We start from the raw sequence: 72,089 nt of genomic DNA, 5'->3' as shown, positions 1-72,089 counted from the left end.
GATTTTCCAAAAGGGGGGGGGGGCAACTTTTTCTGAGGAAATTAAGGATAGTTCGTACCCGAAAAAAAATGACAAGCAAAAAAAAAGGTCTTAAAGTTCAGAAGAGGGGGCACACCTCTGTTTTCATGGCATTTTTACATTACAAATTTCTAATTTTGCTTCTCAAGGGGGGGGGGGGGGCACGTGCCCCCTGTGCCCCCCTGGATCCGCGCATGCGCAAAGGAGAACGCTATGATTACATCTCTAGTATTAAAGAAATAATTGAATGAGAAAGGTCATTAATATGGTTTCACAGCCGTGCGTATATTTTTTTTCCGAGAGCAACAAGCGGAGGGAAAAATACTCAAGACAAATGTTAGTGTAGGATTTATAACTAAATACCTACTTGATGAGAATAAAATAATAATCAGTTCAAAACAACAGCATAACTCAACAGCAAACATAACATATCGGGAACATAAGACATAAAATAAACTAAACGAAAAAAGTGGGGGCCTTTTCACTCGTGAATCTCGAATCATCATTGTAATGATGATTGCTATTGTTATCGTGACTGTGACTAGCGTTCGTGATTCTAATCATGTCATTAGCCGTATTTTTTACTGGAATCATTCAAATTACGATTTATTTTTTTTACCGTGTGAAAGGGCGGTGGATCTATCTGTATCTGCATATCGTGTGATTCGTGTCTGTGTCTTTATTAAAATAATTTCTCTCGTTATCCCTTTGGCCTTCCCCGGCCCACATTAAGATTGTTGCTACAGGAATATAACATTATTTAAATCAACTTAAAGCTAACCAATGAAAATCAAAGATACACTGCAAAAACTCCGGTGTTGATTTAACACCAGCCCGGAATCTATATGTGTCCACACCAGAGAAGTATTGAAATAACACCAGTTTGCAATCAAACCGATGCTGTTTTAATACTAATTGGTGTTGTATAAACACATATCTGGTGTTAGACCAAAACCAAACTGGTGTTGTTTAACACTTCTCTGGTGTGGACAGATGTAGAATCCGGGCTGGTGTTAAATCAAAATCGGAGTTTTTGCAGTGTAAGAACTCAACTGAAATGGAGTAATCCAATTTATAATATAAACAAATAAGGAATAAGGAGATGCAGATGATAAAGATGTCTGGGTGATTATGTAATGATGGAAATAGAAACTAAGGAGTCGGGTTAGGGATGGAATGAGTGGAACACCTGAATAGAGAAGGAATGAAGATGACAAAAGAGAATCAGTGGAAAGGAATTCAGAGTGGAAAGAATGAATTGCAACTGAATATCATTAAACTCAAATAACCTAAGCGCAGACTGCAAGGGCAGTGCTGAAAAGAAATGCAAATGAACTCAAGTCTAGACGGAACAGAAATGTAAAACAGCTGGCAAAGAAACTCAATAGAAGAAATAAACAAATAAGAAAATGCCATAACAACTATCCGACATTAGCGCCAGAGCGAAGCGATCGAGCTTGTTATGGGGAGGGGGGCATTCCTGCGCACTTACTTTATCAATGTAAAGCACACTTTGTCAATATTTGCTGGGTTGGGTGGTAGCGAAACTAGATGCGGATAGTATTGATGATATTAAAATAGGTCAAACATTTAAGCGGGGGGGGGGGGGGTGCCTATGCTCTTTCCCCGGCCTCTCCTGGGCCGCAGCAAGCCACGTACGGCCATGATACAATCCAAGGTGTAGCCATGAATAAGAGTGACCAAATTCCTAACTATTTCACAAGCCCTACAAATATAGGCCCTAAAGCTCCTCATTTTTTAAAAGGTGGAATACGACACTCTAAAGAGGTTTCTTGAATAGAAAAGTTTGTCATCCTTGTTGGTTGAGTGATCATTTAGAGCGCGTTAAGAGCAAATACTCCCTTTTGTCCCATTTATGTCCTTCGTCGATTGTTCTCAAGATAAGAGCGAGTTAGGTGCACTTTCATTCATCATCTTTAGGAGGCGCTCGGATTTATACGGGAGTAAGAAGCTGTCGACTATTATCAAATGTCACCGTACGCCGGGCCTTAATTAAAGAAGAAACCAAAAGTTTGTTACCAAAAGTTTGTTACCAAAGTTTGGTAACAAATAAACTTCAAAACCCCATGCTCACCCGTATACTATGCTATACCACACAAATCCATGGTGTACCACTGTGGATGGAAATAATACTAGTTTGGAGGAAATGCATGGAATAGCAACATTATCATTGGTGAAATTCAATAGAGGTATGTATAATTAATTCTTTTAACGCGTTTCACTATGTATAGCTTGGATTACAGGCGCACGCCACTAACATCCGGTAAAAAATCACTCGTGCAATGTTTAGATATGATTAGAGTTATAATTATATATATATATATATATATATATATATATATATATAATTATAACTCTAATCATACCGGCGTTCAAAGCTGGGGGCCCGGGTTCGATTCCCGGCAGAGACATTTTTTCGGCATCACCAATTTCTCCAAAGGGTAGATAGCTCTGGGGAACCTTGATTTAAACTACGCCTACCATTGTTCTCTTCATCCATTTTTTCACACAATATTTAAATAAAAGAGTTACCAAAGCTGTTGTACATGTATAACTTCACACACATTTAAATATATATATATATATATATATATATATATATATATATATATATATATATATATATATATATATATATATATATATATATATATATATATAGGCCTATATAGAGTGGGAGAGAGAGAGAGGAGGGGGGCGGGGGTTAAAAATAACGCGTTTTCGAATATTGATTTCTTTTTTGCACCCATGTTGCCAGGGACAACGGTTATATAATTTAATTTTACCTTCATTTCCGTTCACAACGGTGTGAGATTTACCTCTCCCTTGCATCTTTAATCACCAACCCGAGCGTGTTTTGCCTTCATCTCTTCTCAATTAGCCTTAAAACCCAACTACATGGGATCCTGACTCTGCTCTAAAGGTCACCTCTGCCGAGATTCATTTTGCAAATTGAAATGAAATGGAAAAGTCGAAATTCGGGTAAAAGGATGATGTCAAAATATGCAATAACCCAAACTATCACCACACGCTTCGCATCTCGTTGAAATAGTATATGTGGATAAGAGTAGATCATTAATCAAAACCCACAATCTGTCGGATCTTTTGGATTACTTTTTTAATCGGATATGCATGGAAATTGGAAATTTGTTGGGGGATCAAAACGCGATCTAATGGGCCGTCACACGAGAATGACGAGGGGGATGTAATTCCCTGGTTAAAACTTTATTAGTGCAACGGAGCCTTGTAAACGTCTTCCGCCGTTCCTATATATCGTAAATCATAAAACGGTTTTGTTCATTAACCGCACTCGGGGGGGGGGGGGGGGGTGGTCGGGAATGGAAGAGTGCTCCTCTACATAATTTTCACGATTTTTTATTAAGTTGTCAGAAATTGTATTATCAACATGAAAACCTGCACATGGGGCTGAATTGTAATTATTAACATGTAAGTTGTAAGATTTACAACCTAGTATGATTTACAACCTAGTATTCGAATCATTTACTTTGAGATGGTAGCGTGTTTGACTCATATCATGCTCTTAAAGGAGAATGAAACCCTTGAAACCAGCTGAATCCATATCAAAGAGAAAAATCAAAGAAACATATTGTTGAAAGTTTGAGGAAGATTGAATGAATAATAAGAAAGTTATGAGCATTTGAATATTGAGATCACTAATGCCATGTAGTTCCTCCCATTGGCAATGCGACCAAGATCTGTGATGTCACAAACGTACAACTCTCTCATTACTTTAGTACTTATTTCACTTATATTCTCACTTTTATAGAGTCTATCACAATGTGAGGTGTTCTCTTTATGAGAGGACAAGTACAGAGGTTTCACGACATTATATCATTGATGAATCGTTTGTCATATGATTAGAATGAGCAAAAAGAGATGTTTTGGGGTTTATTTTCAGTGTCCAAAAGGGGAGAGCTGTTCATCTGTGACATCATAGATCTTGGTCGCATTGCCAATGGGAGGATCTCCATAGCATTAGTGATCTCGACATTCAAATGCTCATAACTCTTCTATTGCTAGTCCTATTTTACTCAAACTTTTGTTGATCTTATTCTTTGATTTTTCTGCTTTCACAAAAGCTAACTTGCTCCAAGAGTTTCATTCTCCTTTAAGCACGGCACACACTATGCGATTCGTTGCAATCCGTATTTCAAAGAAATTGTAATAACATTTGATACGAACATTCCAACCAATAAATCTTAGCGATCGGAGTTCAGAATAGTGGTATAGGACTACTGAACTCGAAATTCAGTGTAGTTCGAGCCTCCCAGTGAAGGAATCAAATCAAATTCAAATCCAATTCGTAATGACGTCATCATCCGCTACGACCTCAATCCGATTTACTCCGACCACAGGGCTCGCCGCAAAGCAACATTGGTTTTCTTACTCCTAACATTATGCCGAACTTAAAATGAAATAATCTTACTTCTTGGAAATCTCATAGTTAATGCAAAATGCGATTTACTAAAAACTCGCGTCGCATCTGAGTGCGCTGGGCATCAAAAATGATCCTGTATGGTATCAATGGTATTCTGCTAGGGGCGCACGGCGCCAGGATATTGTGATTGGGGCGGGGGAGGGGCTCCATGATAATGCTACGTATTATGACGTCATATATTAAAAAAAAATTGTAGGGGTATATTAAGAGTTACACGGCCAGAGCTCTAGTTTTATAATATCCCTTTTTCTTTATCCCCTCATCTGTTTTGATTTGTTTTCACTACTTGACGAAACAAAAATCAAGTGGGGGGGGGGGGGGGGGGGCAGTTGCCCCTCTGCCTCCCCTGGCGCAACCTCTGTCTTCTGCGAGGATTTTAAAGTTCTGCGGTTCCATTGAATCAGTCATCATAATTGGTTAGTTCATGTAATGATACAATAGATCATACTTAGAGGTAGAGGTATACCTATAGTCATATTTCCCCTACGGCTATGGCAAGCCATTTGTGTCATAAAGGCGAAAACTTAGTTTATCAATCGAAAAACTAAGTTTTTCAATGAAAAACTAGGTTTTTCAATGGAAAACTAAGTTTATCGCCGAAAAACTAAGTTTTTCATTTGATAAATAGGATTTTTTTGATAAACTTAGTTTTTCAATTGAAAAACTAAGTTTATCGGCGAAAGCCTGAGTTTATCAACGAAAAACTAAGTTTTTCAATTGAAAAACTAAGTTTATCAAGTGATAAACTAAGTTTTTCAATTTCGATAAACTAGGTTTTTCGATTTAGATAAACTAGGTTTTTCGATTTGATAAACTAGGTTTTTCGAAATTGAAAAACTTAGTTTATCACTTGAAAAACTTAGTTTTTCGCCGATAAACTAAGTTTATCACTTGAAAGACCTAGTTTTTGGCCGATAAACTTTTTAAAGTTTTTTACTTGAAAAACTCAGTTTATCTAGAAAAACTCAGTTTATCAGTCGAAAAACTTAGTTTTTCAGTCGAAAAACTTAGTTTTTCAAGAATCTCTGCTTTTCACTTGAAAAACCTATTTTTCATTGAAAAACTTAGTTTATCGGTGAAAAACTTAGTTTTTCGCCGATAAACTTAGTTTTTCAATTGATAAACTAAGTTTGTCAAGAAAAACCTAGTTTTTCAATCGAAAAACTAAGTTTTTCGGCGATAAACTTAGTTTTTCTTGATAAACTTAGTTTTTCAAGTGATAAACTTAGTTTATCGGCGAAAAACTAAGTTTATCGGCGAAAAACTAAGTTTATCGGCGAAAAACTTAGTTTTTTAATTGAAAAACTAGGTTTTTCGATTGACAAACTAGGTTTTTCGGCGATAAACTGAGTTTATCGCCTTTATGACACAAATGGCTTGCCATATACGGCGGCCGTACGGCGAGTCGAAAACAGCCGTTTTAACTTTTGTTTTGTACCAGCTACATATAGGTGTTTATGGCTGTTTTCGACTCGCCGTACGGCTCGTCTGCAGGCACAGACCCTGATTGAAACTTTGATCAACAAGTGTGTCACCACGCAAAGACCAGCACATACAAACCTTGCTGTGAGAGGGCCTTCAGTACACAAGGCATGAGTAGGCTGCAATTCAGACCCTTAACTCGAGCGAAGGGTTTGCACAGCAGACTACCGTACGGCCGCCGTTGGGGAAATGTGACCGAGGTGTTCGGGATACTTGGTGAAAAAATTATTCTAATTTCATTTTCTGAAGATCAAGCAGCCTACCTTTTTAGTTGGATTTTCTCGGGCGATGGAACAGGGGTAAAGTGGCGAATCCTATGTTTTTATTGATGAAAAAAAAATAGGAGGGAATGATAAATAGTGGGAGATTTGAAGGAGAGATAAAGAGAGATGGATGGATAGATTTTTATTCAAAGAAAAACAGGAAAAATTAGGGAAAAGAGAAAACGAAAAGAAAGCGTGGGAGATAGATAGACGGAGAGAAAGAAAGAGAGAGGCGGAGAGCGAGAGTGATAAAGAGACAACATGACAACCACTCGCAGTGGGGGGGGGGGGGCAGCAGCAGAGAGAAGCTTTAGGTCCCGATACATTTTTCTTAACTTTTTCTTTTCGAAGATTAATGTTCTGAATGGTTTAGTCCCTAATTTTGCTACATCAATCACCGTGATTGCGAGATAATATACAACAATCCCGCTTCCGATTCGTCGGTTATTATTACCAACGCCTTGCTCCTAAATTGATTGATGCCATCCTTCTTGGGATGCAAGTTCATTGCTCCCCATCTACCGTCGCCTGTCCAGTTTCAGGAATCGAACAATAACTCGCGACAAGATCATATGTCTTCTTCAATAAATCAAACCAACCCAATTTGATTTGTAATTTGTGCCATCATCAAGACCGTTAATAATAGAGAGTGATTCACTTACAGCTCAAATCAGTCTTTGAGAGCTGAAGAATTTTGTATTAGTGAATTATGGGGGTGATTGTGGCGGTGGTGGGGGAGAAGGGGGGGGGGGGGTTGTCAAGCAGGGGATTATCAAAAGAAATCAAGTTTCTGTTAAAAGACTCTCCTTATTAGCTGGTGCTAAAAAAGAACACTAATTTCAAAATACAGTTCAACAAAATAACAAATAAAAATGACATTTGAAGACACGATTCGCATTTGAAGACATAAGTCAACTAACATCCGGTATCTAGGTTGGTGGAGGGGGGGGGGGCATTGCAGAGCTTGTCCCCGACGTGCATGACGTCACATATTTGAAGGGATTCCAAGATACGCCTGTGAATAAGGGGCAGATATTATGTGGAATGGATTTCTTTGATGTCTTTATAAATAAGAATGAGCACCAAGCCTACGTTAATTACACTTACAAAATCGGGGGGCGTTTCATGAAAGGACTTGTCGGACGTTTTATCCGACAAGTCCCATTTTATCCGACAGTGACCATAGTAACAGTACCTCTCAGCCAATCAACATCAGAGAAAGATGTCAGATCTGACAACTTGTCGGACAAAAATGTTGATCAAACGCTCCCCTGGTGTCGGTTTTGTTTAACACCCCATAGGTTTTACAGTGCAGGTTCGAACAGGATGTGACTGAGTTGCCCTCTCTTATCTGCAAATTTTGTCATGATCTGAATAAGATATAGTTTAACACGTCACAGAACGTGAATAGATTGGGAAGGTGTCATTATGTGAGGCCCACAGATCCAATAAAGTTCAATTTAGGTGAGTTTAGGTCGGGTAAATCAAATGCGATTGGTGTTCAAGGATTATTATATTAAACGAGGGAACCGTTTTTCACTCGACCCATCAATTGGGGTATATAAGCATATCATTCACAATGCTGTCCAGCTCTTCCATACACTGCAAAAACTCCGGTGTTGATTTAACACCAGCCCGGAATCTATATAGTCCACGCCAGAGAAGTGTTAAACAACACCAGTTTCGTTTTGGTCTAACACCAGATAGGTGTTAATACAACACCAATTAGTATTAAAACAGCATCGGTTTGATTCCAAACTGGTGTTGTTTTAATACTTCTCTGGTGTGGACATATATAGATTCCGGGCTGGTGTTAAATCAACACCGGAGTTTTTGCAGTGTAGGTACTGCCCATCTACATGTGCACTTCCTCTAACGATGTTTATATTTAGAACAAATGAAATGATTCATAGTTCATTAATGATACAAGAGCATTTCCGAGGCCTCAAAATTATCTAGAACTTTAAAGCCCAAAGAGATTTGTTGTACAGCTCCCAAAATCACAGTCTGAGAAAATACAGGACAGATGCTTTAACTCTTACTAAAAAAACAGCATCAACAAAATGACTGACATTTTCTTTCAATTCTTACAACAAAGCTATAAACGCCATTTTAGATACTTATGACCCCCAAAATAAAACTTTCGTAATTTATTTATTCAAGCCGTTCAAGTTGAATAACGTATTCAAGTTTAGTATTCAACCCCGAGATTTAGAAACGATTTAAACAAAATTTCATTAAAAGAAAAAAAAATGAATCAATGAATCAACGCAAACTTGACATGCATTTGAGGATTTACAAAGTGGGGCAAAACAAGACCTATTTCCCATTTTCGAAACTACAAAACAATATATTTCTGGCGTCAAAAATGCTCATAATGAAGCAGTAAATCAATATTCAAACGAGGAACCAAAATAGATTAGAAGAGAGATTTCAAAAGGTCCCCTTGCTCGAAAGATGCACTCCAAATTCCTCTGATGCGAGGCCTGCATAACAGCTCAACTGCCATGTTTTACCAAGCGCAATATCTTGTTGCCATGGCAACAAGAACGAATATGTTTTTACTTCCTTGTTCCATATCTCAGAAATGTATTTAAATGACGTCTTCTTTCATTTTTTTAAGCGGCTTATATCTTTGTTTTTCCTTCTCCCTGATCTTATTAACCGGATATCCAATAATAGCAAGGATAACATATTTATTCTTCGTGAGGGATTGCGATAATGCAGCTTGTAAATTATTTTTTGTAAATCATATTGCTGATTGTATTTTGAAAAAAATGATTTACTGCAAAAAATCCGATTTGCATTGAAGTAAGATACGGTATAACGAATATAAAAAACAGGTTATTATTTCATTACAAAAGGCATTCAAACAAAGATGATTCGATATGCGATTCTTGTTATAACTTTACCAAGGAGATTTAAACTACCTCGCAGGTTTTCTTCAAATTTCGACAGAATTTGAAATATTTTAACCGAGAAACAATGTACATTCATCAATTACCATACGATTGAAATGGCTTCTTTATTTTTGGTGGTTCATTTATCTATTAAATATTTATCATAACACTGAACTGAAGTAAACACACGTTGTAAGATCTAGGAAAAAAAAAGATCCTTTATAGTCGAAAACAGCAATTTGGTGATATCAGGGGCGGATCCAGGATTTTCCAAGGGGGGGGGGGCAATGTTTAAGAGCTTGGCTGTAAGCAGTATTGGAAGGGAGAGGGGGGGGGGGGGCTCTTTCCTCCATGCAATTTCGAAACCTTTTACCTATACCTTTTTCAAAATCTCACTATAAGAACACACATATATACACCCACACAGAACCAAAAAAAATCCTAGTAAAAGGCTCGGTCAGCTCCCTCGCTTGCGTATATCTTTGAATATTTATTTGCATGTAACGATCCCTGCCCCCACGAGGTAGCATTTTCTTTACCATGTTTACGAGTAATGATTAGGGTTGGGGATAGGTTGGTAAAAATGGATTCCGATCAAAGTGAATTCTCTTGTATTCAGTGGCGTAATGAGCAAACATTTTGAGGGGGCGAGATATGGCGTATCGGGCCAAAATTAATAAAAAGTTGTGAGCGAGCGAGCAAAGATTTTTGTGATATATTTTGACATCAAATTCAGAAAATAATATATTTCACCCCTCTCCCTTTCCTTTTCTTTTTTTAATTCTTGGTGGTGATTTTTTTTTTTTTTTTTTTTTTTTTTTTTTTTTTTGGGGGGGGGGGGGGGGCAAGCGCCCCAAGCCCCCTCCTCTGTACGCCACTGTTTGTATTCATATCTCTCACCTGCAAAGGCCCACTTCGGCTGGTTATCCAAACTGATAATTTACGCGAGTAATTGCCAACGTACTATTGTCATGATCCATGTATATGCCCTCCAGCCCACTTGAATCCCGCCAACATAATTTCAAGCCAACCGTATACGGTCTTCTGTAATGAGTTAATCGTTTTTGTGCATCCACTTCCACCATAGTTTAGCGAATTTTATACGAATCGATCAGTTTTTTATCACTGGTATAACCCATTAGGTTGGATCAGAAGGATTAATCTTAACGAAATAACACAAATCACCCAAATTTATGAAGTAATTTCGGATGCAGGGTTCGCCAATTTGTCATGGGTTATTATAATCTGTGATGTGTTTGGTTAATTGAATTTATACGTTTATTCATTTGTTTTCAATTTACTTTCGCGTCCCCTCCGAAAAAACGCGAGAACGAAGTAGGGCCTTTATACATGACTTATAATGCTCTATTGCAACTAAATCATTATATCATTGTCTGCAATTGATGGCAGATATCATTTTTCACAAAGCAATTACTTGTATGTTACAGGTAGGAAGAAAACCAGAAACCTCAATTTGTTCTTAATTGCGATTTGTGATTAAAAAAAATGTGCGGGGGGGGGGGGGGGTCAAGACAACATAAACATGATGGTATTTTCTTTCAATTAAATAATAAAGGGGTATCATAGACTTGGACGACTCAAAACTTTTAAACTCTCATTCCTTCTTTCTCCCTTTTTTTTTACTTCTTGAAAAAAAATATATATGGAGGAGAAGTCACCTCATGCACTTCCTCTGCAACCACATTCCAATAACAAAATTAAGTCAAGTGCAATCATTTTTTTCCTCAGCATAACATAACAATAAGCAAATTACATAATGAATAACAAATACATTTATACATACATTCTAACATTCTAATTAAAATATAGTCATGCCTGATGAATTTCTTATTCTTATTATTGAAACATATAGCAGAAAAAAATATATATACATATATCGACATAATACATTTTGAAATGTGGGAGACCTCCGTCTTAAGCTTAGAGTTTACAATTGGTGGAGGCCTTGAAAGGAAAGTGGAAGAAAACCAGACAAACAGTTAGATAATCGTTTCAATCTTAAATTTATTTGCAATCAACTGACAATCGAGTGCTAAGCTTCCCGTAAAGAGCGGATTTCCTTTCCCCTGTTCAATGCTTGAAAAAGAGGTTCATAAAGTTGATACAAAATCGATATTAGAAGTTTTGTTTGGGGGAAATTACTATTACGTGTGAGACAAGAGAATAGAAAATAAAATCCAGAGACAATATCCTCTTACCTTTCAAATGAAATTGCAGAAATAAAGAAGCAGACATACTATATACTCTTTTGATTCACAATATTGAATTTTCATTACTTTTACACGGCCAGCAAACCTTCTCTGCTACCTTGAAAAGCAGTTCATAGGAAGATCGTTTGTAGGATCAATTGTAAAATATCATCAGATTTGTTCGTAAGATAAGAACAACGCAAGAAATGTTCATGGCCATGCAGCAGGGAGACGGGGGGGGGGGCAGCCCCCAGACATTTTGAAAATGTACTTTTTCAATGTAAATTTTCACAAAATTCACCAAACTTACGCACAAAATCTTTCAATTTCATTCATAAAAATTCAAAAGCATCCGAATGGCAAGCTCGGTCGCTTTGTTCCCTTGGTTTCGAGTTTCTTAGGTTTTTCTTATGCGCCCTGCCCCCACAGAAAAAAAATTATGCTTACGTCCCTGGCAATGTGGTTATGGTTATTTAAGAAATGTTTTGGTGATAGATATTATATTGATCATAAAATGCACTTTAGACAACTTTCTTCGTAAACCAGACATGTAGAAAGTTAAAACCAGTGCTAAAACATTAAATAATAATAAGATAATGGGATTTGTGTTATATAATTGATGTCGACTTTACAATGCTCTGAATCACTTTGATTGCCTTCTCATTTGACGTGATTTTCAATTTAAGCATCTGACAAGTTTTATATGATCTACATGGGCGGACCCAGCTTTCGCCAATAGGGGGGGGGGGCCGAAAAATATTTTCATCAACATTTTTCTCGATTGGCCGCTATAATCTGATTTTTGTTGGTTTTTCAGGGGGTAGTCCTGAGACTGAAGTTTTAGTTTTTATTGTTACAAGATAAGGTATCTCTTGTTGTCTTAAATATAATATGCGAGCGCGAAGCGCGAGCTCAAATTCTTTGATATTTTATGTCCTTAGACCTGAAGATTCTGAGCAGTTTTTATAATCATGAACAAAGATATATAAGTATCCAACTAAACAATGCGAGCGCGAAGTGCGAGCCGAAATTTCAATATAGTAAAGTGAAAAGGGAATCAATTAGGACTGTTTTAGTGATTAATGAAGAGGATACAAGTATCACCAATTGAATGAGTATGCGAAGCGCAAGCTCAAAATTTTTGATATTCCGACCTGAAAACTGGACAGTCTAAGCACGTTTTTATTTAAATAAAGAACAAGCTGTGTCTCAAACAATTAAATGCGAGCGCGAAGCACGAGCTTACATTTTTACTGACATGATAAAGGAGCATTTTGAGAAATTTTGGTAAGAATTTCCAAAGAGGATAGGTATATCACAAATCAAACAATGGAGCGCGCAGCGCGAGCTGAACATTTTTATATATTATTAACAATTTGTGTAAATCAAACAAAATAATGAAAGCTTGATTTGCGAGCTAAAATATTGTGTGCAAATTGATTTCAGAACTGGATATGTTAAGTGCCATTTAATCCTCTTGAATTAGATTCATTACACAGGCAATGCGAGCGCAAAGCGCGAGCGAAAATTTTTATATAAATTCTATTTTCCAATTCTTCCCCTCACCTTTTTTTTTTGTTTCCTTTCGGGTCGGGCCGGCCGTTACGAGGCTGTAAATTACACATCATGGGTATAATACCCCTTTCTTACCTTTCTTTCTGTTTTTCATCGTTACTATCAAGTTAAAGAGTACACTTTTTCTGCAGGTTACCAAAAAATAGGGGGGGGGGCCGGGGCCGGGGCCGGCTCGGCCCCCTCCTGGATCCGCGCCTGATCTACTTAAACTATAAAGTGAACGTCGCAAGTCGAAAGTTACACAATTGCAATGACTAATCCTCGGTGATTATATTTCTTGTCACAAAGATTTTGCTAAGAAAGCCTCGTTTGAGTGATAAAAATCCGACCTTTGTTAGGTTTCAATACAGCTCAACGAAATAAAGGTTTCTTTTTTTTTATTGTGATGAGTCAGAAGTTTAGAATGTTGCAAGATTGGGGTGACACGACTTTTGCTCCGGGCTTAATTTCATATAAGAATGTAGGGTTGGAGTTGCAATAGGGTTTTATGTAAGGTAATAATAATAACAATAATCATAATAATTTCAGAGCTGTAACGACTCTCAATGCGCGTTACAGAAATACAATTATACAAATATGAATTAGAACAGTGAAAATGATCTGATATCACACTTAAACAGCATCAACATTAATCAATTACATACATGACATATGGCTTAAGTATAAGGAATAATCCAATTTAATGCTTCATTAAAACATACGTCTTAAGTTCTGATTTGAAAAGTCCAGGATTAATTTGTGATCGGAGAGTATTGAGTGAGGGAATTCCAAAGGATGGGGCACTGACGTGAAGGGCCTTTCGCCGTGCGTTTAGGATGAGGTTTAGGGGAGGATATAGTGTTAAACCCAGGGCTGAAGTTGGCAATTAGAGTGTGAAATTAACAGCGGAGCAATTGTCGCCGGAGCAAATGTCATGGAACCTCCGTTGCGTCTGGTAAAACCTAATAGAGAGTTTTTCGCACATCGCGTATGGAAGATTGAATAATAGATAAAATATATTGTCAAATGCCCTTCATGGCAAAGACTAACCAAGAAGTCTTTGTCGAAAAGTGGTGAATCAAAACAGCAGTTTAACCATTGACTCTGGACGAACGACATAATTATTTGCAATTTTTCGTTTACACCGAAACTTAGGACGAAACTCCTGTTCCGGTTCGCAAATATTCGACAAAGACCTCCAAGCTGCTCGTCATTATTTTGACGGGCATTTGTTCTTGATTCCTCCGTATACGTTGTGGTGCAAAAAACTCCCTATATTATTCTACCTAAGCTTTTCGATTAATCACTCAACTTCTGTTTGTTTTTTGTGGGGGGGGGGGGGGGTCGGAAAATTACTGGTGCTCTCTAATATTTTTTTTGTATTGTGATTTGCAGCATTGTTTATATTCATTAACTTTCCTATTTAATCACTCTACATCGATCTTTTCCTTTGAACAAGAAAAAATAATAATTCATGCCCCAAATCTTGATCAGTAAGATAGAATGATCTATTTCTCAAAATGTTGATTTATCTTACTCCTTCACACTTCGCTCGCTTGTATTTTTTTCCAAAGAGCGAACACAAAAACTTAGTCTTGATAATAGTATTTACTATTTATTACCTAACTTCCATCGATTGCAGCCACCATAGCAACAATGCTCAATAGTAAATTTCCGACTATTAAAGTGCAAAAAATATTTCAAAATTGGTACTTATTTTGACATACTGAAAAATCAATAGGGGGTATTTTTTCGCCAAATAACACTCACTAGCTGTAAACCTGATTCGTTCATTTAATAACTCACCCGACTGTGGGGAGGGGGGGGGGGGGCGAGAAATTGAATGGGAAAATAAAACATAAAAAAGGTTGTATCATTTTCCTTTGGCAGCACTCCTTCCAAGTATCTCTCAGCCAATTTATATCAAATTTCCATTCTATGCCTCTACCCCTTGGTCTGATATTTTCTTTTATCAGAAACACGCGAACACATATAATCCTGTTCAATTAAAAAAAAAATCCCATTTGAGTCCAAACTCATTTATGATGCTCTATTACAAAATAGAACTGCGATGCACAATAAAAGGGCAATTACGATTAACAAGGAAATTGCCCCTTATAATTGCTGCATGCACGCGTTTATACCAAGGTCTGGTGAAATATCAATTTATGTCGAAACGGTGAATCATTAATAACAATATCGCACACGTACGATTGGTAATAATAATAGAGTTTGGAAAGAAAGTGAATCTGTGGGCAAACCTTGTCTTTTGTCATGTTTAATGAGGTTAACATTTCTATCGTCATGAAAGCAATTTTCCTTTTTTCGATTTTATTCTGAAGTCTTTCTTGTGCGGTGTTGCACGAAAATCAGTGGTGTGCCATCACGGAAATAGCAGTCATAACGTTCTTTTATTAAAAAAAAAAAGAAATCGCTAACAATGTTTTTTTTTGTTAATGCATTTATACAAGTCGTGGCCGAAAGATGAAGGGAGTGAGAAGAAGTCGAGAGAGAGAGAGAGAGAGAGAGAGAGAGAGGGGGGGGGGGGTACATAGAACAGGGGGCAATACAATAGGGCCTATAGGCCCTATACTCTCTCTAAAAATTAGTTAATTTTCACTCCCCTCGGAAGTGACGTCAATGATCACTAAAAATGGAGTGAATTCAGAGTGAACGACATTACAAGAACGAAATTTTGAAACAATTCCACCCAAAACAAGTCTCATTCACTCTGCGAGTAGTGGAATATTCACTCGACTTTTATTGAGAGACTATAGGGGAGAATACCCCTACTCGTGATTACCAACCCTGCCCCCCCCAATCAATCTCTAGAGGAAACCAATTGTGTTTTCTTAACTAAATAATTCAGATTTTAACATTTATTTTCTGATTCGTAAAACACCCCATGTGCAACTGAACCATGTTTCAATTATTCGAGAAAATTGATGGAATACATGTTTTTGGCATTAATGTTAATTTCGTCACTTGATAAAGAGTTGCAGCGGCACTCGAAAGCTCGTGAACACTTTTTGCGAGAGTGATCACGAATTTCCTAGAAAGCCAGTGAACACTTTTTGCGAGAGTGATCACGAATTTCCTTGTTGACCATAGTAGATTGCGAGACAAATGAATACCCTCTAGTGATTAATGGTAATCCATTTTCATTATTTTAGGGGATAAATCATCAACTAAAACCGATGTTAGATAGATGAAATGCCCCTAATTTACTCCTAGAAATCGGGGCACCATTATACCATGATTGTATTGACAATATTACGGTTAGCCGATCAGCATGTGTGTCTGTTAGTATAAGTAGCCCTTCACATAAAAATGCAAAATTTATGTAAATATTGGTTTAGATTCAGCACATAATCATGCATGTTTTCCGTATCGCTGTTTACTTACATCTTGTTAGCATTTTAATCTGAAGGTCAGATGAGGTGAGCTCTAAAATACCCCTGTTCTTGATCGGCATTCCATTAAAAAGTTAGCGTGAGTCATCAGATCTGTCCAGTTAGAGTATACATGTATAATAATAATAATAATGATAATAATAATAATAGTCAGTTCTTGTATAGCGCATAACACATTATGAATAACGTCTCGATGCGCTTCCAAAGGACTTGGATATTATTACCCCGGCTGTAGCTCAAGCAGCATTTCCAGCGCTCGGCATTTTAAGGAACAATTTCCTGCCAGGTACCCATTCCCCTCACCTGGGTTGAGTGCAGCACGATGTGGATAAATTTCTTGCTTAAAAAATACGCCATGGCTGGGATTTTAACCCACGACCCTCTGTTCAAAGTACGGAGACTAATCCACTGGGCCACGACGCTCCACAACGCTCTATAATGTGCAAGCTGAATTTATAAAAGATTGACGCTTTTCGTTATTGGGATTGAGACAGTGGCAGATCTAGGGAGGGGCAGATCCGGCCCTTTTGAGAACAATAAAGATATTTTTTGTTTACTGGAAAACGACGTGCATACGCTAGTGAGGATCCCTTTCCCCTTCTTCTTTGGCTTGTCAAAATTTTTCCCGACATAAACCACCATTAACAATTGGTCGTGAGCGAGTTACTTTTTTCTGTACAACAATGCCCCCCCCCCCCGGCTTGGAAAATCCTGGATCCGCCCCTGGATTGAGATGATTATTAAAAAAAAAACATACCAATGTATCAAAATAAATGTATATCACTTTAAAGTGACATTTCAGAGTGAGGTCGTATTTCTTTGAATAAACATGGTAAAAAACAAGCAAAACAGTGATGAGGGAACAGAGTGGGAGGGGGGGGGGTTACCACCTACAGCCCTGTGCCATTTACCCATTTCCTATGCGTTTGTATCACTGAAAAATGTGGTTTCGAATTTCAGTGTATGGTGTCCTACCTGATGCGATAATTGCCATGATGATATTTGTCTAGTGTAACAACGGCATCATATTACACGTCCGAGTATTCATACAATATCATTTCATATCGCCTCGATATCCGGGTTATGTCCGAACTATCGAACGGCGTGTATAAGGGCAGGGTGTGTGTTGCAAACTAATCACATATTCATGTGCATTATACTTGACTCTTTTACCGGTATAATTGAGATTTTAGTATGACGTACAATTTCTGAAATCTTATAGTCTCTCGGTTTGTGTAGAGTGTATTAATTAAGAAGACCTGTTCCAACTGCATACTACGTCCTCTTTTCATATTGCTGTAATTGGAACTATCTAATTGGGAGTGATTAGTGCTTTCCCGAAAGGATGCATAGGGATTGGGATTGAAACATGGTAAGTACATTTCTTTCATCTTATTTTGCCTTTCATGATCCGAAAGGTGTCGACAGTATTATGACCCATATTGCAAAGTAGATTATAGCACTGTTGGTGTTTGTTTCTATGTACAGAGTATGCAATACAATACAATAGCCATAATCACATGGTTTAAAGTGTCAAGACCAAAGGTTACTCACAAACTTGTGGATTCAACTTGAAAAAACGAGGCCCTCTCATGTAAATGCGCTTCGCGCTTGATTTTTGTTTGAATCTCTTAACCACACTGATTATGAGTAAAACAAAAGTTGCATGCTTCTATATGATCTACTATCGTTTGATCTATATTATTTTCTTTTCCTTTAGTTATGGTTATTATCATGTCCCAAGTTTTTGTTTATTGTAAATATCATTATGTTACAGTAGCGCTTAGAGTGATGAATCGTCGAAAAGTGCGCATAAGAAGCACTTATTATTATTAGAAATAAATTATATAGCTTCATTCATATTCTTTCCAGACCAGGGCTAGTAACACGAAGCTCAGCAATGATCGTAGAACATTTTTCTACGATTGATTGCATAGAAAAAATGTACACTGTAAAAACTGTGGTGTTAAAACTGACACCAGTTGGTGTTAATAGAGGACCACACCCTGAGGTGTTGAAATTACACCCTAGGGATTGGACATAACACCATAGAGTGTAAATGTAGCAACCAAATGTGTTGTAATAACACCTATAGGTGTTAAACTAACACTGTAAATTTAACACCGGTGTAAAACAACCGGTGTGGTCCTCTATGTACACCGGTTAACACCGTAGTTTTTGCTGTGTACAATCAATCGTTAAAATCAAGCGCACGATTAATCGCCAACCTTTGTGTTACGGGACCCAGTTAATGTCCATTCACGTACGGATGTGAAAAGATTGGGCCGATTGCTTGCATATGATATAGGCATGCACCTTAAAGGGATCTATATAAATAGAGTAAAATTTACATAGCAAAATGCTGAAAATTTCATCAAAATCGGGTAACAAATAACGAAGTTATTGAATTTTAAAGTTTATCAATATCTTGTGAAAACAGTTACATGTACATCGTCATGAATAATCATTTGGTGGGCTGATGATGTCACATCCCCACTTTCCTTTTTGTAATGTTATTACATTAAATAATTGTTTCTTTTTTCAGATGTGTAAATGATACGTCTCCATTATGATAAAATAAGTTGCGGCAAAAAAATAACTAATGCACTTAATCAGTTGTCAATCCATTTGTTTTAGTTCTTTGTAGAAAATTTTTGAAAAAACTAATTTCATATAATAAACTACAAAAGAACAAGTGGGGATATGACATCATCAACCCACCTAATGAATATTCGTGAAAACATGCCTAGAACTGTTTCACCGGAATAATGCAAATAATGAAAATCTTGTTATCCGATTTTGATCAAATTTTCAGCATTTTGCTCTGTGAATTTTACTCTCTTTATTGATATTTAAATATCTCCAGCCTGGACCATCCCTTTAACCCCCAACTCTCCTTCATCAAATTCAAATATAATGGCTCGCCTTTAAATATTGGCGGTATATACACATTTCACTCTTTACGAGGCTTTGTACAAAGGTCAAGTCTACCCCAGAAAAGAAATGCTGATTTGGATCAATAGAGAAAAACCAAACAAGCATAACGCTGAATTTTTTTAAAATCAAAATTGGGTGTGAAATAAGAAAGTTATGACGTTTTGAAGTTTCGCTTATTTTTTCTCAATACAAATAATGTACAACTCAGTGATATGGAAATGAGGGAGTCGATGATATCCCTCACTATTTCTTTTGTTTTTGCTGTTTGAATTGTACAATATTTACATGTTATTGAAAATGTATGATGCCTAACTTTGATTTAATTTTGTGTTATGTTGTATCAGTAATTTCTACCTTTTAAACTAATTTAAACTAGTTTCTAATTCTAACAATAACTTTGTTTTATATACATGTATGTAAATATTTTATGTCTTACGTTGTAATGCGTATAGAGAGAGGAATCTATTATGCGCTTAATAAATCAATCTTTAATAAATTATATTTAAATTTTTATATATTTGACAATAATGACTAACTTGACTAAACCACAAAGGTTATAACAATTGTAACGTTATAAAAACGAAATAATGGAATAAAACTTTATTTCACATGACAATGAGGAAAAAATCAAAATCAAAATATTTCATATCAAATATAAAAGAAATAGTGAGTGGGGCATGACATCGGTCCTGTCATGTGAAATTAAGCGAATTTAAAATGTCATAACTTTCTTATTTCACATCTGATTTTGATGGAATTTTCGGCATTATGCTTGTTGGATTTTTCTTTTTTTTAAATACAAATAAACTTTTTGTTGAGATGGATTTGTCCTTTAAAATAAAGAATACATTCGATTCGAAACGATCAAAATAATTCTTGTTTTCTCTTATAGAACATTGCAATTGTGTGGTATCTATTCAAATTTGATTAAATATGCTACTTTCTAAGTGTGTGTGACCAGTTGACGGTGTGCTATTACGACACCCTTTTGACGCGGAACGCACATTGTTACTTTAATTAACAGTTACACATTAGCAAACAATATGACGTGTAGCATATATATATAGTTGCATTCCATAACGGTCTGTATTGATGTTAATTCTCATTGATACGCTACTTGGGAAAATCTCCAGGCGAGCTCGCGTGACGTCATTGATAATTGAAAAAGGATATCGGGGTATTCATAGACCTTTTAAGTAGAATTGAGCATGGCTTAGAATACAACCGGAATGTAGTAAGCCAAATGGATGTCTCAATCAATTTTTAATTAGCTAAAATTTGGTACGTGCAGAAAAATAATAAAAGGTCTTTTTTTTAGTGCGATACTGCAACTATGCGAATCGTTGCGATACGATTTTCAAGCAAAACATAATAAAATTTAATATGAACGTTCCAACTAATAAAATCTTAGCGATCAGTGATAAGAATAGTGGTAGGGCTATTGAAAAATATCAATCTAGCTCGAGCCTCCCAGTAGGAAGAAAAGCAAAGTCAATTCCAAATCGCAATGACGTCATTATCGGCTGCGACTTGAAGCCGATTTGGACTTTACTCCGACAACAGGGCTTGTCATAAAGCAAAATTATGATATTATTATATCTAACATTAGGCAGGACTTCAAACAAAGTAATCTTCTTCTTGGAAATTTCATATTTAATGCAAAATGCGATTTATTAATTAAAAAATCGCGTCGTATCGGATCGCATAGTGTGCGCAATTTTCTCGGGAGACAAAGAACTCTTTATTTTTGAGTGAGCACCCTCCTCAAAAATTCCCGGGACTAAGTCTGTTGTAAAAACTGGGGTGTTAACACGAAAACCAGGACCCTGTCTTACGAAAGAGTTACGATTGATCCGATCAACCACAACTATGGAAAGCCATCAAAGTCAACATCTAAATTGCAAGTTTACTTAAAATATTCTGTAGATATGATGTATATTCATGCATTGATTGGTTTTCTATAACACCGCAGCATGCTCCTCTTTGTTTACATAAGGACATTGTGCAAATTTCCTGTATGAAAAATTGTGACATTGATGGATTGCCATAGAGCTGATGTTGATGGGATCAATTATAACTCTTTGCAAGACGGGACCCAGTTTGTGTCCCCAGAGGACCGCATCCTGAGGTGTTAAAATTACACCCTAGAGATTGAATATAACACCAAAGCATCAAAAAGTCACGGAGCAATTTTGAAAGAGGGGAGGGGGTTGTCATGCAAAATATCACAATCAGATGGTAATATTCACGTTTTTGTACAGTCACGGTTTTGGAAAAAAAAGTGTGGGGCTGACACCCCAACCCCTGGTTCTGGGCCTCCTGGTAATAACACCGATGGTGTCGATCTAATAACACCAGAGTAAAATGACCGGTGTAGTCCTTTATGCATGTTATGTACACCTATATACACACCATAGTTTTTGTTGTGTTGTTTCTCAACCATTATGAATAGACAATTTTGAAAGTCGTTCTTTGGGTAAGTGCCGGATTAAAGTGTTCAAAGGATACACTGCTAAAAACTCCGGTGTTGATTTAACACCAGCCCGGAATTAATATATGTCCACACCAGAGAAGTATTGAAACAACACCAGTTTGGAATCAAACCGATGCTGTTTTAATACTAAATGTTTTAATACGACACAATAGATCACCAAATTCTTTTATATAAACTGTCACATTATGGTATTAGAGGCATTGTGTTAGACTGGTTCCGTAATTATTAACACGAACGCCAACAATATGTTAGCATTGAAAATCATGCGTCACAATTGAGAAATATTAATTGTGGTGTCCCTCAGGGTTCCATACTTGGCCCGCTGCTTTTCATACTTTATATCAACGACTTTAACAGATCCTCGGACTTATTTTCATTTATTATGTATGCAGATGATACCAATCTTTTTCTTTCACACACAAACATAGAAACTCTTTATCAGATAGTCAACTCCGAATTAAACTTTGTGTCAACATGGGTTAAGGCCAACAAATTATCCCTAAATCTAGAGAAAACTAATTTCATGCTATTTAGCAACACATTTAATGAACTACCTTATCCAATTCTAATAGATAACATACAAATAAAACAGGCAACTACAACAAAATTTTTAGGTACATTCATTGATGACAAACTTTCATGGAAATATCACATTAATAATATATGTAAGGTAATATCTAGAAATGTTGGTGTAATAATCAAGCTCAAATGGGTATTCCCCCCTAACATTCTGAAATCTTTATATTCAACATTAGTTTTACCCCACTTGAATTACGGAATACTCGCCTGGGGAAACAGTGCAACATATATGTTAAATAAAGTATTACTCTTACAAAAAAAAGCTATGCGGATCATAAATCAGGTTAATTTTAGACATCATACAGACGGTCTTTTCCAATCAAACAATATTTAAAAAATTTACGATATTTATCGATTGAATCTTGCGATTCTTATGTATCAGTATAACAACCAAGGGTTACCCTCCATTTTTAACAACATATTTCGAGTCAATAATGAAATTCACCGTTACCCAACTAGACAAATCAATTTGTATCATCTGCCAAGGACTCGTACAGCATTTACACAGAACACTTTTATATTTACTGCCCCCAAATTTTGGAATTCCCTTCCCCTAAATACGAGAGAGAGCTTATAGGTACATTTAAATTTAAGGTTAAAAAATCACTACTTGCCCCCTACTCACAATCATACAGATCCCACCTCCCCCCGACCCCTTCCCCCCACTCCCTTTTCCTTATTTGTCTTTTCCTTATCGGTTTTTTTTTTATTTTTATATTTTATCTTATTCTTTCTCCTTGTCCCCCGTCCATTGTTCTGTTTTTTTTTTTTTTTTTTTTTTTTATATCATCCATGACCATGCATTTATCTTCCATATGTTCAGCGATTAGCCTACTATTTATGTTCCCTTGATTCGAATGATCATTTACCAAGTTTACATTATATTACGTTATTTACATTATTTACGAATTCGAGAGATCAGCGTCCAACAAGCCTAGCTTCTCAGCTGGTCTCTCTTTTCATTTCACCCCTTTCTTTTTTAACATACACACGAATACTCATGCTTTTAAGAATGTTAAGTTTTATAAAATGAGGATATAAGTATCGTATTTTGTTCGTATAATTACCCAATCTTTGCAAATGTAAGGTCGTTACTTTTGTTCATTTTTGTAATTGTATTTATGTATTTTTGACTTGTATGTGAAAATGGAAAGAAAAGAAATGAAATAAATCAATAAATCTAAATACTAATTGGTGTTGTATAAACACCTATCTGGTGTTAGACTAATACCAAAACCGGTGTTGTTTAACACTTCTCTGGTGTGGACATAATATAGATTCCGGGCTGGTGTTAAATCAACACCGGAGTTTTTGCAGCGTAAAACCAGATACATGAATGCATTTAAATAACACTAATCAGTATTTAACCAATATCGGTTTGATTCTTAACTGGTGTTGTTTTAACACTTCCCTGGTGTTTACGATATACATGTGCATGTAGACACCGGGCTGGTGTTAAATTAACACTGTTTGTTGGCAGTGTATAATATTGCTGATTGTGTAATATGGATGTATTCATTTGCATGAAACATGTTAATGTCGGTCAACTCTGCTGTGAAGAATGTCGATAAATCTAATCAAAATAATGTAATATCAGCAAATTTCCAATATGGTTGCAATACTATCTACCTGTTTAGAGACTTTTCATTTTTCTTTTTAATGGTTGAATCAGGCAATAACCTAAGAAAAAAAATATTTGAAGATTTTACGCAGAAAGGTCATAGGGGCACTAATCATGTTCCTGTGATTAGTACCCCTCTTCATTCAACAATATCCGACACTACCCCTTATTCCTCATCTCACTAAGCTATTTTCATGTAAAAAAAAAAAAATGTAGTCTTATGGCCAGCATAGGATTTATTCAAAATGAAATCACACATGCCCATTCAGTCTATAGCCACCATTACCGATCCTTTATTTTTATATTAATCTAAAATTGCGCGAGGTTAATGTTCTTTTTAATGTCTCAATCGTTTCCCTTTTCTGTGAGATTTATGCATATTTGTTTTCTGTAATGTTATATTTTGTTGGGAAGGCCCACCCTTGACGCAGTGTAGTTTACCAGACCCCATGCATGTTTAGGGTTTATGTTCCATTTTTTCCTCGTGGAGCTTTTATGAAGAAGATAATGAACTTTACTCGAAAGCCTATATAAGTATGTAGTCTGGTAACAAGATGGTCGCGCCTTCAGCTGGAGTAACCATGGTTACAAAGAGTATCTAAAAATCCAATCAAGTCATGAGACAACATTTTTTAGGGGAAGGGGGGTGGGCTACATGGAGTATGGAGCAAAGTTTTAAAAAGCCGCGAACGAGCTCAGTGAGCGAGGAAATATTTTGACCTTTGATAGATTTTTGACATGGTAATAAGAAAAATGTATCATATTTCCTTTACTGTCCTTATTCCCTTTTCTTCTTTATAGTCGTGAAAATTTAGGGGGTCCACGGCCCCAAGCTCCCCCACCTGTACGCCAATGAATCGAGTACTCGAGAGTAATGATCTATCATAATCTTTCGTCTGCGCTTGTTATTTCTACATGATTTTGAAGTAATATTCAGCCACACCAACGAAACCGATTCCAAATCAATTGATGATAGGCCATTCGATATACCGTAATAGCTGTGATCGCTTTGGAGTCGGTGTCGTCGGTGTGACTGCTGTATGATCATGGAAATCACACCAGCGAAGTAGCCGAAGAAAAGCTTTTACGTTGTTGCTGTTTTTTTATATTTTTTTTACATTTTTTTGGCAAACGGTTTCGTTGGTATGAATGTGTGATTGGATCACGAGCTCGTATTCTATGTATTTTATTTTCTCTACATTTTTGGTAATATTACCTGACCGAATCGAAACGCGGATCCAGAATGCGAAATTACGAGATGCGAATCGCCGTTGTCATTGGCGTTCCCAGGATATAGCATTTGTCCCAAGAAGAACATGACATGATTACCCCCCCAAAAAAAATGATGTGATAAATCAATACAAGATCAAAACAATAATATGATAAAACTCATCCCTCCCGAATGAATGCATTTTAGCTCTTTTATGGGGTGCGCCTTTTCTTTTCTTCTTTGTTTAAGGGGTGTAAACGCACCCCCCCGATCCGTACCTGGAGTCACTTTCCTTTATCCCTGTATTTTTTTCTTATGTGCTTTAATCAATTTAAATGGAAATAAATATATCTAAATCCTCATTTGCGGTATACCTGTTGTCAAAATACTATTACAAAATGATGCATTACAAATGAAATTAATATCTGAACGAAACTAAAACATAAAATGATAAATGCTATGGCAAGGAAATCATGGTCGAAATTATGCTACTTAATTTATTACAAGTTTCATGTCTATAGCTTCAAGCCATTGGTTTTGCAAAAGCGGAAAGTCATTAATGATCATGTTAAAATCATGCCCACAATTATGGGAAGTCCATCAAATTATCATCAGCCTTGTTGTGATTATTCCCAAGGCAAACTGTCTTTAATTGATGGAAGGAGCCCCCCCCCTCCCTCCATCCGCCGAAGATAGTTTTTAATATATGCCAGAACCTAAGCACCCCCGGGGGTCGGGGGGGGGGGGGGGTTGTGCTGGGGTTCTGCCATACTATATTGGAAGTGGCGAAGTGTCTTACCAGCGATACTGTGAATACGAAGTGGTAATTGGGGGGGGGGGGGGGCATCATTCATCAACTTTTAAACAACTACTGCGGTAACTGTAAAGTTCATAACAGCGTTTCTATTGTTAATCAGATTAGTGGATCCGAGGAGCCCCACGCTATACTGATGAGCGAATGTCTATGAAGAAGGAGATTGACCCACCTTCTTAATTATAATAATATGCAACATTTTATATAGCGCTTAATACAAATGTTTCTAAGCGCTGCATACTATATTACCCCGGTTTTAAGCACGGCTACCCTGATTGGGCGCACGAGCATTCAAGGAATTCCTACCTACCGGGTACCCATTTACTACACCTGGGTCGAGAGTGGCAAATGTAGATAAATGCCTTGCCAAAGGACGCGAGTGCTGCGGTGGGATTTGAACCCCGGACCTCGTGGTTCAAAGTCCGGAGACTTATCCACTGAGCCACAACATCTCTACTTCTTACCACTTACACCCCTTTTTGTAGTTACCTTTCATAATTTTATCTAATTTATCTTGATACTTTTGCTTTTGCCAAACAAAAAAATTGAAAATAAAATTCTGCCCCACCGATGAAAGCTTGTATCCGCGACTGGTATTCTATTATTTCAGTATTTCTTAATGATGTTGAAATTTTTGGGAAAAAATATCTATAGGCCTACCCGCTTGAAAGTATCCGATATCTTATCCACCAGCGTATTGAATGTCGCTTACTATAAATTATCACATCCTCTAATTTCTTCTTGCATGAGATACGATAAAAACCCTATAATTTATTCGATCAATGTCAATGTCAAACCATGAAAACAGCTGGTGTCAAGTAGATATCAAGTTAAGCAAATTTCGCACGAAATGATGGCGCGAAAAAATAAAAAAATCTTGAACAAGAAAATCCATTATAGAAATATTTGAAAGATATAGCGGTCACTGACACGGCTGTGTAACTTGCTGCCGAGATTTTGCATGAGAGATGCAATTCCCCGTATTTGCAATTGCCTATTTCTTTTAATGATCACAAAATGAAGTATAGATAATAGTACATGCTCTTCGTCAAACAAATTGTACTTTCATTGCTCGCTCAAACTAAAACCTCATAATTTTATTGCATTATCCACCAAAACATTATTTGGTTTTGGCGCCGAGTGATACCCTTGTAAAAAGGTTCCCTTGTATGAAGTGTGTTTTTTAGTAATTAGCCTGTTTTAAAGATATTTCACATACATAATATACATGAACTGTATATTATGTATTTTTAGTAATGTGTGATAACTCCGCATTTCCATGTCACTATGGGAATATAAAAGAAATTAATTAAAAACAGTGAACGGGTTCTGTGAATATATTGTACAACTCCTCTTATAATTATATCACAGAGTCCATAACGACATCATCATGATGACATGCATGTTTTGTGTGATTATTATAACCCTTTGCTGCCATCTTTACTTTTCAGAAAATCGAATCTGAATAACAGATAAAATATTTGAAACTTGCTCAAGAGCTGAGACAGGGAGATCACGAGCAAGGATTCCACACGAAACACAAATATTGTGATTTTAATTCAGCGCGAACTTGAACACGGTCACCTGTGATATGGTCCGAGGGTTGCTTTATGTAAGATGTCCGTTGAATTACTTTAAGAACCCTCATGTTAAGGATGATTTGCAAAGATATGATTTTTTTTTAAATACCATCCCTTTAAAGTTCAGAGCATGGGCGAATCAAGGGTTTCATAATTTGGGAAAGAAAATCCAATCTTATCGAAAATTTGTATTTGAGAACGAAGAACGAAAATGAAAACCCGGTTCTCACTGCCAATGACGACGTATTATGATCACGACGAAGAAAATGACAAGCCCCTCCTCTCCCGGTAAAAGAAAGAAAGAATGGAAAGGAAAAAAATAAAAGATTTATTACTTCCAAAACGTTTCCCCTTATTTCATGATAAATCTGACAAGCAAAAGGCTCGAACGGATGGTCAATGTTGAAAAAAAAAACACCTTACATACTTATTTTCTCACTTTTTCTCAGGGGACAAAGAGCCCGCCCCTATGCCTCCTTGTTGTTAGCGAATATTACGGCTATACTGGATATGATACCTGTCATTATTATTATTTTTAGACAGTAACATAGAAAGGTATATTGACGAGATAACAGCTTCTGTACCCGGTCACATTCATTTTGAATGTATTGTATGCGCAGTTTCCGGAGCGTGTCAAATTAAATTCAAACATTTGATAAATCGATCAGAACAATACACACAATATCATAAAATATCGCTAGAAAGTCATTCAAAAGCGACTCATTACGTGGGAGATGAATAGCGAAAAGGTCGGAACTCATTCACAATAAATGAGGCGAAATTAAATGATTAATCGGCGCTGCGGTGCAAAAAATGAGCGCGCGCGCATTTTGGTTAGATGCAGCTAATACGAGGAAAGGAAAATGATTAAACTAATTACTAGTTCATGTAATTGTCATTAAAATCTGCGTGTTTCTTTTTTCATCAGTCGGCGCTATTATCTATAATAAACATTGAATGATTAATAATATATGAGGGCACTGGGAAATCAGTGCGCATGCATATATAAAATAATAAAAGCTATGACACAATTTGTTATCATTAACATTATTAACGCACTAGTTTTTATTTTTGGAGGGGCGGATGACTCCCCTTCAGCTTCAACTTCAAAATTGATATTCTAGGGGTAAATCATCAGGATTATTGCAGTGTATTTTCAAGCTTCATAATATTCATCGAAATGTGTTAGATACATGTTTGATTGTATTTCTAGCGAGGACGACTGCTTAAATCGCGCCTCTCCCCCACTTTCGCATTAATATAGATCATTCGGTCGCTCGTAAGAATATATATAAGGGCCTTTTCTAATTTACTTTTTTCCCGCCTGAACGAAGGTGGTAGAGACATAGAAGCCACTTTTCCTATTAGTCTATTGGTCTTTGGGTCTGTTACAAAAATGTTAATTTTTTTTTCAATTTGCTCTCATTCTATTTATTTCTGCATCAATTGTGTTCACACTCATACTGTATCATCTAAAATTATAATCTTTAAAATAACCAATAGATATTCACATAATATTTCGAAAATGTCATACTTTTCCTCCCCCCCCCCTTTTCTCTCATTGTGATTTTTTTTGGGCTCAAGTGCCCCAAGCCCCTTTTATATGCCAATGCTAATATATTTCTGCTCCTTTCTCTAGTCTTCTCCATTTCTCTTGCTTTCCTTTCATCATGTCCATCCTCTAAATCGGTATATGTACCACACTATCACCAACATTATCGAAGAGCTTAATTGTGTATCAAAATACACAAAATGAAAAACTGCACATGACAAAATGTAACAACGAAAAAGGGTGGTTTTGACAATACAAACAATGCAAGAGAAAGTATCATCGAAAGCGTGCCATATTAACTGCAATGAGCTCATCCATCAACATGATACGCCATTTTAATGTGATAGTCAAAGTTCCCTCGGTAATTGTGTTGACTTTGTTCGCCCGCCTGCCTCAAAGGCGACTGTCCCGTCAGCGAGTTATAATTCCATATTCATATTCCCATTAGAATGTGATAGCACTACCTTTCGATCTCGTGTGACATCGTGTATCATCAAAGATCAAAAGCGTTCGGCCGTTTCATGTTCTTCAGCTAAGACACGCTTAGAAGGGACCTGTCAGACCCGAACCGCGATTTAGTCAGCGTATCTTTCATCCTATTCTTGATACCAAACATTCAGTTCTTGATACAAAGAACTGCTATTTGGTAATAAAGTATAGAGAATTTACATTCTTTTTATTGAAATTAATTTCCTTTGCTACCAAAGATATTTTCTTATGTTAAAGGGATGGTCCGGGCTGAAAATATTTTTATCTTAATACATAGAGTAGAATTCACTGAGCAAAATGCCGAAAATTTCATCAAAATCGGCTAACAAATAATAAAGTTATTGAAGTTTAAAGTTTAGCAATATTTTGTGAAAACAGTCGTCATGAATATTCATTAGGTGGGCTGATGACGTCACATCTCCACTTTCCGTTTTCTTATGTTATTACATAAAATCAAAATTTTTTCATTATTTCATACTTGTGTGAATAATATGTCTCCCTTATAATGAAATAAGTTGCAGCAATAAATATCTAATGCACTAAATCAGTTGTCAATCCAATTTTTTTTTAGTTTTTGGAGGAAAAAATTTGAATAAACCTAATTTCATATAATAAAATACAAAAGAACAAGTGGAGATGTGACATCATCAGTCCACCTACTGAATATTCATGACGACTGTTTTCACAAAATATTGTTAAACTTTAAAATTCAATAACTTTGTTATTTGTTATCCGATTTTGATGAAATTTTCAGCATTTTGCTTGATGAATTCTACTCTATTTATTAAGCTATAAATACTTTCAGCCCGGACCATCCCTTTAAGAAATGGGGTTGGGGAAACAGCTTGCCTTAACCTGCGTCCGTCGGCGTACGTTTGCTAAAAAGTGAAGGTGTGACAGTTCTTCACCCGCGCTAACGCATCCAATCGACATTTTGACAAAGCGGACTTAGGGGAGCGATTTTAAATCCACAAGAGTGAACAACATGGAAAGGAACTAAAACAAGGAGAAGAAAGTCTTACCAGATATTTCCATCAGAGAGCACGTAGTAACTTTGAAACAAACTTATTTTGACTCAAACGCCATTATTCGTTAGTGAGACGAGAGTGAGACAGATAGAGAGAGGGAGGGAGGGTGAGAGGGGATGAGAGAAAGAGAGGAAGATGACAAGACATGTGACATGAGATGACGAAATGGCGTTGTGAGAAGTAAAGCATTTGAAATTGACAGCCAAATCTCTATTACGGGGCGAGGGGGGGGGGGGTCCTGTGGTGCTTCCTAACATTTCTGATGTTCCATTAGCATTCGTGGTACCAAGATGTGAACCCCTAATATATCTAAAACGTCTCATTTAGTGATATTGATAGTTCTCTTTCTTCTTGTTAAATTTGTAATATATCTCTATAGAGAGAACAAGATTTGGCCTAAGAATCATTAATTCCGCTTTATGATAAATACCTGACGAAATTAGCAAATTGGATTTCAATTCATTACATGATTCATTCTTTGTAATACAATTATGAGATTTCGCAACCTGTTGATTATGTTGAGAAATTGAATGAATAAAACCCAACTTGAACCATCAAAAGGTATATTAATCACACAGTATGCATCAGTTTCAAATAAAAAATAAGAAAGAAGCGAGGAAAGTTCCTGAGTTTGATTTGCATACAACGGCGTTTTTAACAAAAAAAGAGAAACGTTTACGTGAACCATGCTATGGAAAAGCAATGTCTGAAAAAAAAAAAAACCGAACAATTCAGAAGACGAATCACCGTCCAGCTGACAATATCATGATGAAATAAAAACAAAAAATACTTTCTACTGCGTGCTTTCGATTGGCTAAAAAAACTTTCAGATGAAATGATTTGAATATTAAAAGAATCATCAAAGAGCTTTCATTCCAAAATGAAGGCTGTATTCCAAAGAAAATATATATCAAGGCCTAAGAGATAGCATGACCGACTCGTCTGTTTTGAAATTATCATAGTCTTAATCAAATCAGTTATTCCCGAGGCGTTAATGACTATTGAAAACGGCACTACCTTGTTATTTTTTTCCGGTGAGAGAAACATGTGAGTTTATATTAATACTCTTTGTGCGGGTTTAAAAGTACACGTACGTGTCTAATATAGTAATTCGTCGATATAGCTTGGTGATTTTTCGGATGTTTGTAAAGGATTTCCCTTTCAAATAAGCCAATTGAATTATAAGACTGCAAAATAGATTGATAATTATATTAGGCGGAAGTAGATTTGAAGCGGTGTAGACAGCATGGAGTGATGATATCACGGAACAGAGCTGTGCTCTTTCCGTTGGTGAACGCGACTATGTGGTTGTAACAAAATGTTGCAAGGTACAATTATTGAAATACACACGGGGTATAAACAAGAGATGAATGAAGAACAAAATATAATTGGATTAAGAAAAAATGAGTTTTTAAAGCCGTCAAATCCATGAGGCTATTATAACTTTTAACATGCCAACTGCCTGTTGCAGTAGGAGTTGCATTATTTGGGCATACGATAAACTTAACCAAGAGATGAATTAAGAAGAAAATATGATTAAAATAAGAAATAGATAAGTACATGTATTTAAAGTCTTTGAACCTGTTGAATCGATCATGGATTTCTAGCTTTTAGCATGTCCGGTGCCTAACCCGTTGCAGTAAGAGTTGCGTTTGAACACGGCTAAAAATGAAACGCACCCCCTATAGTCCCCCAACACACGATTCTGATTGGTTAAAAATCGAGTTACGTATGATTTTTTGAGTTACGATTGATCACTAGAAATTGTGGAACGGACCCGTGGGGCATCGTATATTCCTTAGTGGCAGTGTACAGCTGTTGCTTGCTGTTTGGAGCTAGCTGTTGAATGTGATCATGTCAATCAGATTTAATTTTCTTCTGTTTCATGAATAAATATATATATATATATATATATACATATTCATAAAGTTGACTTTGTGAACACAATATCATGAATATTGCAACCTTTTCTATAAAGGATATGCTTATGTATTTTCAAAACTTCATATGACTCATAATAATAAAGAAAGAGAAACAGAGTAGAGAGCAGCATCAGTCAGGAATATGTCATTTTATCAACTAGTATAGTTTAATCATGGATCTACCACTTACAATGCTCTGGTTTCTAATCATGCTGGTATCAATAAATCGTTTAAAAATCTTAATTGGGAAAACGATTTGATATCCAATTGAAAACTATTCTGCATCCACAGCTCATAACTAGGTTGCGCGGTTGAAAGCATTCATTAGACTGAAATTGGCTCACTTACCGATTCGTTGGCTAATATAACGGTGCTATGTCGGAACGGGGTCGCTCCGTTTGATTTTTTCTGAAATAAAATCCACTTTGTCATGTTTGTAATCCCATGAATTCACTGCACAGATACTGAAATGAAATCAATGATTAAATGAAGGTCCGGATCGAATTATTCTTTTTAAAAGCCAGTGATAAAAACGTGCAAAACTGTGGAGACACCGTTTATCTAAGATAATTACTGGTAGTCGAAATGTATCGTTATGAAATGGCAACGTGAAGCCCCATGATCATTGGTACCAACATTCGAACGATTCATTCAAATTTAAAAAGAATTACAAATGTATTGAAGTATTTTTACGGAAAGCATTACACAACGCAGATTTGTACGCCAATAATTATAAGCACATTTTATTTTGCATTTACACTTTTGTGTAGTTTGTCAAGTTTTGTTTTAGCTTTGAGCTCCGAGAATATTGAGCATGCGTGCTTTGATCCTATTAATCAACCAAGCTGATGTTTCATATAACCGATCCTTAAGCACGACTGCATTGTCAGTTATACGCAATTATGAACTTTGAAATCAAAGATGTTGATATAAAAAGCAAACATTTCAATCTTTGACAAACCAAACGGAAGGACAGAACGTTTATTCAACAAGCAATTGTCTAAACCAAAATCATGATCTCTAAAACAACTAATATCACCCTGGATGGTACTTTTTATCTTAATCGTGTTATTCTAATGCGCATGCGCGATGATTACCTGTCAGGCAGCGAACCGATAGCTAATACGATTTCATTTTGTTTGTCATCCTCAGGAGATGCGGTCGTGACTACTGTGACGGGACGTGTGGGCTATTGCCATTATCATCGACTGCGAGCTGTGTGCATGGGAGCGGAATAAATATACGACCACTTGTTCGAGCCCTTTAAAAATGGAATTATTGCCTCGGATCAAAATCATTCTCACCTTCGAAGGGGAAAGCCACATTCACCATCTACGGGGGGTAATGTGAAATTGCCATGTATTTTTGATGGCCTGGTATTCGTGCGATCGCGTGCCTTTTTAACTTTTTTTTATTTGGACGGTGTGTGACGGATTGTCGGACTCCGCCGAGCGTCGTCGCCGCGCCATGTAGCGATGGCGGGTCCGGGGCGTCATAAATTTCGACATCGTCTGCTCCAGCAGCCCCCGGCGTCGCTTCTCCTTCTCCTCTTCATGGGATTTTCTCCCTATTTCCCCGCGGGAGGAGAGCCTCTGCCTACCCGCACTACCGACATGCCTTTCGACTCGACGATCGTCCAGACAACATTGATGACGGGGATGGCTAACGGGACCGCGGTGTCGGCGGGGGCTCTACCCCAGAGTTACCGGCGGGAAGGCGACTACATCCTCGGTGGGCTTTTTGATATTCATGATTCCGAGGATGGCGAGTGTGGAGACTTCAACTCCCGCGGTTTCAAGTGGATGCATGCTATGGTATTCGCAATCGATCAAATCAACGCCAGGGATGACATCCTTCCTAACGTCACGCTCGGTGAGTAGGACAACCCATTTTACATTTACTCGTTCACCGTTTCAATTTTATGTGCACTATAGATTTAGAAAGAACTCTTTCCAATCCAATCCCATCTAGTCAGTTTCTATAGCGTCTTTTCCTTTCGGTTACAAAGCACTGCACCCCCACATGCACACTACTCCTTGTTTCGGCCACAAGCACCTCGGAATGATCAGCTTAGTCCATGCAATTTCTGTATTAAAATCCGTATTTTGGAGTGAGATTAATGACTCATGTATGTATGTATTTATACAATTCCCCGCCGTGACCCCATTTTATTTTTACTTTTAAGTCATTATGTATTCTTTTTTCTAAACAAATACTGCATTTCTTTTGGATAGCAAGTTTTAGGGAACTGACACCGGTTGGTGTCATTAGAGGACCACACCCTGTGTTAAGTACACCCAGTTATTAACACAAAAAACAAATAGTGTAAAAGTAGCAACATTATGTAGGTTCCATGAATTAACACCACCTTTAGGTGCTGAACTGACACCAAAAACTAAAACTAGACTGTGATGACTGGTGTGGTGCTATATACAAATCAATACCAGAGTATTTTTGTGTGTGTTTTGTAAGGTAGGTTGTCGTTAATGGAATAATCATTGAGTTCCATTGGCTGTTAAGGTGTATTGATATTGTTGTTGCCATTTGCAATAGCACATTCACACTTTACACTGATTGGTAAAAAAGACCCACTCTTGCTGAATATGTTTCTCAGAAAAAAATGTCCAAGTTAACAAAATTGCTGGTTAGAATTTACCAACATTCTGCTTGATTTTGATAATTTTTTTGGCTCGGCACCAATCCCATGGATGGATATTGATCCAGTTGAGATATAAGTATTTCGGGCAATGCTGATTGGTCAAAATAACCAGTCTGTTTGCTGAATACGTCTGACCAAAATTGTCCAAATTAACAAATTTACTGGTTAGAATTAACAAATGTTTCCTTGATTTTAATTGATCAACTTTTAAGTGGACACCAATCCCATTTAGAAGTGTATGGATATCGATCTGGTTAGGTGATATTTCGGGAAAGCACCATGATTTTTAATCCCATTAAAAAGTGTATAGATATCGATCTGGATAGGTGATATGTCGGGGAGTACCATGATTTTTAATTGTCATCAGTGCACATTACATTTTAATTTTACTCATGAACAACGCTAACCTTCGAATTCAGTTATCAAAAATCAAAATTCTGTTTGTTTTTATTTGAACTATAATTCTGACCTGATTTTGCTAAGAACGTCCAGTGATATCAGAATAAATAAATAACGGTGGGATGCGGTACTTAAGTCACATTGAATGATTTTTTATAGTGTCGTATTAAATAACCAAAGAGGTTTATATTGGACGGATACGATGTCCTGATTAACCTGGACAATACTATTTATTCTACACTGTAAAACGATGTTTAAAATTTTAAGCACGTTGTTTAAGCATGTCACTCTAACAACTACTGTTTAAACTTTTTAAACAAATGTTTAGACTTTTTAAACAACTGTTTAAACTTTTTAAACAAGTTGTTTAAAAAGTTTAAACAATTACAAAACAGTTTAAACAACCTGTTGTTAGAGTGACATGCTTAAACAACGTGGTTTTTTTTTTTTTTACTGTGTATGGTATTTTATCATAACAAAATAAACTGATAAACACGTGTGTTTAATTGCCTCTCAGTATTTGCTTTTAATTTTTGGATGACAGCAATAGAATAGACATGATGATCATGGTTCGCATGCCTTTAATGGGGAATGACGAATTCAAACATTGTTTCATTTTTTGCCCCAGCGGTCATGAAGCATGCACTAATGAATATCAATGCAAAGTCGGTGTTCGCGGTCAATATAATACACCTTTCGCCAGTCATCATTTATTAAAATTATTCAGTTGTGTAGTGTTATTTGTATTGGAGTGGCAAGGACGATTCATATTCATTCATACTGAATTACGACCAGGATAACTGAATGACAACCATTTTCAAGAACATTTCGTTTATAAGAAGCTTATATTTTAACGAAGTAAGGTACACTGTAAAAAATGTTGGGTAACATTTTTACCACCACGAGGGTAATTATGTGTCCAACCAATTCTGGGCAGTATTTTACCCAATGCGGGAAGCACATCGTCCAGTAAGGTTAAAAAATAAGCAGCAATTACTTTAGAATGGGCACAATTTTCATCACACTGGATAAATAAAAATGCCCAAAAGAAAAGTCCAATGTTGGTTGGACACATAATTACCCTCATGGAGCACTTTTACCCAATATCTTTTGGAGTGTATTGTATTGTAACGTATAAGGCAGACCCCCTATTGACATATTATTCCAAATTGGAATTACACAACGGACTGTTGATTGCTCTTATCTATGTTATTAAACAATTCCACTAGCACATTCACTCTAGCTGTTACGATGTTTTATACCTTAATTTTATTTCATAAAAGTGGCTAAGGTAAAATAATTGGAAAAGGAATATACCAGTTAATGATTACCTAAATAATTGGCATGGAAAGGGTAGACTCTGTAAAAGAAATTAGTTATCATGAAATTTCATCAAACTTTGTGCAACTGGGGTGGGGTGGGTGGGGCTAATCCTCTGTTCGAAATTCGAGGGGAGAGACCTCCTCCCGCCCCCGGATCGTCTGCCAGGCTTACGTGCATTGTCGATACGAGGGATACATGGAATAAAAACAAGTAGAAAAATTGATAGTTCGAAATAAAATGGAGTAAAACCGACATTGTCACTTTTCTATTTTCTTTTAGCAAAGTAAATGAATCGTTCTTAGACACCGTTCCATAATATATAGGAAGCCTGTTTATGAAACATTCCACCGTTTACTTTGCATACACTCGATTTAAAATGCCTCAAATCCAACGTGTTTCCTACAACGGATATCAATTTCAAGGTGTCATTAATGAATGCGTTTCAATCACAGTCATGTTCAATTCTCTAAATGGAAAAATATATCGCTCGAGGTGAAAAGAAGCATTTAGGCCTTTCATAAAATGTTTTGTTTGACATGCATTGTATTTTAGCGCCATTTTAGCGGTAGCTGCCACATTTGTCGTCTGTTATTATTTTCTTTTTTATCCCCAATGGATTATTTTCAAGGATGGTGAATTTATCGAAAATGAAACTTTAATAATGTGTCCATTAGCATGATTAGGTAAAGCGTCCGTGCCTTAATGCTATTCGTACCAAAATATTGATTTATTGGGGAATGTATCAATAACTCTATGCGTCATATCTTTAATGTTTTATAAGAAGAATGATATAAAGTGATATAAAGGAAGAAAAACATTACATTTAGAGAAAATGAATGACTGATTGTCGGAATAACTTCACTGAATAAATTTGGGATTCACTCAAATATGACATGGCGGGGGGCGGGGGGGGGGGGGGGCACTCCCATGATAAAGGGCGATCCCCGTAGTACACAGGTACAGGGTCATTCTGACACATAGAGCTGTAGCAAATATAGAGAGAAATGTTTCCCCTTGATAGCAATGTCCTCTGGTGAATTGGAAACTCTGCACGCCATCGCTTACCAAAAAAAGCCTGACAAAGAGACAAAACTCACATTAAATTCTCGCAAACCTTTCAGTTATGAATGACAGGAATCGCTAATGTAACTTAAAAAAAAATATTAAACGAGAACATTTTTTCCTGTAATACCCTTGTCGACACCAGCATGATACTTTTGTTAAACCAAATGTTATGATTGTAGAGGACCGTGAGAACGACAGGTATACTTTTGGGGCTAGTTTTTTTTAAGTGAACATTGTGATTTACCGAACAGTATGAGTAATGTTGACTTTGTAGGACAAATTGCAAGGGAAGGGACGGGGGGAAGGGTGTTGCATGTATGATTATGTACATTTCATGCATATTAAATTCTGCAAACATATATAGACTCATATTTGACGCTTTAAACATGTCTAGAGTGAGACGAGATGTCGAGCTCTCCGTCTGTCAGGCAGAGCCAGCCACACTACTTATTGAAACTAGTCTGACAAGTTCAGACGAGTAGTGCGAGAGAGATGGAGATAGTGTGAAGGTTCCATGACATTTGCTCCGGCGGCAATTGCACCGCAGTGAATATCACACACTAATGGAAGTACCAACACTGGATTTGATACTTTCATTGCCCTACACTATAATCCTAAACCAATAAACCGAACATAAAGCCCATTGCAACCGTAACCCTAACCCTACATCTTAGACGAAATTAAGCCCGGAGCAATTGAAGCAGGAGCAAATGTCGTGTCACCAGTGTGGTTGCATGGAATAAAAGTGGAGCGTTGTGGCCCAGTGGATTCGTCTTCTGACTTTGAAACAGAGGGTCGTGGGTTCGAATCCCAGCCACGGCGTCATTTCCTTCAGCAAGATAATTTATCCACATTGTGCTGCACTCAACCCAGGTGAGGTGAATATGTACCTGGCAGGATTAGTTCCTTGAATGTATGAGTGCTGAAAGGCAGCTCGAGCTAAAGCCGTGGTAATAATAATAACATCGCGCCTCGGAATATAATATTTCTAAAAATGAATAGCGCTATAAATGCCTATTATTATTAATATTATTATTATCATCATTATTATTATTATTATTAAGGAAAGGGGGAGGGGGAGGGGGGTAGCTCAACATTTCTTAGATTCTTGTCTCGGGCCTATTATATTGACGCGTTTGATGATGCTGCATCTTAAGTTTTTCATTTCGAAGGTAAAATGCAAATGCAGAGGACTTCCAGATTTAACTTGTTCCATTGAGTATCTGTTAAATTGGAATTGATGTAATTTTTTTGCCATTATATTCCTGTTGCTGATTACCATAGAACACTACGCATCTGTGTTCAAGGAAATCATTTCACTATTAATCATTTATTTATGCCTTTTGGTCGGTGACATGACCATGAATAATGCATAATGATCAGAATGGCGGACGATATAGGGTATTCAATCACTCAAAAATGTTCTCATGATTTATGTATGTGGGCGCGGGCGCGTCGTGGTCTAGTGGTTCTGACTCGCCTTTCAAACAGAGGGTCGTGGGTTCGAATCCTAACCATGGCGTGTTTTCCTTCAGCAAGAAATGTATCCGCACTGTGATGCACTCCACCCAGGTGATGTGAATAGGTACCCGGCAGGATTAATTCCTTGTATGCACCGAGCGCCGGTGATGGTAGCTCGAGCTAAAGCCGGGGTAATAATAGCAGCGCTTTGTATCCTCGGGCAAAAGGCGCTTTATAAATACAGCTATTATTATTATTATTATTATGTCAACTTGTATCTTATACCGGTCTCACACTATGCGATTCGTTGCGGTCCGAATTTCAAATTAATTGTGATAACATTTGATATGGATATTCCAACTAATAAGATATTACGGATCAGAGTTCAGAATAGTGGTAGGACTACTGAAATCGAAATTCAGTCCATTTAGAGCCCCCCCCCTCCCCTGAATGAATAGAAACAAATTCAATTCCAAATCGTAATGACGTCATCATCGGTTGCGACTTTACTCCGACTTGGACTTTACTCCGACCATAGGGCTTGCCGCAAAGTAAAAATATGATGTTAGTTTTCCTTACATTATGCCAAGCTTTGAATAAAATCATTCTACTTCTTGGAACTTTCATATTATTTTAATGGAACATGCAATTTCTTGAAAAATCGCGTCGCACCGGATCGCATAGAGTGAGACGGGCTTTACATAATACAGTTTACCTGGACCACAATCATGACAATGCGATATGATTTATGACAGACGCAATATTGACAGAGTAAAACGAGTAGTTATTCCATGTCGGAGAAGAATAATGATACTATGAAGTAACTATGGTAAACATCGATCTTTTATACAACATTTAACCATGCCATGTATAAATATATCTTTTTTATTCAATTCACGCGACAATCAATATATTCAGGCATTCAGTGTCATCTATTGATTGTAGTTCAGGTTATTGAATCGTGATCATAGTTATTTAATGAAATCTATTGGTATTGTTAATGGGAAGGGGGTTAAAACGGTCGACCTCCTTATTGGACAAAGCTCTCATGACGTGGGCGTCAAGGGAGTGGCACTTCAAGGAGAAGATCACCGTCTTTTTTGTATAGAAATAGGAAACAATAGAAACACATTGGTGAAGGTTTGGTGAAAATCCGTCAAACTGGAGCGGCGGAGCGAAGTTGAAAGTGGGGGCAATAGGAAAAAGGGGCACTTCTCTTTCGAAAAGAGTACTATCTTTAAGCAACGAAAAAAAAGACTTATCTTATCTACAGTGGCGTAATGGGCCCAAATTTTTGAGGGGGCTAGATATGTCGCACCAGGGGCCCGTTGCATAAAACTTTTTACCTGAGAAAACTCAGGTTGTTTTTACCGGAGTTTTCGCCCTGTGTTAAAGTCAATGGCAGAAATCAGACTAACCTCAGTTTTCAGTTTTTACCAGATATTTATCAGTTAATGAGTTTTATGCAACAGGCCCCAGGTAAAATTTATAGGAAGTTTCATCGAAGCGAGCGAGCAAAATCTTTGACACTTTTATAACGAAAATTCAATTTTGTGATAGACTAGGTTTACTCTTACAATTCTTTTCCTTCATAAGTCATGTAAGTAGCGAGATATAAAAATGGGAATATTTTTTCTTGTTTCAGAGGGGCACTCGTTAAAACATAAAACGGGCCCTTCTCTGGTGATAGGGGCACAGAACACGTTTATGAGGGGCATTTTTCTTAGGTAAAAAGGGTCACTGATACGAGAAAGGGTACCTATATCAATAATTAAATAATGCCAAGGGGCACTTACTGACGGCATAAAACGGGTCCTTCTCAGGTGAAAGGGGCACAGAACACGTTCGTGAGAGGCACATTTCTTGGGTAAAAAGGGGCAATAATTCGAGAGAGGTCACTTGCTGGAAGGCAAGGGGGCACTTGCTCACACATAAAACGGGTGAAAGGGGCCCTGAACACGTTCGTGAGAGGGCATTTTTGGTAAATATTGGCACTGATATACGAGAAATGGCACTTGCTATACATAAAACAGGTCCTTCTCATGTGAAAGGGGCAAATTTACGTTCGTGAGGGGTATTTTTCTTGCGTAAAAAGGGCACTTCATGGCTTAAAAAAGTGTGGGGGCACTGTTTTCCCCTGTCCCCAGGATCACCGCCCATGCCGTCTAAAACTAACATAGTTATGGATTTTAAACTTTCGATTTTGTGACGTCACATGCGATCAGCTTCCCCATTGGCCCTGTAATATATATTTATATAATTTTCTCAAAAAATTGAGAATATATCGTCATTCGCGCCCTTTTATTAATGTACCTTTCAACATACGAAAAATGGAAATTTATTACTCATATACACGTACTCTCTTATTCAGTCTAAAAACAAATTAGCCAATATTGGGTAAAATTGGAACGTGCAAAGCATGTTTGTTGGGTAAAAAGTCTTTTAAAAAAGGTATATTTTGTAAATTTTACGCAATGTTGCGTTTAAATTTACCCTTAAAACATGCATTTTACCCAATATTGGGGGGAAAATACCCGCAAACATGCATGCTCCCTTTCTACCCAATATTGGTAATTTTTTCTCGATGCTTTTAGAGTGTTTGATGGATTTTAGTCAAACCTTGTCACTATTTGTCTTTATTTTCCCCCCTTTTTGTTAACTTTCCTTCTAAAACTTCCGAATCGACAACCATAAATAGACTGAATATTTTGGGGGAGGGGGGGGGGGTGAAGTACAAAACGCCTCGTTTGAAGTAGAAAAGCAAATGTTACATGAAATGAAAAAAAAGTTAATTGCGTTTATAAAATCTCCATTTTCTCCCAAAGATAATTATTGTAAGCCCGGTTTTAGACGTTGTAGTTAAAATGAAAAGATCATCATTCATTCAAAAACCGTCTTCAATACCATGAATACGTTCGCCTCGTCTGATTGTTCATAGTCCTTTCATATTTTCGATCTCAGAAAAGTAAATTTGTCATTCAAACCCGTCCCCAAGTAGTTTGAACCAGTTTTGAACATACTGTAGGTAAACTCCATTGTCACACCGTCTAAATTAAGGTCTCAGGGTGGTAAGAGCACCTTCCCACTCTGTCTTGTCGGACCCCTTACAAGCAGTTTTCAAACCACTTGGAAACAGTTTTTCCTTTTAGAAAGTGTGGCAACATTCTCAGTAACACAGTCAGAAAATATAGAGAAAGCGGACTTAGTGTTATAAAAAATATATAGTTTTTAACTCTCACGTCCGATTCCGTCATGAAACCGATCACGATAACATGAATAAGTTGCTACTACGTTCTCACACCGTTTTATATCCGTTGTATCTGGTCATGGGTAGTGAGAGCGGGCGTATAGCTTTCATCTCCAAGGCAGTATAAGGCATGCGCAGTATATGAGCCCGTTCATGAGACGGACAGTCAGCCGTTTTCACTGCACACTGTTTTGAACGGTCCGTTTTCTCAATATTCCAGACTTTTCGCATTTACTACGGGGAAACTTTCTACAACGCAACAATTCCTTTGAAAATGCAAGTCATATCACAATGGAGAGCTGAGAGGCTTTTGTCGAAAGTTGGTGGACCGGGACAGCATCGGAATCTCTTGACTCTGGGCAACGAATTGTTCGTCCGGTGCAAATCTTCGGATGATCTGCTGTCCCAGTCCACCAACTTTCGACAAAAGCCTCTCGGCTCTCCATTGTGATTTTGATTGAATTTTCAAAGAATTCGATGCTTTGTCGACAGTTTCCACGTAGTAAATGCGAAAACTACCTATTTACGAAAGAAGTGAAAACGAAATTGACGTGATACGGCGAAAACAACAACTAGGCTCACGAAAAACCTGGTCCCTTTGTACGTTAATCAGGTTATTCAGCCCGTGTAGCTGACATTTAGTGGATTTCGGCGGAGTGAGAGTGCTGATAAATAACGAAATGTCGTTGAATGTTTGTGGAGAAAACAAAAACATGACCAAGAGACCTGTCAAGATTTCTGCAAGACTCCTTGGGGCATTGCGATGCTTTCCCGCCACACCAACACAGTTCATACAAGGTAACGTGCAAGGAATGCCTGATCCTTGCAGTCACGATTCGATCTTTTCGAAATCGGGCTGTTGGATGGGCCGGGGGTGGTATAAATGTTGTTTTCTGGAAAGCAGCTAGTGCATTAAATTCAGGTGGTAACCATACAGCTAGAAAAATACGTTTTGGGAACAAATCGCATTAGTGATAATTTGTAGCCCTGCAAGCACTCTATCAATTATGCGACTGCCATGGCGTGTCAACATTATCCCTGCTAACCCAAGAATAAGTTTGATACGCCAGGTTGCGTGCATTTCAGCCCACCGGCGGATCCAGGGGGGCACAGCCTGCCCGTGCCCCCCCCCTTTGAGAGGCACAATCAAAATTTGCAATGTAAATAAATGCCGTTGAATCAGAAGTGTCCCCCCCCCTTTTGAAAGTTTTTTGTTTGTCAAATTTTTGCTCGGGAAAATGTGTCCCCCCCCCCCTTGTAAAATCCTGGATCCGCCCCTGTTTCAGCCGTATATCTCCATGTTTTTTTGAAATATGGTTTGTACGTTTGGTGTCGGAATGAATAGTTTTATTTTATCTTAATTTCTTATTTTTGTGACATGGTGCGGCGGGGGGGGGGGGGTATCCAAAAGTTTGTCTGCAGGAAAGATGAAGATACAAATAAAAAGAGACTTTCGTTTTATGTTTTGCACACCATATTCTTTAAATAAATATAACGATTTAACAATACATGTTATTTTTTATTTTTGTTAATGTCTAAATTGACAGTTTCCTGATGTTCCTAGCAAGAGTTTGTTCAATCCTTTATGACAATATGCCATTTTCAAAGGTGACAAGGCTAACGAGAGTAATCACGTTATATTAATAATAGACGATTGATACAATTGACTTTCCTGAGTAAATGATTTAATACATCTATTATCTGTCGGATCTTTGTAAATTTTGTTGCCAATTCTTTGTTACTGTGTTACCTTGATAAGATTCACTTTCTTCTTTGCCCCATTTGTATAAACAAGCAGGGATTTTTTTCCTTGTGGATTTTTCACGGTCAGGAGGTACAGTATTCAATGTTGCGTTACATCTTATAGTCGTTATGTGAAATGAGCACTTTAGAGAGTGGGATGGTGCAGTTTCAAACGGGGTCCCTCTGTGACGTTTGAGTTCGCTTTATGGGGAAAAGCTTTTACGCAGGGACCAAAGGACCAATATAAGAACCCATTTAAGGGCATTTTGCAAAGGAGTTGAAGGACATTGTTTCACTCTTGATGTTATTCCTTATTCCTTATCTTGAATCTTTGAGGGGAGAGTCGTAAATGGTTGATATATCATTGATCAGTGATGCGTCCTCAAGACGGCAACACCAAGACATGATCCATTCAATTATCGGCACTTTCAGTTTATTAAGCGGTGATTTTATCATTATACTCTCTTCCCAAGACGGATGGCGCGGCCAATTACTTGACACCTCCGAACGGCTATTGAGCTATCGAAGTTCTTAGTGATGTATCCTTGATTGCGCTTTCGGGTACAACTCCTTAAAACCGATACAAGAAAGAGGATTTATTTCTCTTCGGCATTCGATGGTCAATTCAGAACCCTGGAGCAAAGTGATGGAATTGCGATAGTTCGGGATAAGATAGATAAGTGTATACCCACTCGTAAAGTTCAGGTCATTTCATTGGGGGATCAACTTTCATCAAGTCAACCATTCCTCGCTTTGATTTTACAACTTGCTGCCGATCTAAGCAGAGTTCAGAAGCATTTCGTATTGTCTTTAGGGGCAGATTTTGCGGGACCCATGTGCGAAGAGTGAATCGAGAGCTTATGGTCAATCTTATATCCTTGTATGAAAGCGGCATCTTTGAAGTATTCCCATTTAAAAAAAGGTTTTGTAAAGAGATTTTTTCGACAAAAAATGTTGTGAAAACAAAATAATTTCTATAACACGTATTGATTGATTGGCTGCATTGCTTAGTTAGAGTTCTTTGCGTAAGTCCTGGCAATCATAGGCCTACAGTGGCTTTAGATTTATTTTATTTTTATTTATAAAGGGGGGGGGGGTTAATTATTTTTCTTCTCAATTAAAATTAAAATTATATATAGTTACACGAACTAGTGCACTCTTTTAAATAAATTATTCACCCTTCTCTTGGATGTATTGTCTGAGTCACTGTCCCATTTTTTCACTCTTATTTATTCATCTTTGTTATCACATGAAAAATCACGGGGGGGGGGGGGCAATCGTCTCCTGTCCCCTCACAGGGACGCCACCTTAACCACAAGTTTCTGAACGCACCTTGATAGTTGAAAACAAGTTTGTTTTTTAGTCAAACGGACCTTAAACTCATGCCATGGAAACCATGACAATCTGATAATTATTCACAATCGCATCGCATGATTCGATGATTGCATTATTAAAAGTTACATGTACATCATTAATCCCGTTGGCATGGCGAACATGGAATCGTGAATTTCCTGAATGCCCTATTCCACCGTTACCACACAAGGGTCTCGAACTGGATATCTAATCCTCAGAAAATTGATGGTGATTCGTTTAGAAATCTAATTTGGTGAACCAATTTCTCCTCTGATTGTTTTCCAAGTATGTGTAGCATGTGGCTTGGAAGTCTAAAAAATATTTATAAGAATGAACGACCTGTGATCTAATAGACTCTGGGTTTACTATACACAGTATCCATGGGCAATGAAAGAAATGGTATAACTAATATAAAAATCCACAATTTTTTTTACAAACGTCCCAATACTATTAATTGAAGGTTATTATTTGAACGTTTGAATGTAGATTAAACAAATTTTTATTACAAGTGCTATGACTAAAAGCAATGACCAACTTTTAATCAGGAAATATTAGAAATTGAACATTGCTGATTAAATGTCAAAACTTTAAATCTAAAGAAGATATTGTCAGTTCACATAGTTTAAAATATATTGTATAAACATTTTAAGTGTGTAATGGATGCCGTAGATATCAATACTATAACAAGCGAAAAAGGCAATTTGGAATATTTCATACTGATACCCTCTAATCCATTTCCATTTTCATCTTCGTCGTAATCCGCCCGGGACTCGCTCCCTGTGACATCTGCCTCAATTTCCGAAATTATAGCCTTTTCCCCTTGATTATCACCGTGGCTTTGACACGACTGATTTTTTTAGTCGATGGGTTCGTATACATTGGATCTGTTGCAGAAACACTTGCAATCAAACGCAACTCCAACAGTCATTCGTAACTTTATTTTCAACCAATCAAAAATACGCATTCGTGACTTGCGCTTGATATTTTGACTTGCGTTCAAACGCAACGATTTCTGCAACGGGCCGGGGTGTAATCACGAAACGGGGCCAACTGTCTGAGCAAAGAAGGTCGCCAATTAACTCTATAGAAGCTATATATCGCAGTTGAGGGATTGTCGGAGAGACGATTTCGTGCGAGGATTGCACCGGTCGAGATATTAATTATGCGATCTGCTTGAAATGCAAGAGTTAAAGAAAACATAATATACAATCGTGATGCGACACTCAAAGCTGCATTCCAATATATTACGCTTAAGTTATATTTGTTTACCTTATACTATGGTCACAAATACCTCTACGAACGCCGTGCGAACGAATTCATACCATTTATTGCTACGTATACTATATATTTAAAAATCATTCTTACGGCGTTCGTAAATGTATTTGTGACCTTGTAGCATTGGTTGTCTCTTTTCCTTACTATTACTTTGGACACACCGTGTACTTAGCAGGAATAATAATTATGCTCGATGAATGTGGCTAACATCTTTAAATAACGGAAAGCATCAACTATATGCATTGTTAAGTTAATATCATTATCAAATTTATGAACAGTATCATATCACAAGTTCAAATTAGAATTGCGATTTTGCTTTGAAAAATAGGATTTGCGTGAAAAAAAAAAAAAATTAGTGGTGGTGGTGAGGGCAAGGATGAGAAAAAATGCTTAGGGAACAATTCAAACGAGAGAGTGAAGCGACCGAGTAAGTCGCGTGGATGGTTCTTGCATGTTTTATGTGAACATGTAGATTTTGGTGAAAATTTCAGGTGGATTTTTCAAAGCAGAAGTATAGAGATTGGCAATCTCTATATGAAGGAGCATAAATGCCCTTTGCAGACGTCATCTATGATCATGATCAGCAGACTGATGCCGTTTTCTTGTTAATGTGTTTGGCGCTGACAACGGGCCTTGTCCCCCGGCTGCCCCTAGCCATATTGACACTACCTTGACTTTGAACCCTATCCATCATCAAATTATCAGGGGTAATTTACACATGATGGGTTAATAAATGATATGAAAATAAAAGTTGCGCAAATTGGACACGGTAAGGCAATTAAACTTTCGTTTACTCATTTGTTTTTCATTCGGCTACACGCTTTCGCCGAATCAAAATGCGTGTTCTGTCAAGCACGAGTAAGTGTCCATTTCAACGCAATGCTCTCGTAAGCGATGCCATTGCTTAATAACTAATTGGGACGTAACGAGTGTCAATTGATATGTTAAATGCGCTTAAATTTGCATTAGGGTTGACTAAATAGCTACGCCCGCCTTCTCCACCGACGGGGCAGGAAGTGAATTCCAACGATTCGATCCTCGGAGGAATTTTGAAAGCTTAATCATTATCTTTGTCAGTGCCATTATTTTTTAACCCTCGTTCTTGTATAGGACCTACTGCTGTAGTTATTTCCCGATGGTATCGACCTTTGATAGTACATTGTGCTCAGTTACACCACGAATATCGATTCCAAACCGACCGATAGTATTTCATTGAAAATGACGTAATAGTTTGGATCAGTTTTGGGTCGATGTGACTGGGCTGTAAGGAGCATTGCACTCCATAGCCCTATGGATTGGTCAAAAGTCTCCATGACACTTTGCTCCGGCGACAATTTCCCAGATGGAAAATCTATACGTTAAGCCAAACCTAATACCTAACCTCCCCAACTAAATAAGCCGTTAGCATTCTCTTTACATCACTCTGAACCAAAAACTCTATATTACAATCCTAACTCTAATCATAATTATGCCCTCTTAGATATTGAGACCGGAGCAACTGTGTCGTGTTGGGATTGTGCCCGACCGCCAAATCTAGTCGTATAACTCACCAATATACTTATAATAATAGTATAGAGATAACATGCATGGAATTTAATGACAAAAAAAGGAAATTCATTATATGGAATGCACAGTGCGTGAATGAAAAGATTGCATTGACATTCCTGTAGTGAAATTAGTTGAGTGAATTTGGGAAATGTTTCATCGATTGTCAAGCTATTACTTCAACCTCTGTAGGTTTTGTAATGTAAAACTGCATGTTGGATATGAGGACACTTCAGTATGTATTGAATTAGTCGATTTAACTGTTTGCGTCACATTAGTTATTAAATTGGGAATTTCCCTTTTATTGTACGCCACTTAGGGCATCAGAATTCCTACACTCTCAGAACAAAAAAATAGGTTGTTTAACATGAACCTAAGAACTGTTGGTTAAAAAAAGAAAATTGCCTGTTAGATTTTTCTTACTCAACGGTTGATATGTTCATAATAATGTTGTGGGGCGTCGTGGTCTATAGTGGTTAAGACTCTCGTCTTTCAATCTGAGGGACGTGGGTTCGATTCCCAGCCATGGTGTGTTTTCCTTCAGCAAGAAATTTACCCACATTGTGCTGCACTCAACCCAGGTGAGGTAAATGGGTACCGGTAGCAAGTAATTCCTAAAAAAGCTGTGAGCACCGAATCACCTAATCCCCAGTTCGTCCATGACCATTTCGTCTCATTACCAGTTGGTCTAATATCCATTTCATTTTTTTTGATTTCGCCCAATGAACACTTAGTCCAATTAGACCAAATGGTATATGGACTAAATGGCTATTGAACCAACTGGTTATTAGACGAAATGATGAGAGGACGAAATGGCAATTAGACCATGTGGATAGTAGACGAACTGATGATAGACCACATGATTGGCAACTGGACGAATTAGACCAAATGAAAATAAACACTTAAAATCAAGTTAATCAACTAATGTTTTATCAGTCGTCATGGCTTGTTGTGACCTATAGTATGCCATCCATGTCATCTGTAGCAATGGAACCTTGTTTCGCTGTGATAGTTATGCAATTATCCGCCTTGTTTATGGCATTGGTAAACAAATCGTTACCAAGTGATTGGGATAATTAGTCTGTTTGCAACTTAATTCGTCTTGCTCTGTTGATCTTTTCCTTGTTTGTATGGGTAAGGCAGAACAAAACAAAAAATCCGATTAGAATCAATTTGTTGATTGCTGCTCTAAATTAAATGGATTGGTATCCCATGAGCTACATTAATATAATGCCAAAAAAGAAGGAATGGTTTGGTATGGTGTGGTTATATTCACGATAAGAAATACATTTAAAAAACAAATACACACTGTATGATCAATATCAAACGTAACAATGAATGTAGTACAAAAATAAAGAAATCATATCGTAGAGATAACCCATTTAAGATCGGCTAGAAAAAGCCATTCTGTTTTTCCCCGGTGTCCCTATTGATAATGAAAATCAAGAAAGTTTAACCCGGAATAAACAAAAATTGAAAGGGCCTTTTCACACGGGAATCTTGAATCATCATTGTAATGATGATTGCAGTCGTTCGTGATTCTAATCATGTTCTAGTTTGGTTTCACACGTACTGAAAATTCGCCATTAGCCTTATTTTTCACTGGAATCATCATTCAAATTGTGATTTTTTTTACCGTGTGAAAGGGCAGAAAATGAAATCAAATCATAAAAAGGGAAATAAGAATACACTCTTAAAATGTTGGGCAACATACTTTCCACACAACAATTGGTTAAAAAGAGTATGCAACTCTGGGTAGTTTTCAACCAATACTGTGTAGTTTCCACCCAACATGCCCAAAGCACACATTATTGGTTTAAAACTACCGATAATTTGATAAAGTTTTAACCAACTGTTGTGTGGACAGTATGTTGCCCAAAAATATGTTGCATAAAAAATGGAGTATTAGAGTCTACCAGTTTCTTTCTGTTTAAATGGCAAGTCATCAGGGGTCCGTTGTAGAAACTAGACTTGCAACCAAAATGCACCTCCAACAATCAATCGCAATGTGAAATTTCATTAAATCAGAGTGGCGTATTTTAAACTGATGGGGGTGACTTAAACGAGTTCCATCTGAACGCGTTCAAATGCAACTCGTCCTGAAACGGGCCCATGTACTGGTAACTATGGATTTGGGTATTGAGGACACGAACAAATATTGACGTTTCATTCACATTTTATTACAGCATCATCATGAAATAAAGATGTTCTATACTGTAGAGGGGTGTTCTATGTAAAGAATAAATGATGAATAATTTCACGAAATGTTACATTAATCTTGTATCTTAATTACTGAGATGGCGTACATTATCAGATTGTGTTCTGTTTGGACTCATGCAGTTTGAGAGACATAGCTCTCTCGATTACCATTCCACTCAAGCAAGGGAGGTTTTATTAACATGATTAAAGAATGTTATTAATGATTATTTGGGTATCATTATAAAAGAAGGGAAGAGAAGATGTTTATCAACTAAAGTACAGTAAAGTAGAGTGAATAATTAAATGAAGCTATACCCCTGGGGCTCGTTGCATAAACTTTTTACCTGAGAAAACTCAGGTTGTTTTTATCGGAGTTTTTGTCCTGTGTTAAAGTCAAAGGCAGAAATCAGACTGACCTTAGTTTTCAGTTTTTACCAGAATTTTCTCAGGTAAAAAGTTATATGCAACAGGCCCCGCGCTGTATACGGATGAATTGTGAAAAAACAACAACACTATTTAATTTTGTTAACGGATTGGGTTTGGGAAAATACGGGAAACGGGACTGGACCTTCACATTCAGAAAAGAAAAGGATATCTATATTTTGGATTCGTGTGTTCCGAAAGTGCTTGTATTTTATGACAGGAAACAAAGTTTTGAAGAGAAAAGGAGGGAGAACCTGACCTTTAACGAAGGGTGTGGGGCTGGGGCTGCTTGACCTCCCAAAAAGTCCAGGCCCAAGACAAAACACAAAACAATCAAAAAAGGATGTAAAGAAAGAATAGTGGGGAAAATATGAAATATGAAATTAATCTTTTAATAGGGGGGTTATGTCAAAATCTATCACAAGATTAGATTTTCAATTTTGTTTGAAAAGGTCAAAATTTTCGATCTCTCGTGCATTTTTCTGCCCCTAACGCCGCTGGTTATACCTCATTCTTCGGGTACGAGGCATTACATGAAGAACGAACGTAGTTAATCCGATTTGGTTAGGTAAAATCATTCCCTTGTGATCTGTTGCGTGCCTCGAATTGAACATGAAAAGCAAACAAAATTAGTTGACCATGCTGTCTATTTTCAGCGTTACCTCCTTATGTACAGAGCTCTCTATTCGCACCAAACACGTGTTAAGTTGGTGTACATAGGGTCCCGAGCAGACGATGGCAAAGAGGGAAATGCAATCGATAGTTCGAGGGAAATCGATGTCTACAAGCCGATCACGTGTTTGGTGTACTGGAGCTATGCTGGGAGGTTGACAACTCGATATTTCAATGGTCCCAGAATTCCAAGGGGCTGGTAGGGACTTGCATAGTATCAAACTAGGTGAATTTTGATGAAAGCAGCACTGGATTCATGAATTCTTCTACGGATTCCGACAAGGAAGCAAAAGCAAGAAAAACAGGGTTTTACCTCCAAACACACCAACCTTGTTAAGAAGGGGAGGGATGGGGGTATTTGTTGAAATTTAAAATAGTCACATCTTTCCTCCGGGATGAGTCCCCGGCCCCAATTTATCCACCACTAGATGAAAGCTATATGGACTTTAGTGAGATATCTGAATGTCTAGGAAATATTTTGGTCGAAGTTGTGGTGTACCATGTTTCGTACAAGGGTCTTGTCTTCTTTATCATATTCAGGCCTATTTGGCAGACCTGCAATTAAAAGAACACTATTTCCGGATTGACAAAAATTAAATCTTGAATCGGTATCATAATGTTCTCAAAATCAGTACCAATGAAATATTGCTTGTTTAACACGTTTTTCTCCTCAATATCATTTGATTTTTGCGCATTATTTTTTTATTTATCAAAACATATACTTATCTTGTTAATGTAATATTGCTTGTTTAAACGTATATTCTTCACAATATCATTCAATTGTTGCGCATCATTTTTTTTTATTGAATTAAAACTTCAAAATTATTATTTTAGAAGAAAAAGTTCAGCATTATCTATCGGTCAAATTCGAAATGATTCAGACGCAAATAGCTGTGCCGAATAATCTTTGACGTATTGATTAAATTTCACTTTTCCTTGGAGTTTAACTCATTAAAACAAATTCTTTGTATAACCTTCACGAGACAGTGACGCTGTTGAAGAAAGTAAGGGGCCATGCGATCTTATTAGAAAAAAATGAAAGAAGAAATAAAGAAAAGATAAGCTTTTTAAAAGTTCATGAAATACTTGATTTTATCACATTTTGAAAGATTTGAACACTGACCATTTTTTCTTTTCTTCAAGACATGTACCAATTCAGTGACAATTATAATTATAAAAGTAATAATGTTGTCACTTTGCCCATGTTAAATTGTGATCTTAATCATTTTCCAAACTCCTCTCCCTTGATAGATACGTTTTTAGTCTACCACCCGTCCCACTGTCTATACACCGCGGTACTAAAGCACGCAATTTAATGAAGAACATCAAAATCGCTGAAGAAAAGGTTTGACAAAAAGCAGTTAATATGATGATGATGATCACGGGCGGTATCACGAGAAAGGCATTGGTGAGTTGGGGGAGTGGGGGGGGGGGGGGGTGAAGGGCAGTCCTTACGATTATTTTATTGATCAGAATCAATATGAGGACCAAAATATGGGAAAGGGGACAAATGAGGTAGAAGAGTATTAAATCGCAAAGACACTATCTCTACGGTAGTACTAAAATACCGCTATTTTCAACATAATAAATCGCCACCCTGTTGATCATGTTGATACCGTTTTTTTATTTTTGAATATTTATTACGACCCCACCCCCATCGAAAATACGGGGGGGGGGTCTAGGTAGGGGAAGGGTATTGCTATAATTGGGGAAAAGGAATCACGATCAATTTTTTAGAATGAGTTTCAATTCATCAACTCGTTCATTAGTTCAGCTTATCATTCACCAATTTCTTCCTTCATAATTATTTGTAAGCATTCATCGCTCCATTCACTCATTCAGTCGGTTATTTTCATTCATTAGTTCATTCATCGATTTACTCAGTACGGATTCTCTTTCACGTTCACGAGAATCCTTTGTGCAAAGTTCCATTAAATCATTCAAACATGAAATGAGGCTTGATATTATTAGTGACGTCATCAAGTAATGAGGGTTATATTCCACCTTATAGTCTCTCCCATATTACTTGTGCAAACCTCATCTATCAAAAGATCACTGTTGGGAGAAGCAAAAAAAGAGTGTCATTCGAAAACTAGACATGAATGTAAAAAGTATTTTTTCCCGCTAACCTTCTTCCAGATTTACGCTTTTCATTACCATGGTAATGTATTGATGAGTAGCTTCCATTAAACTTTATAATCCCGTAATCGCTAGTGAATAACACTCGAAAATTTGGTTACAGATATCGAATTTTAAAAAAGCTGAGATCGTAAAGTTTCCTTTTTGAGATATGTTCCTTTACAATCCAACCGATTCGAGCAAATTTTGTACAAAAGATATGAAAAGACACATTTTGACTTGTTTCCATTCTTTTTGACTTATTTTTTATGTAATCTCATGAATAAGGGACAATTTCTTGCGTGAAAGCTTCATAGAACGACCGGCCTACTTTTATAGTTTCCCGCTCTTGGTTTATATCCACAGCAAGGATTATACACATTATACCTTGGAATTAAATTCTTCGCTAATTTCAATTATTGTATTACCAATGAAATTCATATAATACAGAATGGATTCTAAAAAGTAAGCTCTTAATATTCATGCTTTCATAATCTTTAGAGTGTATTATCTGATCATGAGAGGTGTTATAATTTATAAAAAGAGGTCAATTACAATAACTCTAGCATACAAAAATATGATCTTTTTTGACGATCTTTTCTTTTATTTCTGGTATAGAGAGCTTATAACCCTTTCCTAAATTTGCTCATGTGATAGAAAGAAATAACATAAAAATATTTCCGATAAATCAATTTATTCATACGTTTTTCTATAATCATGGTGATTATAAAGAATATAGATAAAAAAGCTGATATGAGGGGCTTGAGTGTACTCTTTATCAATCCTTAGAGTGTATTGTGGCAGGAGCTGATCTAATTTGTAGTTGAAATCATCTTCTTATAATATGCCTCAAATCATATTAGGAGAATTTTCTATAATCATTCTCCATCTAATCCTTTTCTAAGATTTTCGAGGCTTCTTTACGGTCTTGTTTGCATCCTTTAATCCGCGATGACCTTTCCAATTTTAATATTTCTGCGCTTAAATGCCGAAAGAGCTTTTCCAGGATTTATCTCGTAAATTGGAGTTTTTATTGAATTTAATTTCCGTCGTTCTCTCACATTCAGATATGAATAAAAGCAATTTTCTCGGCATTCGCGCCGAGAAGACATGTTGAAAGTGAAGTGCATATGTATATTATATTGACTGATTAGATGTGTAACATTGCTGTATAATAACCTCACCTCGAGAGACACCAAGTTACGAGATAAGTGAATATACGAACATTCAAACGCAACGGTGAATACAATACGTGACAAAAGAAAGGACGTACGATATAAAAATAGACACGATGAATCCCTTCCTTTATTCATCGTACGCCAATGCAATAACTTACTCTCGAACGGAAACTTGAAAGTGCCATCGACTTGACGAGATGTAAGTTTAAATCTTCAGCGTGCACGCACGTGGATGTTGGTCTATATCCAGCCATTCCGAGGCATGTATTCGTTTCCACTGTATGTGGTGCGTTTAAGCTTTCCAAATTTTGAATTTTCTCTTTTGATTTTGACAACATGACGAGATAACGTATCTAGCCACGTTGACATACTACTTTTCATAAGTCGATTTGGAGAAATAATGTGTCTCGCCATGTTGACGAGTCAATGGCAGTTTAAAACTTTCCGTACGTTTGGATGAGTCCTACTCGTTTATGATATATGTTTGCATCAATGCTCCTCCTGCCTTGATTTTTCTGATTACATATAGGGTAAGGATTATGCGAGGTTTCTGGTTCACAGTCATTGGTATTAGGAGGAGTGCAAGGCTTAAGGTTGTAAGTTGGATATTTTGTAAAAGATTATTCAAAATGCAAGTTCTAGGGCAACAAAAACATACCCAGGTTATTTTCATCATCTACATCATCATCGCCATCATCACCATCATTATCATCATTATCATCATAATCATCATCACCACCACCACCATTATCATCTTCATCATCATCATCGTCATCGTCACCATCATCATCGTCATCATCATCATCATAATCACTATCATTACCATCATCATATTCATGACCACCACCAATCATCACCATTAATATCATCATCATCACCACCACTATCATCATCGTGATCATCATCATGATCATCACTACCTTCATCACTATCATCCCCATCGTCACCATCATCATCATCATCACCATCTACACCATCAATACCACCACCGCCGCCACCACCACAATCTCCACAAACTAAATGTAGCATAATTAAAATTAAAAAATAATCCAACCGCTCTTTACTATATTTTTATTTTCATTAGACATCTTCGGTAGATGTCAACATAGCGACGTATTTCAAATGGGTGTGAAATTAAGCTAATAAACATTGCCAATATTTTGTTTCTGTATCTGCTTATAAGGATAAGGATGATACAGTTACCTCACTTGGCTTCATGGAGAAGGTAGCAGAAGTGCATAAGAATTACGTTTGATATTTTAATAGTAATATTTGTTAGATGTTAACCTATCATTCGTTAGTGGGTGAGTATTCTTCGAGACAGTGGCGGATCCAGAAGGTGGGTCACAGCCAACCCGTGCCCACGGGCCCTTGAGAGCCATAATTAAAATTTGTAATGTAAAAAAAATGGCCTTCAATTTCAGGTAAAAAACCTTATTTCTCCAGTTTTTTGCTTGTCAAATTTTCATCGGGAAAATGTGACCCCCCTTTTGGAAAATCCAGTTTCCGCCCTTGCTTCGAAATGACATGTCACCAGAATGTCAAAGATTTCAACCCTCAAGATAAACCTCGATCTATGTTCTTCCTTTTCCTTCAACATTATTTAGACATTAAAACGGCACCTAGTAAAAATGAAAGAACTCTTTTTTATTCAATTCACCATGACTACATCCGAGAAAGGTGTCCTTTTTTTTTACTAGCTTTCAGATAGATAATTCTTTTTATACATAAATTTTTATTGGTTAAATTCGTTTTATTTTATTAAAAAAAGAGGGGGCACCCCATCCAGTCTGCTCGTAATTCCTATCGTAATTTCCGTTTTTTATTTTAAAAAAAAATATTGAAAAGTATCGTCTTTTTTAAGTGATAACCATTTTGATCTTTCCCTTTTGGCTTGTCATATTTTTTGAGGAAATTGATTAATGTGTGGAAGAGGGATTTTTTTTAATTAAAAGCTATGTGAAATTCTTTATCAAAGACTCCAACCAGTCAGTGTTGTGAACCAAACGTATTTATTTTTTTGCAATGCAATTGTTTTTTTTCGTATTCCAGTTATTTGTTTTCTTAATCTATGGAGAGTGGGAGTTGATAAATTATTTGACGTGGAAGGCTATTCGTTTCATACCAATGGAAGTATGGTGATATTTTTTTTCAGGAAATATTCGTGAACTGTGAAAATGACCTGTCCTTTCCTCTTCTATACAGTGCGTCCCAGAAAAAACGAAACCGAGATTTAGCGATGATTTATTATAACTTAATCATAAATACAATAGACAAATGACCTACCAACGTAAAGCTTAGAATCTCCTCTTTCATCTGATACTAATTAGATTATTCCTCATTCACGCATGGATGAGCAAAAACAACTCGAAGAAAGGATGCCAAAAACTCATTTGGCGGGGCGTATCTGAATTTCAAAAAGAAAGTCACATGACTAAAAAGTTCAATTTCTGCTCTTTTATTTGATACCTTAATCACAGAAAATGGTCAAGAAATAAGAAAGTTCTGGTCATTTGAAACAAGGCTTGATTTTCAATAATTTCATGAAATGAAGAGGTTTTACAGGCTAGCGTCCAGACTCACTCGACGCTCCGTTTTGTTGACGATCAGCCATGCATTAAGTTTTTTGTTATACCGTGCGATAGTTTAGTGGGAAACCGGTGAAAACTCGTTTATTTAATGAAATTATGGAAATACAAGCATTGTTTCGAGGGATCATAACTTTTTTACTTCTTGACAATTTTCTGTGACCAAGGTATCAAATAAAAGAGCAGATATTGAACTTTTTAGTCATGTGACTTTCTTTTTGAAATTCAGATACGCCCCGCCAAATGAGTTTTTGGCATCCTTTCTTCGAATTGTTTTTGCTCACTCATGCATGAATGAGGAATAATCTAATTAGCATCAGATGAAAGAGGAGATTCTAAGCTTTACGTTGGTAGGTAATTTGTCTATTGTATTTATGATTAAGTTATAATAAATCATCGCTAAATCTCGGTTTCGTTTTTTTCTGGGACGCACTGTATATTACGTAAGATATGGTCTTACACTTCATGACCGCATGAGGGAAGAAAAGTGACCTATATGTAGTTGAATTTTCTGAATTCAGTCAACCGCTTTAAAAACAACGTCGTAACAACAAGGAAAACGTATTCAGAGATACCATATTAAACCTTAAACCCAACAATTACGAATAATCGAAACAAAGATACACATAAGTACCACTCCTTATGAAAGCCTCTCTTTAGCTTGACAAAGGCTTAAATATTTGAATGATACAGTCATATGAATTTGAATGGTGACACCACAACTGATATGCACTTTAGGGATATTTTTTTAAACAAAAAAAAAAGGGCTTTGAAAATTGTGACATGCTGTCAATACATGTATCTCACACGACCATGACGCACATTTTGATATAGATGAATAATTGACTCTCCAATTACCCCATCCCAGCTGTGAGAATTTATAATATCATGAATACGGTGCAGTGGTATACCTCAGTCACATTTGCTCTACGGCGAGTTGAAAACATTCGTTTTATTCATTTTATTCAAACCACCTATAATTATGTATAGCTGGAATAAAAGAAAATTGTTAAAACGGCTGTTTTCGACTCGCCGTATGGCCGCCGTAGAGCAAATGTGACTGAGATTTATAATTAGTTATGAGTACACGTCCATCCGTCTCCATTGTTCTTATATCGCCATTATCATTATCTATAAAGCGTAAAATTGGGAAAGATTAAATTTGTCGAAAGTAAAATGGAATTGTAATTTTGATTATTTTTACGACTTATATTCTGCCCTTTTCTCATTAGGTCCAAGAGCATTTACTCTATATACAGGAATTACCCAGACTTAAAACTACACACACATCTAATTTTGAATCCCAGGGCCCATAACACAAAGCTTTATAACAACGTTCGTATAAAAAAACTTTCCTACGATTGATTCCATTGTATTTTGCATATTTATATTATGTATCTTGCCATTTGTATCTCGTAACACATTCTCGTATTTTTACTTTTTATTTGTTCTTTTTTCTGTATCTCATAATGTCCTGTTACTATGTTTTTCATATATTGTATGTTTTTTATGCTGATCAGGCAGCCCTGTTTAGATATTCGAGAATACATAAATAAATAAATTGACTACAATCCACAATCAATCGTGAAAATCAAGAGTACGATCAATCGCTAACCTTTGTGTTACGGGACCCTGGACAGAGTAACTAACTGTTAGAAATAATATCACTAACTGCGGTGTTTGATGAATAAATCACATTTTAATAGATTGATGCATATTCAAATTTTTATGCAGTTTGTTATTTCCACATACACTGAAGTTATGAAGATATGGCCTACATCATATACGTCTACAACCTACGTCCCGAATTTATAGACCTAAACGTTTCTTTAATTATCCATTTATTCTATAATATCAATATCATCCATTCCGGAAAATATGTCTTCATTTAGTATTCATTAAAGTCATTTCTAAATGCAACAATCAGATTCGCTTGAATTGAAATCGAAGCTCGGCACATTCTGAAAATTTTAATGAGTTTTTTTTCTTCTATAGAATGTACCCGGGCTGCATACACACCAGCTTAATATATTGTGTAAACATCATGTAGCAACGAAGTCTAATGTATATACGCTACATTAATTTGATGTGTATTGAGCATGGCGGATAGTGCATGCAAATAACGAGTGGTATGCCATCACCAGTCATTCTTAATTTCACTTATCAACCCAAACTATTGAATCCATCACACAATAATAATGGATATTATTTTTGTTTCAGATATGTTGTTAAGCGTATGTATGTAAAACAACTCTCTTTCGTATTCATAATGCAATCCATTTTTTTTTAAATATCTACTCTCATAATTTGAACGTCGATATGTAATATGTATATTGATAGGTAATAAAATTTGATGTATTGCACTTGATATTTATGACTGACGATGCGTATACCAGACGAAATGTTAATAAAGTTTGACGACTTACGAGGAACAGAAAATTTCATTTATTTATTGAGAGATCTTGAATCACGTTCAAATTTAAAATCTGCGTCACGTCGAAAAGTGAAATTATCCATTTCATTGATAATATTTGTCTTGATGGGTAAAGTCAATTAAGTCAACTTTTACGAAAGGGATGCACACTAAAGAGAGATAACGGATGACTTCTTGACAGACGGTCGAAATCGCTTATGATATCAGTCAATTTGCATTGACAATCAGTATATATGAGCCCCCAAAATTGAAGTTGTACGAGATTGCGCGGCGATTTTTTTGTTGTTGTTCAAGTCACGAACGAGTGAACAATTTTTTCTTTCATTTTAACATTAGATTATTAAATGAATAATATGATATTTCATTCCCTTTCCTTATATTTTGTTTGTTTTCTTGGCCGTGGAACTTTTTTAGGGGAAGGGGGTGGTCAAGTAAGGATGCAGAAAGACAGCTATTCAGAGAAAGGGATGAGTAGATAAACATTTAAAAAGAAAGATAGAGGTATCCTTGAAAAGGTGAGAGTAATAATGGATTAATATAAATAGAGGAAAGAGAGAGAGAGAGAAGGGGGGGGGGCAGACATACAGACAAATGACGGGGTATAGATAGAGAGGGAATATGTATCAGAGAAAGGGAAAGGGTGAAGAAGACAAAAAAATGATAGAGAAAAAGGACACGGAATAGTAAGGCATCCAAAACGGAGAACCCATACCTTTGAAGGAAGCCTGGGTCCCTTACGACCGTCAATTAGTAATGTTAAAGTGCGATGAATCGTGACGTAATAATCGCAATTCCGGTCACGTGCCACCACCTGACCCTAAATAAATGGTAAAGCGGTCAGGGCATGTACGACGGCGGTCAGTGCAAATAAAGCATGAGAAGTCCTTGTCCAACACCGGGTTCCTCAAAGGTGCAAAGCGATTGGATTGATTCCAGTCTTGATTAATGTCACCTTCTCACCGAGGGAACCGACGTTAGGCCGATCCTTACGTTATTTTTCAATGGCGTGTGGTCGATCGGTTTGAAATCGGTGTCGGTGGTGTGACTGTGTAGCATCTTGTTGAATACTGCGGGGGAGGGTGGGGGGGGGGGGTGAAATTGTTTTCCTTGACTTGTCGTGTCTGATTGAATGTGATGTCATGGCATCTGATCATAGAGTTTCTTGCACAATTCGATTTCTCATGGATTATAGTAATTTGTTAATTTTGAAAGATCGGCCAATTCCTATTAAAAAAAACCCGGGCCTTTTGTATGTTAGGAGCTAAGAAAAATATTTGAAGAATAACCGCAGCGGAATTATTTTTTTTATCAATCAACATCGACGTTGTGCTACGTTCACATCTACCGCAGATTAATTATTGTTAATCACACTTCGTTATTTGTATTTTCCCTCAGTAGTCTAACCGAAGCTTAATACCTTTAGTAACTTACAAACATCTGTATGACCCAATCGTATCGGGACGTAAAAAAAATATCAAATTTTATTTAGGATGATTTATTAGTGATAATATTCAGTTCTTATTCAGAGCCTAATTAGTCGAGTTGGACACGTCTCTTAATATAGCACTTTACAGATATACGCAAACACAATGTATGAACTTTCTCCATTACATTTGGAGTTTTTCAATAAGAGCAAGGTTTATACCTTCTCATGTTCATACACACTACTCTCTAAATGCAAAAAAATATAATTTAATCCCTAGTCATATTCCTCTCGGAGTGAAAGTAGGGACCAATCCCTTTGGAGTGAATTATACTTCCTTATAGAGTGACTTATAGCTCCTTCTGGGGTGAACTGTGCATTTTTGTAGACTCTTGCACTCCAAAAAGAGTTAAAATCTACTCCAGAAAGATGCGAATCCCACTCGAAAATGAGTGAGTTCGTCTCACTCCGAGAAAATGTGTGATTCGGGACCAGATTAGTTTTTTTTTTGCATTTAGAGAGTACAAAATTAAAGGCGAAAGGATGGAATAGAATGAAATGGACCGAAGAGTGACAGTGGCTTCCACCTTTTAGAAAAAAATAAACCGCTGTCATTCCCATTCCCTTGCAAGGGGGCGATGTATCCCTTTCAACAATTTTTTGTTTAGAATGTAGGCATCTATAGACTGCTAGACGTGATCTTCCCCGTTCCATTTAGCAGATTTAAACCGTTCATGTCACGGTGACACAACGCTCCTGCGACGTTTGCTCCGGTCTTAAAATGGCGTATTGTTACAGTTAAGATTGTAATGTAGTTTTTTTTTAAAAGAATAATGTAAACATAAGGATTGTGGTTTATTCAGTTTTGGAGGTTGGGATTTAGGTTTCGCGTAGGGCGCAGATTTTCTATCGGAGCAATCGTCGCCGGAGCAAATGTCATGAAACACATGCCACTATATACTTACGCATACATTCCATGTACACCTGTATTGTATCATGCATCCTTTCTTATTAATTTGCGTTATTCGATGTCCCGGCTTATGCATTTTATTTATTTTGTTTGGGTGAAATTAATGAACATCGGCATGGCTCTTTCAGCATGGTGTATCATCCATATCCTCCCCGCGGAGAGTAAGGGGGAATTTCTCTGAAGGAGCGTCTGGGTCAAAGCCTTCATGGAGCGCAGAGCCCTTTTCGATTTCCGGTCTATTTCTTTCTATATTATATTGAGTTTATTATGCCTTGAATTTGCTTACTTCTGTAAATGTGAATATACATGATTTCAGCAGATAAGATGGATCCATGTGCATTAGTGGTGATAGTGATCATCATCACCACCACCATCATCGTCATTATCATCACCATCACCACCGACATCATCATCACCATCACCACCGACATCATCATCATCACCATCATCGTCGTTTCCATCACTAGTATTACCATCATAATCAACATCATCATCATAAACATCACTATCATGATTAACACCATCGTCATCATCATCATATTCATCATCATCACCACCATCATCATCGTCGTCGTCGTCATCATCATCACTATCATCACCATGATCACATAATCCACCTCTTCCAACATACTCCGTTTATGTCTGCCTCATCTTGCTGCTGCTGCTCATCGCCGCCGTCATTGCCGCCAATAGCGAGTTTTCTTACTGGCGACAGGACGCATTCTACAACGTAGAACATCTATTGAAAATGTCCGTCAAATCACAAAGAACAGTTGAGAAGTATTTGTCAAAAATTGGTGAATCGTCGTATAAAATTCTGAGCTGACCAAAATTGCATTATATCGTTTGTCCAGAACAAAACTGCTGTTTTGATTCACCGATTTTCGACAAAGACTGCTTTGTCGTGAACGGCTTTTGACAACAGATTTTCTATGATGAAGAAAGCGCCCCCGGCGCGATTTAAAAAGCTCCTTACCGTCATGGCTGTCACAAGCAATCTCCATCTTTTTAATGAATACATTTATATCTACATCCCATCGACCCTATATTGATATGATGTACTTCGCTTTTCATCTCGTTCTTTTCCAGGAAATAAGTTCCTCTGTCTTCCTGTAAGGATAAATCGGTAGAAAGTGGAAGTTATACGAAGTGAAGTGCAAGAAACAGGGGCCGCAAAGGGGGGGGGGGGCGGGGAGGTGGCTTGTTGGACTTCAGCTCCCCAACCTTTTTTCCAAAACCGTGTACAAAAACGTAAAAAATTGCCATCTGACTGTGATTTTTTATTGTCAGCCCCCCATTTTCAAAACCGATCAGATGCCCCTAAGAAATGCTACGATTAAGTAATTTGCGAGCAATACCACATTTGTTACTCACCTGTGAGCTCAGAAAACCTTGAGCTCGTTATACGAGCAATTGATAGGAAATCATGAATGTCATATATGTCATAATTTGCAACATCCGTCCTAGGCAAGGTATATCAACTTTCCGTTTTAGGGAATGCGTATTACCATATTATTATTCATCACAACAAAAATATCCTTACCAAATGATTTGAATTCATTCACGATAGAACAGAATCTTGACAAATGAACGTGTGACCTCTTGTTATTTATTCATCACATTAATGACATCAATTGCAAAAGTTTTATAACCTATCATAAAAGTATGCTTCATTTGACAATTAAGTACTTTGTCTATATTCGCCAATAGCTATCCAGGTGCAATGGAAATATATATATATGTATAAAAATCTTTGACTTTTCTGTCTCCCTGGATTGACCTTGCTTTCGTCCAAGATGACGTCATATTATGACGTCATATTTAATCTTCTGTAAGTTCTGTCAGTGGTCGACCGGCAGCGAATAAAGTCAGGCCCGCGTATCACTACCGGTATACTGCGTTACGTTTGTCGGCTGCAACATACTTTAAACTTTTACCGGATTCAGAATTAACATGTTGACAATGTACGTTATACACTCAGAGAAAATAGTAAAAGTGCTAAATTCAGCAATTTAAGAGCTCGTACCGTGACTGCATATGGTGCTAAAAACAGCACTTTTGGTGCTCAATGTGCTAAAGTATATAAGTATATAAAGTGCTAAAGTATATATAAGCACTTTGTTGAGGGTATATAATTATGAGGGTGAATAATAGTAATTCCTGAAATATATTTATGAGCAAAATATTTTGTAATTATGCCTTGTGACCCTTCATGGCTTTGATAAAATAAATAATTTTTGGCTCTTGTCCTTTATATTTTTACTGCATGTAAAGTTGTGAAGTTTATTGTAAACCAGCTAAAGTGAACTTATGTCATTTGTATTCATTAATTTGATAACAAACTCTTGTATCTAAGACGTCCTCGGGCATTTGTATAATTATATTCCATGAATGTCATCGAATTTATTGGGTTCCCTTTGAATATAGAACTGTTTGTACAATGGCCACTGCAGCGTGTTAATCTAAGAGATGCCTGAACATGATGTTTAAATTATAGAATGAAAACGATCTACGTAAAATATAGTGATGTATCAACACAGCTGCATGAATGATTTCTTTGTCAAAGGCCGAGACCTTGAATTACATACATGCTGCTCTTCGTATTGATTCGAAGTTTTGTCACCTTTGGGGGAAAAATCCCAGCTGCATTTCGATGTCTTACTCTAAAGAAATCAAATCATAACCTGGCGCAAACTCGGAAATGTTGGCGACTAATGGGACTGAAATAATCGAATTTATACTTTTATTTGCCTTGTTATTTGATGAATTCAGGCATTATTCTACCAGTAAAGTCAGTTTGTAACCTTCCCCATTTTATAAAAAATTGATAGTACATAGTACATAGCTGTATAAATGATAAAAATGATAGTAACTTCTTTAGTGAAAAGTTTTCATCGCAGTGTCTTTTCGTTGCATCATGAACTCCTGCTTATTTAAATTTATTAACCGTTCTGTCGACATTATACTGTAAAAGCCTGTGTACGTTTTCTTCGGGAAGTTGAAGGTAATTAGGGGGGGGGGGGTAGACTGTTCTTTTTGACTAAAATGTTTGACCATTTAGTTAGAATGTGTTGATATTTGCCTTGAGAATCTGATATGTTTTTATTATCAGCTCCATCGAAACGGTCATTTTTGTTCACTTTTATATTCTTCCAAGTGAGAAGAGGTGAGGGGGAAGAGGTCGCGCGAACCATCTGATAGCCCCGGCTTAATATCGGTGCAATTCCATTGGCCAAAAAATAAAATGGCAAAACTGCCAATACTCATGAAACGATTTTTTTTTTCATGTAATGGAAACTGGGAGCCAACCCATGCGCGAGCAGCGTTCGATCGCCGTAATGATCTTTTGATTGGGGTAATTTGGGCTTTTACGATATCGACGATGATGCGAGCGAAGTATGGTATGCGTTTATAATTCGATTACGAGGCAATCATATCGCATTGCGAGGGGGATTTAGAGCGACGTTTTTGCATTGGAAGCCATTTATGTCTGGATGCCTAGACGATATGCATTAGCGGAGCATGCCACGAAGACTAATATTGCGTGCGTTTCTTTGCTTTTTTGTAGAGGGGAGGGGGGGGGGGGGAAGAAAATATTGTAAAATGTCATTGTTTTCTGTTCTGCAAAGGGCGTGAAATAAAATGATTTTCTTTCGCGGCAGTTTACAATTTACTGCTTTCAGTGTAAATACAAATAAGTTCGCTTGTGATAGGTTGGGTATGACGTTCCGAGACTCGAAATGTCATTTTACACAAAACTTAGGTTCCACTTTATTTTACATGCTTTAAGTTAAGGACATGATGAAATTACGACTGAAACTTTAAGCTTTGGTTATGACGATGTGTAATTTGAACTTACTTTTGATGGCTTAACACTACGGAGTTGAAGTTTAGCACAGATGTCTCTAAATCAACGCCAATCTCACCCAAACTAATAATGGAATGAGTTCATATCTAATGTGGATAACATAATTGCTTTTAATTACGAAATTCTTCTTAGAAATATAATTAGGTACAATTACGAAATACTCTGTGAAGAGTTGCCAACCAGAAATACAGGAACCATTAAACGTCCTGCGTGAAGTCCTGGAAGGACTTAGATAAAAGTGGATAGAGGTATAAAAGTGAAATGGAAAGGCGGGAAACTGGAGGTTGGGAAGTAGAGTATTCTTGTCGGAATGAATGCAGTCCTTATATAGAAGGACTGTAAACCAGAAGGAGTGGAAAGCTAAGTAGTAGGCAGGGTAAAAGAGGCCTGTGTAGAAGGCTGCGTGACGGACATAGAAAAACTTATTTTTTATGCTGATGGAGTGGACTTTCACCTGGTGCTTTTTCTGCACGTTTTTACATTTCAGTCATTCAGGTTCACCTAAAAGCGGCTTGAAAATAACATGACCGTATAATACAGTTTTACTCTTTCTTGCTTGCATTGTTTTCATTTTCTTTGGACAACTCTAATTGACCTAACACAACCCACACATCTCCATATACAGTATAACTGAGGTTTCAAGTTACATCCCTTCCCGCACATGAACTCTGTGTAGCATGGAGAAACCCTGATAATTAATAGTCTAGACTATTGGTTTTAATATTATCCACCGTGTCACCACGTGTTGTATTTTCTCATATCTGTCAATACAATTCATATTGAATATCTGTCGTGGTATTTGTTTATGGAATTGAGAGAAACGTGCACTTGGATGTGCTCTCCCGAATAATGCTGCCTGGAGCGACAGTCACACTCGGCGGGCGTTTCCTAAAGCTGTTCGTTTGTTACGAATGACTTTACGCACGACTGGTGACCCTTTCTTGTGCTATATGATATACCCCTATGTAGCTGACTTTGCACCTGAGAACATGTTCCAGTCATGACTGGTGACCCTTTCTTGTGGTAAATGATGTATCGCTATGTAGCTGACTTTGCACCCAAGAACATGTTCCAGTCGTGCATAAATTCGTGCGTACATTTACGAACAGCTTTGTGAAACACCCAACAGGGGGCCGTTTCATAAAGCTGTTCGGAAGTTAAGAGTGACTTTAAGAACGACTGGTGATCCTTTCTTGTGGTAAATGATATTCACCATTAATGTCCATTGATTATTATTTAGCGCGTAATAAAGTCGAGTCACTCTTAACCATGTTAACCAACGAACAGCGTTATGAAACACACACCAGGTGCCCATAACACAAAGCTTAGCAATGATTTTATAACATTTTTCTACAATTGATCGCATTGACCACAATGTACAATCTTATCTTGACATCGAGCATGTCGAGAATGGAATATTGGAGGTCAATAGATAAGAAAAAGCAGGTAAAATAGATGACAAATGATTTTTAAAATGGTATAACAGCTTGAGATACGTAAGTCGGAATTCACTGGCTAACACATCTAAGTGTGACGGCCCCTGTACAAACACTATAAGTTAGGGATTTTCGAGAAAACATCATGTAGTCGCGTGCAATCTATATTTACTTGCACCTTTCGCAGCAGAGCTGGGGCCCATAGCACAAAACTTAGCAATGATCGTAGAACATTTTTTTCTGCGATTGATTCAATTAACTACAATGTACAATCAATCGTAAAAAATCGAGTGTACGATTAATCGATAACCTTTGTGTTACTGGACCCCGGTTTAGAGCTCCGGGTTTTGTGTTTGAAATTGATGTTGTTTCATTGTATTATTTAGTCCTTAACATTTGCACACCTCGGTACCAATAATTGATATGGCATATATCTGTGCTCGAGGGCTTAAATAGCCGTGACGGGAATCGAATCCTGGACTTTCACGTGTGTCATCAGACGCCTTAGACCACTTGATCACGGCAAATTCATTCGATACAACAATAATGAATTCAGCTTTCATAATATGATTGAAATAGGCTCATCTTGTTCGACTTGTTTGGCATGAACAGCAATGTCGACATTTCTCGAAAACAAGTCGATTTCATACGTTGCGCGTACAAATTTGCCATGTCGGACAACATAAACATATACGGGCCCGTATTCTGATAGCAGGTTTAACTTAAACTCAGGTTTAAAGTTGCGGTTTAAGTATGGATAGCCAATTGTTACATAAATCACTAACGGTAGAGATATCATATTTCAGCTCATTTGGCTCTCAAATCATTCATACTTGTCTAGGAAGTATAAATAGATTATTGTCTCCACCATCGATGAATCAGGAAAGAGCACAGTAAACATAAGAAACGTTCAACTTAATAAAAAAAAATGGATACTTTTGGCTCCCCATACTTAAACCACAACTTTAAACCTGAGTTTAAATTAAACCCGACTTCAGAATACAGGCCACGATGTTCTCAAAAGAGTTCTTTAGAACTGAATTATCACTCTCCCCAGTTTGTCCATGATAAAACAGCATGCTATGCAAGATTAAAGTGTGGCCAGGAGGGGAAATGTGTGTGCGCGGATGTGTGTCGGAGGCGGTAGGAGGGTGGGGGTGCTTGCATGTGTGCGTGAGTAAAGGGGTCTTAAAATGAATTGGCAAATGACGCACTCGACACCCAAACACACACACACACGCACGCCCACCCACACACTTCTCTTTCATAGCAAATAGGGAGCATGCAACAACAAATCAGTCAGAATTGCAACTGCATTCCGCCAAAGGTTTTTTTTTTGCCTTGCATTATCCCGAGAAAGTAGCATTGTATTTGCCTATTACATGTAAGCCAATATTGTGCTGTATAAAACCCAAGTTTATGCATATTTTCACCCAAATTATCCCTGATCGGCTTCTAAAATTGAAGTTGTTTTTTTAAGGGGGAAGTCTATCTATTGACTCAAGGTTTAAGTGCATCTTCAGTTTATTCTTACAAAATAAAATAGTTCTGGTATCTCATATCCCCCTCAATAAGTAATGCGTAGCTCCTTTTTGAGCCAATAGGAAAGAGAGAGAGAGAGAGAGAGAGAGGGGGGAGGGGGGGTGGTGCTACGCCCCAATCCACCTACGTCTATCTGAACTGTGTAGGCGGACTAACTAGGGGGTTGCACTAAATTATTTGCAATCAATCGCAAATAACTTGGTGCACCTTTCCTAATTGGTTGATCAGTTTTAGCTGTATAGCAAATCGCACTACAGAACTTGGTTCAAGGAGCAGATTAGCAATCGATCTCAGATTTGTAATTGATTGTAAGACAAAGGATTGGTGTTGGGACCAAACATAGACTTGCAATTGATCGCCAATTTCTTGCAACCGCCCCATTGGAGTAACCAGGGAATTATTTCATATCTACCAAAGATAGCAGTTGTACCTTTGTAGTCCAGTTATTTACGATTAAAAAGACTTTGTGATCGATGCTTTATTTCTTAAAAAAACAGACCAATGTCAATCTCTCAGCCTGTCAAACTGTGCGATTTTCGTAGCTTCTAATTCCAGCTGCTCGACGTTTTAACCATTGACAAGTTTGTGGAAGAGTTGGCTTGAAACTTGTACCTGACTCTACATTTTGTGATACAGAGTCATTGCCAAAGAAAAACAATTTGAAACTTGTCACTGACTATAAGTTTTGTGACACAGGGCCAAGGACAAAAGAGAAAATCTAAAGGTGAAGTCCATTACCGATCTGGAACAACTCTAGCCCGAATGTGTTTTGTTTCTACGTACCTGTGCCGACACTCAGCATTAATAACATTGAAATAATGGATGTTACTTTCTCCATGGGAATTCCATTTAGATATCACTTTGCTAATTGCATTGGTCTCGTGTTATTTATTATTTCTCTTAGATGATACATTACCTACGGTGTGCTATATAAGGGCACCGTCCAACTTGGTGAGAAGACTGAGCATGTTAAACCTGGGTTCGGATCCAAGGGTGCCCCAGATGAGCATGCGTGTATGTTTAATCTTTGTTAAAATCGATCTGTTCCGTCTTCTCCTTATCCGTTGTGTCAGTCAATTAGCCCGAAAATATTTTATTACATCTCTCACAAATTTCGTCGTGTTCGAAAGCTTGTCTGCTACCTCAAGTTTAGAATGATAATGTTTGTTTGTGTCTCAGTAATATGACAATTTTCCCCATCATTCAGGCTGAAAGCCAACTCAAAGAAATTCCATTACAAAATCTCTCCCCGACATATGCCCTGTACATACACGGGCTTGAAAAGAGGCAATTATACGGGATCAATACGTCTTCCAAAGTGCTTTTAATGATTATCTGTCAGGCAATCGATCTTTTTTTCAGGAGACAAGATGAATTGGAGTGACATCATAATCATCAGTAAAATTATGAGAGTTGATTTGGCCCAGGGTACGTGGAATGATGGAAAGATAGAAAGATGAATGGTTTATCAATAAAAATCAAGACATCATCGCGGCTAAGGCTGAATTGCTATGTATTAACAAGGTAATACCAGTAAAAACACAAAAGTGTTCAAACAATATACACAGATAATTACGAAATGAATAAAACGGATATAATATGGTCTTGAAATTTCTTTTATTGTGGAATTTTGGACTGGAAAACTTACTGGAAAGTAAATTGTGTGTCATTGTACTATATCACATTAGAACGAAAATATTCAACAGTTATACGAAAACATTAAACAATTTGGCAAAATGTATTTTTAAATGACGAAAACATTAAAAGATAAAAGGAATGATTCATGGATGTGCATAAATATGAGTTTATGAAAACGTTGGTGGTCGAAAAAGCTGAAAATAAGTAGAACGCTCAGTAGACCTTCATAATTATGACTTGGAATGCAACGGTTTCCTCTCAGACTGCTAAATATCTTTTTTTTTCACGATAATCGGTGGCGTAATGAGCCAATTTTTTTATGGGGCATAATTTAGCACATGAGACAAAATCAATTTTAAAAAAGATCCCGAGAGACCGAAACAATCGAGCGAAAATGTTGGAGATTTTAGATAGATATTTTTTCAAATAATTTTTTTTTGGTGTCATTAAACTTCTTATGGGCTGGGGGTGCCCGAAGTCATTCCTAATCAATTATAATACATTTTTCTTATATAAGCAGCGTCCGACATTTGATAAAAAATATGATGAGGAAAGTATACAGAAAACATTACATGTAATTACAGTAATAATTTAGCACATAAAACAGACTCGGAAGAATATGCAGCATTGCGAACTCTTATAATGTTATCAAATATTTTTTATCGTCATGCTATATATTACTTACGATTGTTCAAGGTCCCTTTGTATAACCACTGTCATTTTCCATCAAAATCCAATTTAACATCCACTAAACATGAATGACTCCAAACTCATAAAAGCGTGTAGGAGGAGCAATATTGCTCTTGCGGGCAAAACATGTCGACTTGCATTTGAGATGGAGGGGCCAAAATAATAAATTGAAAAGAAAAGAAAAATGTCCGATCGCCTATTGGTGGACGGGCTGTGTTAGGATGTATTTTGTGAAAAGGCAATGCACTTTGTAACATGTCTTGCTTTTCAGAAATCATTTAGTCCGACCCTCAC

This window comes from Lytechinus pictus, chromosome 4 (genome assembly GCF_037042905.1).
Source record: "Lytechinus pictus isolate F3 Inbred chromosome 4, Lp3.0, whole genome shotgun sequence".
Lineage (NCBI taxonomy): Eukaryota > Metazoa > Echinodermata > Echinoidea > Temnopleuroida > Toxopneustidae > Lytechinus > Lytechinus pictus.
This window is presented reverse-complemented; position numbering follows the sequence as displayed.